Here is a 68270-nt window from a genome sequence, read left to right as displayed (position 1 = left end):
GTGCTGGTAGCTTTACTATGGTCTTGTTTATGATCATTTGGGTAAATGCCCAAAAGTGGGAATGCTTGGTAATAGGGGAGCTCTATGTGGAGTCTTTTGAGGAACTTTCATACTACTTTCCAAAGTAGTTGAACAAGTTTACATTCCCATCAACAATGCAGTGAGGTTCCCTTCTGTCCACATCCCCTCCAGCATCTGTTGTTATTTGAGTTCTTGATTTTAGCCATTCTAACTGGGGTGAGGTGGTATCTCAATGTTGTTTTGATTTGCAATTCTTTTATAGCTAGAGAGGTTGAACATTTCTTCATGTGTCTATTGGCCATCTTTCTTTCCTCTTCAGAGAAGTTTTTCAAGTCCTTAGCCCACTTATTTATTGGGCAGTTCTCTCTTTGAGGATTTGTTATTGGGGGATTTAATTTTTTGAGTTCCAGGTATATTTTAGATATGAGACCCTTGTCTTTTGTATGGCTAGTGAAGATCTTCAAATCTGTGGGCTTTCTATTGATCTTGCTAGCTATGTCCTTTGCCATGCAGAAGCTCCGCAATTTCATGCAATCCCATTTGTCCAACCTTTCTTTGATTTGTTGTGTTTCAGGGTCTCTGTTAAGAAAATTTCGGCCTGTGTCAAGGAGAGCTGGGATTTCTCCTATACCATCCTGTAATGTTTGCATAGTGTCTGCTTTTACTCCGAGGTCTTTGAAGTTGATTCTAGTGCAGGGTGATATATAAGGATTTAGCTTGAGTTTTCTACAAGTGACTAACCAGTTTTGCCAGCACCATATACTGAAGAAGCTGTCTTTTTCCATTCTATTTTTTTTACCTCCCTTATCGAAGATTAGATGGCTATATTTCTGTAGTTACATTGCTGGGTTTTCAGTTATTTTTCATTTGTCCTGAGGTCTGTTCTTGTGCCAGTACCAAGCTGTTTTGATTACTATGGCTTTGTAGTAGAGTTTGAAATTTGGTATTGATATTCCTCCAGCACTGTTCTTTCTGTTAAGGATCGTTTTTGTTATTTGGGGTCTTTTATTGTTGCATATGAATTTTTGGATTGCTTCTTCTATTTCCTTGAAGAATGAGGTTGGAATATGGATAGGTATTGCATTGAATTTGTAGATAGCCTTGGGAAATATTGCCATTTTCATTATGTTGATCCTTCCAATCCAGGAGCATGGGAGGTTTTTCCACTTTCTACATTCTGTTTTGATTTCTTTTTTAAGGTTTTTAAAGTTTTCATCATAGAGGTCCTTTAATTCCTAGGTATTTTATTTTTTGTGGGGCTCTTACAAATGGAGTTGCTTTCCTGATTTCAGCCACAATTTTCTCTTTGTTGGTATACAGAAAAACCATTGATTTTGGAGGGTTAATTTTATACCCTGCTACTTTGCCAAAGTTTTGAATCAGCTTGAGTAATTTGGGAGTGGAGTGTGTGGGATTCTTTAAATACAAGATCATGTCATCTGCACAGAGGGAGAGTTTTACTTCATCTTTCCCTATTTGGATCCCTTTTATGTTTGTATCTTGTCTTATTGCTGTAGCTAGGCATTCTGATACTAAATTGAAGAGAAGTGGAGAGAGTGGACATCCTTTTGTCATTCCTTAGTTAAGAGGCAATGGCTTTAGTTTTTCACCATTAAGTATAATGCTGGCTGTAGGTTTGTCATATACAGTCTTTATTGTATTGAGGAATGTTCCCTGGATTCCTAAGTTTTCCATAGCCTTCATAATAAAGGGGTGTTGGAACTTTTCAAATGTTTTTTCTGCATCTATTGAGATAACCATGTGCTTCTTATTCTTGCTCTTGTTGATATGCTGAATTATGTTAATTGATTTGCATATATTAAACCAATTTGCAACCCTGAAATTAATCCTGTGTGCTTGTGGTGTATGATTTTTTGGATGAATTGTTGAAGTCGATTGGCCAAAATTTTTGTTGAGAAGTTTTGCATAAATGTTCATCAAAGAAATGGGTGTATAGTTCTCTTTCTTTGATGAGTCCCTGCCTGGTTTTGGGATGATGTTATAATGGCTTCATAGAATGAGTTTGGTAGTAAACTCTTTCAATTTCATTGAAGTGTTGGAGGAGAGTTGGTGTGGGCTCTGCTTTGAAGGCTTCTAGAATTCTGGTGTAAAAACTTCTGGTCCTGGGCTTTTCTTAGATGGGATGTCTCTTACTGCAGTTTCTATTTCAATGCTTGATATGCACCTTTAAGATGGTTTTACTCATCTTGGTTTAGTTTTGACATGTTGATATTTTCTAGGAAAAGGTCCATTTCTGCCAAGTTCTCAAACTTATTAGCATAAATATTTGAGAAGTATTCCCTGATAATGTTCTGAATTTTGTTTGTTTCTGTTGTGATGTTTCCATTCTCATCTCTGAGTTTATTTATTTGTGTGTGTTCTCTTCTTTTTCTGATAACATTTTCTCACGGCCTGTCAATTTTGTTATTTTTTTTGAGGAACCAACTCTTTGTTTTCTTGATTCTTTCTATGTTTTTTTAAGATTCTAATTCATTTCATTCTGATTTAATTTTAATTATTTGTTTCTGTCTACTGGATTGGGGTTTATCTTTCTGGTCTTTTTCAAGGAGGTTCAGATGTCTCATTAAACTGTTGGTTTCAGATTTCTCTAATTTGTTGATGTAGGAAGTTAGAGCTATAAATTTGCCTCTGAGTACTGCCTTTACTGTGTCCCAGAGGAGCTGGTAATTTCTGTGTTCATTTTTTTTTTTTTGGTGGAGGGGCTTGAACTCTGGGCCTCAGCACTGTCCCTGTGCTCTTCAGCCCAAGGCTAGCACTCTACCACTTGAGCTACAGCGTCACTTCCACTTTTCTGGTGGTTTATTGTAGATGAATTTCATGTACTTTTCTACCCGGGCTTGCTTTGAACCGAGAAACTCAGATTTCAACCTCCTGAGTAGCTAGGGTTACAGGCGTGAGCCACTGGTGACCCGCTCTGTGTTCATTTTTTTTGTTGAATATCATGAACATTTGAATTTCCTTTCTAATCTCTTCCATCAACCACTGGTGGTTGAACAGTCTGTTCTTCAGCCTCCCTGTGATACAGGACTTCTTTGGTGGCTTTTGGTGTTGAATTCTAATTTTATTGTTGGGTCTTTGTCCCTCTTTGGACGGACAGGGTCTGAGGAGAGGTAAGTGCAAAGTGAAGTGCGGCCGCTGGCCCGTTCCCCAGCCTCCCTTAGCCCAGGAGACAATCAGATGCAGCGGGGAGTCAAGTCAAGCAGGAACTCGTTTATTAATAGGGAGCATCCCCTTTTTAAAGCAAAAGACTGCATGGGAGGGGAGGAAATGGAACCAACCAATCACTGAAAGGCCATACCTTATCATGCACCTAAACTTCCATGAGTTGTTTACACACTGAACCTGAACAAATCCAGCTCTGCCCACTCAACTTCCTCTCAGGGCCATCTTTGCTACTTGTGTTCCCCACAGATTTCCCCACATATTCACCCTTTTTGTTTTAATGGCAGATCCACCTCCCAGTTAGTTATCCTTTTCTGCTCCTCTGTAAAGGTTATTTTAACAGGATTACATTTGGCCACGCATGGGGTTGGAGGCAAGTCTGAAGAGCCCGTCCCAGTTACCTCTCATCCCCACCTAGCACAATAATAAACATTAGCCCCACCACAGCTAGAAATGTCCCAAGCAGTAAAATTTAAAACAAACTGTGCAGAAATAGCAAAGCAATCCCGGGCACCTGGTGTCTTTCAAGTAAGCCAGTTCCTTGTACGTGCCTTCAAGCGAGCACAGAGGTCAAGATGACCTTTAAGCTTTACTGTCAGCTCCCAACACCCAGTATTTGTTTAAAGAAGCGAACTCGCCTGTCTTAGGTTGGGAAAATCACCTTGTCTGTCTTACCCGTCATCGGGAACTTCTTCAGAGCAAAGCTGAAGGCCCTGTCTTAGGTTGGTCAGACTGGCACCCCCTCTTACCCGTCTCTGGCTGCGGTTCCTCTCAGGGGAAATTTATTCACTTGGAGCTTGATCTTATGTAGCTGGCTGTTCATAAGAGTTTTGCAGTGCATGTATAATGCAAGGAAGGCATAGAAAAAGCATCAGCAAAAGCATTCCCAGGCCAAGCAAAGTCATTAGCCCTTTAACTTTAGGAATGGGATAGCAGTCTTTGCAGTTCAGCAGTGGGGCTTGTTCTAGAGAAGGTTTTAGACATATTTACAGGACACATAACAAAAGGTAGTTGTACAAGCAATTAGTAAAAGAACAATTAGAGCAGGTAATATTAAAATAGACAGCTCCTACAAAAATATGTTTTAAACAGTCCATATGTAATGACACAGGGTGGTGATCAAAATGAAGGTCAGGCCACCAGTTCGAAGGGACAGCTTCTCTTGTGATGCTATTGATGATTTTTGCATTGCCAGTGCTGGTCACTGCCCAGGTCACTCGTTGAGGTTGATGTGGATTTCGTAGCCATTGCTGGGACTGGGAAGGTCAGGACAGCCATCAGCTAGAGTATCACCATCTGCAATTGTTAAAGAACACAAGAGCTTCTCAAGGGCTGGTTGCCCTTGGGGATGGTTAGTTTATCCTTGGGCATCCTCCTGTATAGAGGAATGTGTTAAAACTTAAGGTTTCTAGCAGGAATCCAAATGGGGGCTGTTTCCCCTATGGGAAAAATGCATCCAAATCCCCTGTCCATGGTAACTAGGGGGTCAGGTCCTCTTCATTGTTGTGTCAGGGGGTCCTTCCACCTTACTTTTACTTGGGGCTTAGGGTTTAGTTGTCCCCAGTCAGTTGTCCCTTTTGAAAAATTGAAAATGTTAACTGTATATAGGGGGCTAACTCCCCCTTTTTGTTTTAATTATGCCTTAAGACATTGTTGATTTCTTTTTATAATTGCTTGGCCTTGGGGATTATAGGGAATTTTTATAGTATGATTAATATGACATTTGTCAAAAAACTCTGACATTGTTTTACTGACAAAACAGGGTCCATTATAGGTTTTAACCTGTGCTAGTAGACCAAAGATGGCGATGCATTGAAGAAAATGTGTTTGCGAATGTTTAGTCCTTTCTCCTGTATGTGCTGTGGCCCAGGGAGAGTTTGGGCCATCCTCCGCCACTGCCTGGCAGAGCTCTTTAAGATCCTTAGCTTCCCATGGATACCATTCCAAGGGCCTGTTAGCCCCTGATGCCACATTGACAGGATACGCTTGGGGAAGCGAATCCTGTGGCCTAGAGTCTGGGCTCTTGGGTGGCCCTTCCTTTCCAGGGCTCTTGGGTGGCCCTTCCTTTCCAGAGGAGGTCTCCGAGTAGGTTACTTCCCCAGCCCTCAGCCCCTCCATGTGGTAGGGGTCTGGGACTTGGAAGTCCCTCTCACAGGTCTCGTAGGCCGCAGTACTTCCCTTCCAATCAGGGGAATAGGGAGGGGGCCTAGGACTGTCCGGGGCACCTGAGTCTCTGCCCCTGCATGCACAGGTAGTGTGTTCCCGGTCGAGTTTGACCTTTTCCTTTTCCTTTTCACTTTCCAAGTCTTCCTGTACTCTTTCTAGGCCTAATGTTGCCTCCTCCTCCTCCTTCTTCTGTGATATAACATTACCCATATTTAGGGTTTCACTTACCCCGAAAGACCACTTAGCCTCGGACAGTCTTTTCCTTTCGAGCCCCACGTTGGGCACCAGATGTTGGGTCTTCCTCCGTCTTTGGACGGACAGGGTCCGAGGAGAGGTAAGTGCAAAGTGAAGTGCGGCCGCTGGCCCGTTCCCCAGCCTCCCTTAGCCCAGGAGACAATCAGACGCAGCGGGGAGTCAAGTCAAGCAGGAACTCATTTATTAATAGGGAGCATCCCCTTTTTAAAGCAAAAGACTGCGTGGGAGGGGAGGAAATGGAACCAACCAATCACTGAAAGGCCATACCTTATCATGCACCTAAACTTCCATGAGTTGTTTACACACTGAACCTGAACAAATCCAGCTCTGCCCACTCAACTTCCTCTCAGGGCCATCTTTGCTACTTGTGTTCCCCACAGATTTCCCCACATTTTATTCCTTTGTGGACTGAGAGAATGCAGGGAATAATTTCATTGTTTCTGAAATTGGACAAATTTAATTTATGACATAAAATGTGGTCTATTTTGGAGAATGTTCCATGTGCTGCTTAGAAGAACGTGTATTCTGATGCTGCTGGATGAAATACTTGGTAGATGTCTGTGAAATCTAGAGCTATGCAGTTGTTTAGATCTGTGGTTTCTCTGCTGAATTTTTGCCGGGTTGGTCTATCCAGTGGGGATAGTGGTATGTTAAAGTCCCCAACAATTAATGTCTTTGAGTCTATGTATGATTTGTGGGAAAGTAGTATTTCTTGGATAAATTTTAGTGCTCCATTGTTTGTTGAATAGATATTTAGAATTTTAATGTCCTCCTGAAGGAGCGATCCTTTAATTAGTATGTAGGGACCTTCTTATCTCTTCTCACTAATTTTAATTTGAAGTTTATTTTTTTCTGATGTTAAGATTGCAACTCCTGCCTGTTTATTGGGGTCATTAGCTTGGTAGATTTTATTCCTGCTTTTCACTTCCAAAATATGTTAGTTTTATGGGAAAGGTGTGACTCTTGAAGGCAGCAGATAGAAGGATCTTAATTTTTAATTCAACTAGACATTCTATATTGCTTAATTGGAGAGTTAAGTCCTTTAATTATGAGAGATAGGACTGAGAGGTATTTGGGAGTTCCTGCCATGTTATCCACCTTCTTGGGGACTGAGAAAACTGGGTTCTTCCTATGGTTCTTGGATTCTCAGTTTGGGTGTGGTTTCTTGGCCTTTATAGTGGCCTTTTTGGTTTTCAATGTTTAGGACATCTTTATGTATCTTTTGTAGGGCTAGTTTGGTGGAGATATATTGTTTCAGTTTTTCTTTACTATGAAGGAGAATTTAATTGGGTACAGTATTTTTGGTTGATAGTTGTTTGTCTTTAGGGTGTGGCATACATCATTCCAGGCTCTTCTTACTTTAATTGTCTCTGCTGAGAAATCTGAGGTGATTCTAATTGGTTTCCCTTTATAGGTGATTGATCTTTTCCCCTTGACAACTTTAAGGATCTTTTCCTTGGTCTGAATTGATCCTGTGTGGATTATAACATGACCGTGCGATATCTTGTTCTGGTCTGCTATATTTGGGTTTCTAAAAGCTTCTTGTATTTGAATAGGCCTATCTTTTTACATGTTTGGGAAGTTCTCTACCTGGATTCTGCTAAATAAATTTCCTATACCATTAGTTTTTGTCTCTAGATGCTCCTCTACACCCATTATCCTCAGATTATGCCTTCTGATAGTGTCTTCTAAATGTTGAATAGATCTATCATATTTCTTGGATCTATCATATGTCTTGGATAATTGTATGTTCTTTCTCTATAATATCTAGGCTGTCTTTAATCCCCAAGACTCGATCTTCTGCATGGTCTAACCTACTGTCAAGACTTTCTACTTTGTTTTTTATTTCCTTGCCTTCTAAGCAGTCAGCTTTGATGGCTTCAGATTCTTTGTTGGAGCTTTATGTGGAATTCTTCACTTCCTTAATTTGATTTTCAAATTTATTCTCATCTCCCTTACTTGATGGTTACGGTTTCAATGGACTCCCTTTCCTTCTGACGGGCTCCATTCAGCATTCCTTTTGTGGCCTCCCTGGGTTCCTTCAGCTGTCTGTTTTTGGATTCCATTAATGCCCCATTGATCTTTGTGTATTCTCATCCTGCTCACACAATTCCTGTATTACTCTTCGATTAGCTTTCTCATGCACATGCAATTCCTGTTTTACTCTGACTATTCTCAGCCTGTTCATGCAATTCCTGTATTAATCTTTGATCAGCTTCCTCACGCTCACGAGATACCTGCATTAATTTTTGGTTAGCCTCATTATGCTCATGAAGTTCCTGTATTATTCTTTGGTTAGCCTAGTCTTGCTTCCTGTCATGCTCACACTGAGTCCTTTGCAGGCTTTCAATCTTTTCATTCACCATGTTTACCAGTAGTGTTTGTAGAGCTTTTTGGGAACTCTCCTCTGGTTTACTCTTCAACTGTTCTGTTGCCTGATTATCATAAGTGGGAGTTGAGAAACCTGTACTTGCCATTTTTCTTGTGTTTATCCAGCTTGTTATGTCCATTTGGTATGAAAATAAAACCAATTTCACGCTAGAGCACTATTTTAAGGTCAGCATCAACCAGAGTCCTGTAGTTGCACAAATAGATTGGTGCAGTCAAAATGGCTGCAGATACAATCTATTTCAGCAGATACAATCTACTTCAATATCAAACAACTATGGACTAATGGGCTAAGAATGTCAAAGAGGGATTCAGCAGAACAGAAATTAATAGTTTTAGGGAGAGTTGTGGGGAAAAATAGGATTAGAAGAATGTGGAGAGGTAAAAGGAAAGAGTGAATTTAACCAAGCTCTAATTTAGAGAGGAAACACATATAACATAATGAAAGGAGGAGAGAGATAAAGAAACAAGAAAAAAAAAGAAAAAACAAAAATTTAAATTTAAAAAATGAAACACTTAAAAATTATGTAAGTATAAAGAAACAATACTGATAGAAGAAAGGATAGAATGAGAAGAGAGAGATAAAAAGGAAAAGTGAAAAAATAAAGAATAAAAATTTAAAAATGGAATACTTAAAAATTATATAAGTGTAAAGAAGTTATACTATTAAAGGAGTTAAGCCTAAGGGGTTGTGAATTGAGTAATCAATTTCTGAATTAAGTATGCACACAATGATGGATAAGGTCTAATAATCGACAATGGGTGTATATCTGGAGATGAGCAGAACAGCAATTAAATCATGCAAAAAATAATGACCAAAAGTTTAAAAGAGATTTTTAAAAAACCAAACATACACATACACACCTAATGTAAAAATTGTGAAAGAAAAAATAGAAAACAATTTTTAAATTAAATAATTAGGTAGAAAAAAGAGTTCTTTGGTTTTTTTTGTGGGGGGGGGAGGATCTTGTACCTCTCCTGTGTCCATAATCAGTCTCTTGTTGGCATCTCTGGTTTGCTTATAGTGTTTTGTTTTCCTGTGGCTTGATTGGTTTCTTAAGTCAGTTTGTTTGAGCAGGCAGAAAGCTCTGCCTTACCCAGGACTTTGTGATCCACCTCCCAGGCTAGTTCAGTGGGACTATTTTCTCTAGTTTGGAGATGCTGTCATGATTCTAGTTCTGTGTAGGGTTGAGGTCTTTCAGCAAACAATAGCTTTTCCCTGAGGGGCTAGCTCCTGAGACAGTCACAGAGCCAAGCCTAGAGACATTCTCAGGATTTATGTTTACTGAGTTTCAATTGTTTTTCTTTTTTTTTTACATTTTTTTGGGGTGGGGGGGGACCGGTTGTGGGGCCTGAACTCTGGGTCTGGGCGCTGTCACTCAGCTCTTCAGCTCAAGGCTATCACTCTACCACTTGAGCCACAGGGCCACTTCTGGCTTTTTTTCCTTTTTGCTTATGTGGTGCTGAGAAATTGAACCCAGAGCCTCTTGCATGCAAGTCAAGTGCTCTACAACTGAGCCACCTTCCCAGCCCCATCATTGTTTTTCTTTTATCCCTCCTACTGCTGGATCAGCAGCTTATGCTGCAGTGGGGAGGGGCAGCCTCTGCCTCTTTTACCCAGTGAAGAAAGTCATTCCTCTGGGGGTGAATCTTCCTCTGCCTGAGAATGGGACCTTTCCCATGGGTGTAAGTGAGCAGGTCAGGTCAGGTTCCTATGACCTATTGAATGGCCCCTACTGTTTTCTTTCAAGGTCTCAGTTGGAGCTAGCTTCTCTGACCAGGTTTTTGTCAGTATCAAAGATGGAGTTCTTCTCTGGTGGTGGAGGAGGAGCTACCTTCCCATTGCTGCTCCCTGAGAAGAAGTGAGGATGTCTTGGGGTTACTCACATCAGTCTCTTGGTTTCCAGGCTGTCCCTGGTCTGCTATTAGCAGGATGAAGATTTCTTCTCCTTGTGGGTTCTTGCTGGCAGTGAGTAGAATCTGCTTGTACACCACATCTGGCCCCTTTGTCCCAGGCACTCTCTGATGATATGGTTGTTGTGGCAGCAGTGGCTGTCACTGCTGCCACAGACACCAGCAAGTGCTCAGATCTGTCTCCTTAACCAAGTTGCCTGAATTTTCTCTCTCTGGCCTTACTCTCTGTACTGTGGTGGCACACTTGGTGTGATTCTCCTAGAACTGTTCACTGGAACATTAAAACTGCTTTCTATGCAAGTGCTTGTTTAGTCTCCAGCTTCTCCTCCGCCATCTTCCTCCATACCTGTTTTACCTGTTTTACTACTTAGTAGGTCTTGACTGAATTGTTGGAGACCAGACAACATCTTCAGTGACATTTAGCAGGTCTTGGGGAAAGAGGGAAAATAGTTTCCTGTGAGAAAATAAAATGGAAAAAAATAACTGAAGAAAAGATATGTAGACCTTTTTTTGTCAGTTGTGGAGCCTTGAACTCAGTGCCTGGGTGCTGTCCCTGAGCTTCTTTGTACTCAAGGCTAATGCTTTACCATTTGAGCCACAGTGTCACTTCCAGTTTTTAATTGGGTAATGGAAGATAAGAGTCTAAAAGAAACTTTTTTCCTGGATGTTTTGAACTGTGGTTCTCATATCTCAGCTTCCTGAGTAGCATTTTTGAAGAGCAAGAAAAGGCAAATATGTCTGTACTTTAATTAGCAGGAGAAAATGAGCATAAGCCTTTGGTTTGGGTTGGTTAGTTAATTTAGGTTTTTAGGGTTTTTTCCCCAAGGGTATAGCATAGAATTAGAGTACTAAAATAAGGAAAGGAATTTAATTCCTCAGGAACAGGAGAGAAATGATTACTGTAGTTTTTGTGATGTGTCCAAATTGGGAGATGAAGATCTCCCTAAAAACAGATCACAAGCTGCTTTTTAACTAGTGACAGACTACTCTTATCAAATAAATGGGAGAAATCTTGTGGCAGTGTTAGAAGGCCAAAGGAACATATATAATGGCAGAGTGGAACAGAAGAGAGTTGGTCATCATCTAGAATATTCTAAATAGGACAGACACACTTGGCATCCATTCCACATGCTCAGATTATGCATGAGGGATAAAAAGACATTATAATAAAAAAGCTCAGTAAAATTACTGTCTTGAGGTTAGACTTTTTAATCTGACAGTTTGTTAGAGCCATAGGAATGCAACACAGGGATGAACCCATAAATATGAGGATAACACCTGTCTAGCAGGCACAAAACTGAGAAGGCAAGAAACAAAGCAGCCCATAATTCCTTACCAATTATCTATGGCAGCAATTGAAAGAGAAATCAGCCTTAAAGATGAAAGGGGAATACTGATGGTAAACACCATTGACAGCATGTTTTTCCCATCTGCAAGATGGGGAAAACTCTCTTGGGCAATACTACCAGAGAAAATGCTGCTTAGATTTATTTGTGCTTATTGGTTAATCAATACTTCGTGTTACTATAGTCTAAACTTTTTTAATAAGAACATGTGCCTGTCATCCTCTTTTTCTGGGTATATCTCATTATGATGAGTTTTATCTACTTGATTTCATGATAGCACCAAGAGAAGTTCTTGAAGTACCAGGTAGTAAGCTAGCAACAAAGAAAATACCAAAATGGAGGGGGGTCTAAAAGGAGAAGGCCATCCCTGTCTAGAAGACTAGCATCATAGGAGGTGAGGGAGAAAGGAGAGTCCTGTTTCAAAGTCTACATTTTGGTAACATTTGAACAATCTCAGTGTCACCAAATTGAAAAAGACAGAAACAAGAACCATGGAAATCAACATCCACTAAAGATAATGGGGTCAGATGCTGTCCTTTTCTACCAACAACTTCAGGAAATAGAATGAGGTAGAAGAAAACAGTGAAATCATTTTCTCTAAGACTTCATTGTATCTGACAAAAAATAACAATGGCTTTTTCTCAGTATATGTGAAAACAAAAAGAAAAGTGACAGCCTCACAAGAAAGCAGCCACCACAGCTTTGGAAAAATATTTGAAAATGAAATACAAATCCTTGAATATAGGATGTGAGCCTGATTCATTGTCTTTGTATGAAACACCCACTTGCAAGATTTTTTTAATTGTAAAGGTGATGTACAGAAAGGTTATAATTACATAAGTCAGGTAATTAGTACATTTCTTTTTGGGGGGAAGGTTAAGCGTATTTTTTGGTACTGGAGATTGAACCCAGGACGTTGTACTTGCAAGGTAAGTGCTTTGCCACATTTCTTTTTTTTAACATGTCACGTCCTTCTTCATTTCCTCTCAGTTCATTTGTAAGATCTGTAACTAAAAATAATATGAAGGGATCAGTTGATCTAATGTGGAGACAGACTCAATAGACATATTAATGTTGGGAAAATGTCCAAAGTCATTCTAATAGCAAAGTGGTCCTGCAGAAGCTTTCATATATAAAAGAAGAGGTGTCTCCTTCTATTGTCGGCATAACAGTGTAATGGCCATCAATAAAGAAGAAAAAGTCCAATTTCTACCTTACCCTATTAAGCAGTCTACATTTTCCACAGTAATACAATTGGTAGATGTGTCTTGGAAACCATAAAACACTGAAAAGCCAGTTCCCAATATTTATCCTAAATACTACTATTATTTTCATGTACTTATAATGTTTCCTGTTGCTTAAATTTTTCTGTATTCTATCTTGTTCTGAAATTTGTAAGTTTTATATGATTGGTTTATTCTGAATAAACCAAGACTTCACTGATACTTCAGTCACAAATGAGACCCTCATAATTATTTTGAAGACATACTCTTCTTTCTTACACATCTAATGCATGATTAACCAATAAAACTATAGTTTTTTTTTCTCTTTGAACACAAATGATCTCTCAATTTCTTAATATTATAGAAGCTTTTATGATAGTGGTTATTATCTGGTAATACTTACTAAGCACTTGTTACAGGCCAGAGTTTTACATGTATTGATTCATTTGACCCTATCATAACTGTGACTCAGAGAAGATAGCAACCTGAGCACAGTCACATAGACAAAAGTAGCCAATTAGATTCAAATTCAGGCAATCTGTCTCCATAGTCCTTGTTCTCAGCTACTGACTTTATAACTCTTCTTTTTGCTCCCTAATCAACAACTCACTACCAGCAATACTCCCTGTATGTGAAGCCAAAGGGTCCATGTGAACATGATAATAGCCAACTGTGACTTGTGGAGCCACTGAGAGGACTCGCTGTCAGCACTGTATGCTTTGAAAAACTCTGAGGAATGAATCTGCTAAAATAATGTATATACTGGATACCCTGTGTCCTGTTAACTTCCAGGAATGAAGAGAATGAAACTCAGGGGAAATAATAACAGAAGGATACTGCTAAGAAACTATATCCAGTTTAAATATTAAAATGCTACCACTTCTATTGTCAAGTGTACCCAACTCTACCCGTTTGAGAGACAGCTATAGTTTATTTTTGTCATTAAAGTAGAATGATTATTTCAGAAGATAGAGAGGACCTGTAGAAAAGGGGATATAGGACAATAGAAGTCAATAGATGGATGAATATGACCAAAGTACATCATATTCATAAATGAAAATGTTTATGATGAAACCCATGATTTTGTACATGTGATTGCATAGTAACACAACTGCATTTTTAATATGATTTTAAGAAAAACAAAACAAGTACTGTTCCCTACTCTACTTCTAAGCTTCCTTGACTCCTGGTTGCAGGAGTTTGTGGAGCATGGTGTGTTCACCACACCATGTAGGGAGCAGTGTTGCTGAGCTGGGAGGCTGTAATGTTCAGGGAGCCATACTTGGCAGCTGCATCCAGAGTTTCTGTGTGTCTTCGTTTTGAACTTTCGCTCTTTGTGTAATTCATCCTATGTCCTTATGAAAGGGGCTCATGATGTAATTGCACTGAAAAGTGCAGTTCTTTCCCTCCAGGATGGCCCGGAACTGAGGTCTCTGCTCCATCTGGGTTTTGCCACTCAGCCCTATTCAGAAAGCAGCATGAGATTCAAGAGATGAGTTGTCCAGTCACCTTAATGTGTTCTAATTTGCATCCATCTTTACAACCTACCATGAATCCCTTGTAAAATAAGAAAAGTCTTCATTTTTTTCCTTCTCCCGCCCCACTCTGAATCCTGAGACACTCTTCTCTGGACTTCCTTTTCCATCCTTGTTCCCCTCTAACTTAAAACAAAAACAAAGACACAAAATCACTAAGGGTGTACTCTGATATTTCTGCATTCTGATTCTGCAGAGCTTAGCCTGAGAAGCTCATTTGTTAAAGTGTCATCTTATTTTTCTTCTAAGATTAAGCAGAAAGATTTTAAGAGATCAAACCTAGCTACACACCTTCACACCTACATGCAAACATTGCCATTGTGAGATCAGAGATGTAATTGTTCAAAATTTCAGCATAAGCTCTATGCTGAGGTTTCTTCTTCATTATTTTCAGTGGGAGCATTCCATGCTTGAACTTAAGATATTTATTTAAACATCTCAGTTCAAATTCAGCTCTGTATGGTCTTAGGAAAGTTAAGCTTCATCTTTCATCTATTTTATCAATAACAGAGGAAGACAGTGAATTGACAGTGTAGCTATGAGGAAATGAATATATTCTAACATTGAGGTTTAAGATACCAAGAGGTTGAAAGTGAAAGGATAAAAAATATGCTATACAAATCAAAATAATGACATATAATACTCATGTGAAACAAAGTAGGTTTTCAAAAAAAAAATATTCTCTAACAATTACATCCTTGCTTGCTTGGGCCCCTATACCCAGGCATTTAAATAATAAACGACTAGTGTAAACTAGTTTAGATGACACTGCCATTTTTGGAGGAGATTGACATTTAAATGAGTAGACTTGGAGTGAAGCTGATTATTCTCCACAATGTTGGCAAAGGTCTTATCTATTCTGAGGACGGTCTTTAAGGATAATTCTGTGGGCCCCCAAGGAAGAAGAAATTCTACCTTCTGGCAGCTTTCACATTTGACCTGCAAAATCAGAACTTCCCTGTGTTTCTAGCTTAACAATTTTGTTGTAGACATGCAATTCCCAAAAATATATGAAGCAATTCCTTAAAACAAATTACAGAGGGGAGGAAAGGGGGGAAGGAGAAGGATTGGGATTGAGGGGAGGGGGGAGGCTGGGAAGGGATGTGAAGGGTAAACCAAAGGAGGAGGGTGCAATGCTTGGTAAGAAATGTACGCATTATCCTGCCCATGTAATTGTAACCCCTCTGTACAGTATGTTCACAAATAAAATTAAATTAAATTAAAAAAACAAATTACAGATTAATACATAAATGAAAGACATATCACGATCTTAAGTTGGTCTATATATATATGTCTAAGTTTGTTACTTTTTGTCACTATGCACTTGATATAAACAACTTAACAGGGGGTGGGGGGGAGGTGAGATTTTCTTTTGATTCAATTTCAGGAGGTTCAACCCACAGTCTGATGATGGCCTATGTGACACAGAACACCATGGTAACACAAATGTTTAATAAATTCAAGAAAATATTTTCAAATTTTTTAGTCATAAGATACAAATCAAAATGGTACTAGTGATCTACCTTACCTCATCAGAATAACTATCATAAAAAAACATAAATGACAACAAGAAATGTTGGTAAAGATGGGGAGGCTTATGCACTATTGGTGGGAATGTAAATTACTAAGCTACTATGAAAATCAATATAGAGGGGCTGGGAAGGTGGCTCAGTGGTAGAACACTTGCCTTGCATGCCTGAGGCCCTGGGTTCGATTCCTCAGCACCACATAAGCAAAAAGCAAAAAGCTGGAAGTGGCACTGTGGCTCAAGTGGTAGAGCGCTAGCCTTGAGCTGAAGAGCTGAGGGACAGCACCCAGGCCCAGAGTTCAGGCCCCACAACCGAACCCCCCAAAAATAATCAATATAGAGATTCCTCAAAAAATCTAGTAATAGAGCCACTCTGTGATTTTGATATACCAAGGATGGTATATCAAAATGTAATACTAGTCAGCACGCAAAATTCATGAATTTGAATATGGCACTATTCACAATAGTCAAACTATGGAATCAGCCTAGGTTCCTAACACAAAAATGAATGTATGTATGTATACATCTTAACTGTCAGAATCCCATTCCTCCAAAAATCCCTTAGATTAAAAAACCTGACTAGGTTGTAATCCCAGTTGAACCCTCATTGACCCACATTTAGGTTCAAGCCTTCAGTTTGGTTGTCAAAATCTCAGAGTACTGTTACCACAGATAAAATTTTCTTTTCCAGTAGTTATAGAAATGATATTAAATATGGGTATTAGTGCTTTGTGCATATAATTATATCTATACCAGAGACTGGTATCTGAAGGATCTTCCTGTGAGACCATCTTAGGGAGAAAAGTCCACAAGACACTATCCCAAAAATAACCGGCAAAAACAAGACTACAGCCTAGCTAGCACAAATATCTGACTTTAAGCCCTCGTACCAACATACAGAAATAAAATGGCAATAGATTCTTGCAAAATTCAGGGAAGATGACTGGATTTTGTGTGTGTATGTGCTGGTCCTGGGCTTGAACTGAGGGTCCATATGCCTTACCTGAGCTTTTGTGCTCAAGGCTAGTGCTCTTCTACATGATCCACAGCTCTACTTCTGGCTTTTTGGTGGTGAATTGGAGATCAGAGTTTTATGAACTTTCCTGCTTACACTGGCTTCAAACTGCAATCCTCAGATCTTAGCCTCCTGAATAGCTAGGATTTTAAGTATGAGTCACTGGTCCCCAGCAGCTGATTGGATTTTGGTGTAACAAAAACGAAAATTCAATGAACTCTTCTTTAAAGGGAACTAATTAAAAAAGCCTCAAGTGGACTAAATTTTTATTGGTATTGTATATAAACACACTGAAGAAATTTAGCAACATGGATTATTTGCATTCTAGAATCTTCTACTCTAACAAGATCAGAGAAGAACTCTGCTGTCACAAATCCTGAGTGGAAATCCCAAGAGCAATTGGCCAGTTCCTAACCACATAGATACAACAAGTCACAATTTACTCTTTTTGTCCACATAGTGAAGAAATGATGTCAGTACTTAGATCTTATATATATAGCAATCTAGACAGAATGCCTAACTCATATGGAGTGGGGAGAAACATTACACAGGCTCTTATCCCTTTTCTTGGAAAATTTAATGATTCATAATTAATTGTTACCTGACATTGATTTTTATTTGTTAACCAGTGTGTATTTTTCAAGTCCATTCCTGCTTAGTAATATATACAATATTTTCAAGGTTTTGCTAGGGGACATGTTTTCCCAGTAAATTGGGATCTGACATCTTTATCAAGTGTTCACATCTTCCAGATGAGAACATTTTTCTGCAAAAGGATTTCTGGGGAAAAAGAGGAAAGCAAGTGAAATGAAAGTCCTAAATGATATGACATCTGGAGGTGACAAGGATTTGAGGTGATGCAGGAACGCTACACATGAGTGAATGCTGCTGTGCACCTACCCTGATGAGGTGACACTCCCACCCACCAAAATTAGTGCATCTGAGCTACTGTTTACCGACAGGAAATCCTTCCTGCTGTCTGGCCACAGTCCTTCTTGCTGCAGGGAACTTACCCTCCTGAGCCCTTCTCCCTTGGGAGAGGAGGAGTGCATGACCCCAGGGCTTAGTAGCCTATGAGCCTGCAAGCTCTCAAGCATACCCCAAATCGAACATTATCCCCTTTGAACCACCACCACATACTGTAGGGATAGGGAAAGCATTAAAGACAGGCCTCTTATACAGAGAAACTCCAGGTTAATTATTAAAGGAACTTCACAGAAGTAGAGACTCAGAGAAAATTAGGGAGTTAGATATGTTAAGTGTGGGTATTTAAATAACACTGAAACTCAGAAAGAGGCAGGAAACCTTGAAGGTAGTTTGATTTTGGATGTGATAAGAAGTTTGGAATGTGTTTTGGTAAATGTCAGCTAAATCAATATTGGGAAGGAAACAAAGGGGGAGCCTGGAAGTGTAACTTGCCTCTATAACTTATTGCTTTGTTTACTGAAATTGTAATTGTTATTTGTGATCACTAACTGCTAGTTTTGTTTCTGTAAACCTGCTTGCTATCAGGTACACTGTCACCTGTGTGTGACCTGCTTGTCCCTTTAAAAACCTGTCACAGGAGAGCTTGGTTGCAGGTCTTCACTGTCTTGGTATAACTTAGGTCAGATGCCACCAGGGCTAATAAAGGTTCCTAGCCCAATTGACTGAGTGTTGATGACTGCTTTCGTTGGTTGTGGGTTCAAGTCCCACTGATTCCAGGAAACTAGAATATTTCACTTGAGGATGGCTCTGGGGTTGCAACCCCAGTACAGGAACCATGACCGATCAAAACAATTATCTATTTTTAAAACATGTGTTCCATAACAGTAATTCCTGTGTAATTGGTGAAGTCTGTCAGGAGACTTGTGTTCCCATTACTTTCAGTCACTGGTTCCATGAGGGATTTTTCTTATAAAAGAATTCCCGGATGGTAAATGGAACAAATCAAATGAATGACAGTCCTGAGATCAGAAGAGCTGACAGCAGTCGAGGTGAATCAGGAACCCACAGCTGGGGAATGCTGCTGTGCACCCTCCCTGAGACAGAGGCTGGGGCTGCAGCCCAGCTGCACTTTGGGCCAGGCTGCAGGGTGTCTGGGAGCACTGTGCCTCTGCTGCACACAGGTAGGTGCCCGAGTCTTCCAGCTGGGAGGCAGAGATGTGCAGGCTGCTGTAGCGTTCCTTAGAATCCAGTGTTGACTGCAGCCTTCCCTTCTGCTTTGTCCCTGGAGTCATGAAGAACAGGCTGAGGAGGCTGCCATCAGGATTCTGTCGGAACCACTGCACATTGTACACCGTGGTAGAGAAATTGCACCTCAGGGTCGAGCTGGCTCCATCCTGGAGCCTCTGGACTGAAGGGCTCTGCTCCACCTGCAGCCCTCTCAACCCTGGTGGAAAGAGAACAGCAGGCACAGATGTGTCACAGGGAAATCACCAAGGCAGCTTCCCCATTTGAGAACACCCCGGGAAATGTCCAGGATGAGGAGGACACACAGGAGCTTTGTGGTAGCTGTCCCCCATTCCTCCCTGTCAACTCTGGAGCTCCCTGACCCCTCTTGTGATGGCCCCAACTCACAGCAAACCTGCACCCACAGAAGTCCCAGAGCAGCCCCCAGCCTGTTCCCCATTGCTCCTGGACTTCGTTGGGGTGACTTCTCCCCAGCTCTGGAGGCAGCCAAGTCGTCAGCCCACACACACTTCTTCCCACAGGCAGCAGGTTCCTCCTGCTCACCAGAGCCAGTCACCTCTGAGCTCTCTAACAGCAAGCCAGCCTCACTGCTTGAAAGATGCTCTCCTGCAGAGCTGCGGTGAGGGCTGGTCAGATTTTCAAGCAATGCTTCCTACACAGGAGAATTACAAGAATTTTCTCCTCAAGTTTATGTTACAAGTTTGTGGGAAAATGTATGAGAAAGGGAAAGTTAATACTCCACAGATTTTTCCCAAAGTTAATGAAGTCACTGATCAGGGATTCTTCCTCACACGGCTGTACATACTCTGTCCCAACTTTCTGAGGCTTTATACACGATGCCAGAGTGGATACCTGAGATGACATTTGTCTTTTGTGACTTGACTGATTTATATACTTTCTGGCTTCTGGACCTTCAGGAAGGTTCTGGTCATTTCTTCAAAATCTGGAGTGCCCCCTAGTGGACAGAAACCATAACTTCTTACAACAGCCACAAAACTCAACTTCCCCTATGTATTCCCTATATTGTTTTTTGTTTGTGTAGTATTGAGGCTTGCCCTCAGGACCTGGCCACTGTGCCTGAATATTTTTGGTTAAGGTTAGGACTTTATTTATTGCATCACAGTTCCACTTTTGGCTTCTTTTTCTGGTTAACTGGAGATAAAAGTCTCAGAGACTTTCCTTCCCTGGCTTTCAACCACAATTGATAAGTGTCATTCTCAATTTTTTTGTTGTTGTTGTTGATTGTGGGGCTTGAAATCTGGGCTTGGGCACTGTCCCTGTGCTCTTCAGCTCATGGCAAACACTCTACCACTTGAGCCACAGCGCCACTTCTGATTTTCTAGTGGTTAATTGGAGATAAGAATCTCATGTAGTTTTCTGCCCTGGCTGACTTTGAACCATGATCCTCAGATCTCAGCTTCCTCGGTAGCTATGATTACAGGTGTGAGCCACGGGCGCCAGGCTTTATTCTCAATTTTTAATGAGGAAATAAAGATACAAATCAAAATCACTGTACAGATATAATTGGGATTAAAACGAACAGTTTTAATAAGGCATTCCACAGAAAGTTAATTTGAAAAACAATTTGATAATTCTCAGTTTTGGTGTTTATTGGATTTCTGTCATGTTGTTAAGATAACCTATAAATGTTTATTGAAGTTTGATAAGAGTAAGAGAAATATATAAAAAAAGAAGAAACTGGTGTACTGAATCTCCTTAACTCTAATGGAAAGGACACAATACACATATATGCGCACAATAGACAAAAGAAGGACTGTGAGAAGAAAGTAGACTGAATGCTCTAGACTTTCAGAGACCAGGGGTAGAGATAAAATGGGTAAATATTTAGGCTAGCTATTATGACTACTTTAGTTTTAATATTAGGAAACTGTAAGAGCATATGAGTTGTTAAAAGTTATGGCTCACATCCCTCACACTAGCTACTCATCAAGGCTGAAATCTGAGGATCACAGTTTGAAGCCAGCCCAAGCAGAAAAGACTGTTACTGCCAATTAACCACCAAAAAACCCAGTGGAAGAGTCCTGGCTTTGAGTGCAAAAGCTAAGGGGCAGTGTGCAGGCTCTGAGTTCAAGCCCCAATTCCGGTACAAAAAGAAAAAGAATGATATAGGCTAAAATACCCATTAGTTTTTCTACCATCCTAGCTTTCTCCTCAAACATTACCCTGACTCTCTTGCTGCATCTTCTCATTTGGAGGTGATGCTTGCAGAGCTTTGCTATGGATTTACAGTTTTATACTAAAATGATAAATGTGCTCACATGTATACACTTGTAGTTGTTGTTTGATAGAAAATGGTACTTCTTGTTTATACATTTTGGTTAACATGCTTCATAAACTCAATAATAATTTTGTGGCTCTATCAGATTAGGCCTGCTAGAGTCTGCTGCTTCTTTATTATGGGCATCTTGAACTTGTACTGCACTTTCTCCTATTGATGAATATAGAGATGTGTTTGTTAGTAACTCTGAATTCGTTCAATATATATCTACTAAATATATATTTGATGATATGGAAAACATTTCACAGGATAGTCTCTGACTCAGGGTTCATGCTGAATCTAACAAAACAAAGCCTTCATAGTTTAGTTGTGATTTTTTTTTATTGACATAGATTCTTTCTGATTTGGTCTTAAGGTTTCTCCCCTTAGAATAATCATAAATCATGGATTCTCTGATAGGTTTTCAAGGTGAGACACAATGAGAAATTGAAAACAAAGTGCATGGAACATATGAAATTTGTTACAAAACAAATGGTACTAATTAGTTACAGATCTTAAAGAGGGTAATGTACAGAGAGGGTGACAACAGGCAACAGAGGTTTATGGTCATTGTCTCTCAGGCTCTCCCTCATATATTAGGCATTAGATTGGCTAGTTAAAAGAAAACACATGCATAAATAGGAAGAAAAAACACACTCACAGAAGGGAACTAGTCCACAAGATCCTAGGGTTGACCATTAGACTTTGTTCTGGTTAGTAGTTGTGAGATATGGTTGGTTTTATGTCAAGAAAATGAGAAATAAGCAGACCATATTACAAGCTTTCAGAAAATGAACTTTTGCTATTGTCAAAGATGACATGGTATAACAGTTTCAATCCATTTAGGTTAAGATTAAGATGAGCTGCTGAGGCAGCTACTATATTAAACAGATTTCTGAAAATACTGTCTCAAATTAGCACATACTGGAACTCAGCCCACAGCTGTTCTGCCTTAATGGTAAAATAGCAGCTCCTACATGATGGGATCTGTGGTAAGATCAGAGTTATATGAAGAGTGGGGATTATTCATTTCATTGATATAATAACCAGAATTAAGCCAGGTGCCAGTGGCTCATGCCTGTAATCCTAGCTACTCAAGAGGCTGAGATCAAGGATCACTGTTCAAAGCCAGGCCAGGCAGGAAAGTCCATGAGACTCTTATCTCCAACAAACTACCAGAAAACCGGAAGTGGCACTGTGGCTCAAGTTGTAGAGTGCTAGCTTTGAGATGAAGAGCAACAGGGACAGCTCCCAGGCCCGGAGTTCAAGCCCCACAACTGAGAAAACAAAAATAGCCAGGATATTTTCAATATCTTCATTTGTGTGTGTTTTGTGTGTGTGTGTGTGTGTGTGTGCGTGTGTGTGTGTGTGTGAGTGTGTGTGTGTGTTGTATATTTACAAGTACTAGAATTTCAAATCAGAGCCTGTCACTCTTGCTCTTTTTTTTTCACTCAAAGTGAACACTCTACTACTTGACCCACACCTCCACTTCTGGCTTTTTGCTGGTTAATCTGAGATAAGAATATCTGAGATTTGTCTGCACAAGCTGGTTTCTAGCCAGTGTTCTCAGATCTGAATCTCTTGAGTAGCTAGGATTATGAGTCACTGGCACCAGGCTTTATTTCTTAATATAAGTTCTTATTGTTCAGAAAGTCACATAATCATATAAAACACAAATAATAAAATAAAGAAAAACAAAAGACCTGAATACAAATACAGTCACATATTGTGTAGACTTTTGTGTGTGGCTTCCTCTTAATTTTGTATAGTTTTGGAATCCATCCATATCATGTGTACATATGGCATTCCATTTGGTACATAATATTACCCTGTGTGTAACATTGTATTTTATTGTTCCAATCATCAATTGATAGACATTGTGTTATTTGTAAGTCTTTGCCTTTCCAAGATCGAGCATTTATGTACAGCTTATCTTTATCACTATATGTTTTCATTACTCATTATTACTGCTGTTTTCCAAAGCAGCTCTATTGTGTTTCCTTCCTATCATCAATGCAGGAGGACCTCAGTTTCTGCACAGCTCTGCCAACATGTGTTATATTCCCTGTGTCTTATGTTGCCTATCTTAATGGGGCAAAGTAACATCCTAGAATAGTTTTTTATTTGCATTTCCATAAACATTAGTGATATTGACTATCTTTGCAGTCATTAGTCACTTGTACATCATCTTTGGAGTAATGCCTATTTAACTTTCTTCTCATTTCTAAAAGGATACATTGTCTTTTTCATATTACACTCATTTTCACTTGTTTTTAATACCTATGTTACCATATATTAACTGTACAACAGGATTTCATTGTCTCATTTCCATATATACATATATACCAATCAAGCTTGCCTCATCCCTCATTCTCCTTTTTGTCTTTGTGTCTTAAATTAGTTTACACAGGGGCTGGCAAGGTGGCTCAGTGGTCGAGTGCTTGCCTCGCAAGCATGAGGCCCTGGGTTCAATTCCTTAGCACCACATAAACATAAGAAGAAGCCTTAAACATAAGAAGGCTTAAGTGGTAGATCTCTAGCCTTGAACTGAAGAGTGCCCAGGCCCAAAGATCAAGATTCACGACAGACAAAAAAATCGTTTAAACAGATTCAATTGTTTTATTTTCATGCATGAATTTAAGCTACGTTAACAACACTCATTCTTAGCCTTTCCATGCTACTCCATGCTTCACCCCTCCTTCTGGTACCTACCTCTCAACCGAGCCAGTCTTAATCTCATGTCATTCAATTTCTTAGTATATATGATTTGTATCAAAGGGTGTATTATCTTTTTCACTAAGTTGTAAAAACTATTTTTATATATTCATTGGAAGTGCTTTATCAGATCTATGATTTATAAATATTTCTCTCATTTTGAGGGTTTCTTTTTACTTTTGAAGTAGCATGAAGCTGAAATATCTATATTTGTGATGAAGACAAATTTGTCCATTTTCCTTTTGTTGCCTGGCAGTTCAGTATCATATCTAAGGATTTACCCAAATCAATATTATGAAAGCTTTTATATTTTATATTTATTTTTATAAAATTGCTAGTATATATTTAATTTACTGTCCATTTATATTTGATTTTATGTATGGCAGAAGGTAGGGTCAGTTTCTTTCTTTTACATATGGAAAGCAATTTGTCCCTATTTTCTTTCTCTCTCTTTGTGTAGTAATATGCAACTTGTGAAAATTGTCTTTTGTTGGAGTCTACTTTTAATGAGACAAACTTACGTGTAAATGTATACGTGCTCTGTTCAATCATGGAATGAAATCAGAAGAGCTGTGACTGTACACAATTAAAATTTGGTAAAACATTTAGAAGAATCATAAGGACAACTCCCTGATGGACCTTGGGAGGTGTAAGGGTTAATTTTGGAAAAGTTGTTAAATTGAGGGACTAAAATACTCATTTTAGTGACCACAAAAAAGAAAATAGCTGAAAATACTCTTTTAGAATTTGATTTTAGCAGATAAACAGTAGCTAAAAGCATTAGCTCATTTTAAAATATTTTTCTTGTTTTTTTAATTTAATTTAATTTTGTTGTTAAGGTGATATACGGAGGAGTTTAAGTTGCATAAGTAATAAGTACATTTCTTGTTAAACATTGTTACCCTTTCATCTTTTTTCTCCCACTTTTTCTCACTCCCAGCACCCCACCCCCAAGTTGTAAGGTTCATTTCCACCATAGTATCTTTTGAGTATAGCTGTTGTATTGGTTCACCCTTTATCCTTAGTCTCACCATTTTGTTATTCCCCTTCACTTCCCAAATCAGAATAACATATATATAAGACTCTGGCTACCAAAATAAAAAACAGTGATGACAGGGGATAAACCAAAGGGGGAAAAAAAGTGAAAGAAAAAAAATAACTTCACATTAAAAAAAAAACATTAAAAACAACAACAGGGCTGGGAAGGTGGCTCAGTGGTAGAGTTTTAGCCTTACATGCATGAGGCCCTGGGTTCGATTCCTCAGTACCACATAAGCAGAAAAAGCCAGAGGTGGTGCTGTGGCTCAAGTGGTAGAACTCTAGCCTTGAACTGAAGAGCTGAGGGACAGTGCCCAAGCCCAGAGTTCAGGCCCCATGACCGACCAAAACAAGAACAACAAAAACAACAACAAACCCTCTTTTTTCCATATCTTGGAGTTTGTTTCAGTTAGCATCATTTTATATGGTCATGTGTACATAGCCATTGAGCTATTGTGTGATCTTCTGCTAGAACTAACGTAGACATATATTAATTATTACAAATTAGGGAAACCATGGGACCTATGTTTCTTTGGGTCTGGCTTACTTAACTTAATGTGAGTTTTTCCAAGGCTCTCCATTTCTTTACGAATGTGGCAATGTCATTCTTTCTGATGGAAGTATAGAATTCCATTGTATATGTATATATACCCCACATTTTCTTAGTATACTCATGTACTGAGGGGGCATCTAGGTTGTTTCCATATCTTAGCTATGGTAAACAATGCTGCCATGAATATGGATGTGCTGTAAGCTTTAGTGTGGCCTTGTTTGTGATTGTTTAACTGTTAGAATTTCAAGAGAACAGTCAATAGCAAATTGTAGGGAGCCGAGGCGAGACTCCGCCCACTCCCTTGCAGTTTTGAGGATTACCACTCCAGACGGCGCGAGCCCGGTAGTGTCCCCAGCCAATCCCATGACACCTGGTGACGGTAAAAGGCAGGTGACCAACAATAGAAAAGACCCGTGTTCGAATTCCCTATATAAGCGGCTGTGTTTCGGGTGCACGCTCTCTCGCGCCCAAGCTCTCCTACAACTAAAAGGCTCTCCAATAAAGCGTGATCTGAGAAGACTCCTGGTGTGGTGGTCGTTTTTCCTCGCTGGTCGAGTAGGCGGTCACTACAACTGGTGCTGAAACCCGGGAACGAACCTGGGACGGGACCCGCGCGAGAGGCTGAATTGGAGCCAGAACTCAACACGCGGAGAGAAGACGTCGGTAAATATCCCCCGATATGCTGTTCACTGTAGATTTAGATATTTATTGGTTGCTTGCATTGCTTCTTCCTTTGTGGCTTGTCTTTTTGATGGTGCGCACTTGCCTCGAGGAGGGAGGGTTTGATTTAATCCAGGAAGGACACAAAGTACTAACGCAGCATCAGGATAGTCTATCAGAGTCAGCATACAGTAAGGGGGAGGAAAAGAGGCCTAAAAGAAAAAGGGAAAAAAGAGAAAAGGATCCTAAAGAATTAAAGCAAGAGGGGCTGCAGCCCTCACAAAAGGAGAAGGGTTTTAGGGAGGGGCTCTCGAGGAGACCCCCGCGCCCTTCTTTAAAAGCAAACCAGTTCTCAGCCCTACATGTGGAAGGGCGGGACCAAGAATATAGTAATCTTGTGAGTGATTCAGAGGAAGAAATGTTAGAGGAGGAGGGAGAGCAGCTCGATCCAGCTGATAGTGAAGAGTTAGAAGAGGCTGCGGCGGAGCACGTGGCAGACAGATATGGAGGGTGGTGCCCCCTAGGGGTGGGAGTACCGCAGCAGCCAGGGAGAGGAAGCGGAGCTGCCCCTCACTCGTCGGCCCCCCCGCCGTGCCCGCCGGCAGGGAAGAGTCACTTTATAAAAGGCAGCACCTGGTTGCCGTTAGCGGCCGCCTTTCCAGTTTTTGAAAATCCCATTACTAATGAGAGAATTCTTGAGCCAGTTTCCTACTTCCAGCTTAAGGATTTAGTTGAAGCAGTCCGGACTTATGGAGTGACGGCCAATTATACCACTGCCTTGCTTCAAAGGCTAACTATTAATGCTATGATTCTGTGGGAGCAAAAACTGTTCAATATTTTCCTGAATTAGTGGCTAAACAGGCAATTTTGATCTAAGAAAAAAAATAAATAAATAAAAATAAAAAAATAAAAATAAAAAAATTTTTAAAAAAAGCAGGCAATTTTGGGTATGAAGTATTGTTTAATGCACTTTGCAAAAATTCCAGATAAATTAATTATTCCATACACCCGTGAGCAAGTTGAAATTTTAGCAGCCACAATGGATATGTGGGCAATTCTTGTTTGCTCATTTCCAAATGTAATTGATAATCATTATCCTAAGCATCCTCTGCTTGCCATAGTTAACAAAAATTTAGTGTATTTTCCTGTTGTCACTTCAAAGGAGCCCTTGGCTGATGCTCTGACCATCTTCACGGATGGATCAAAATCTGGACAAGGTGCCTTTTTTGTTCAAGGACACAAACAGCCGGTAGTTTTTAATTTTCGGCCGAATGTCCCACACGCTGTTGAATGTTTAATTGTGCTTGAAGTTTTTAAAAGATTTGATCAACCTTTTAACTTATTTTCTGATTCATTATATGTTGTAAATGCCGTTGCTTCTCTTGAAGTTGCTGCTTCAGTTAAGCAGGCCAGTACAATTTCTAATGTTTTGTTACAGATTCAATCCCTTATCTTAAACAGAAAACATCCTTTTTATATTGGACATATTCGTGCCCACTCCATGTTGCCAGGCCCGATGGCAAAGTGTAATGATTTGGTGGACCAGGCAACTCGGGCTATGGCTCTGGTTGCTGCTGATCCTGTAGAATTGGCAAAAGACTTTCATAGATTGTATCATGTACCTGCTAATACCCTTAGGAAAAGATATAATTTGTCCAGGCATGTGGCAAGAGATATTGTTAAAGCCTGTAAATCTTGTGTTACCTTTCTTCATCCTCCCCATGTGGGGGTAAACCCCAGGGGGTTGAGACCAAACGCCCTATGGCAAATGGATGTTACTCATCTGACGGAATTTGGTAAGTTGAAATATTTACATGTGTCTGTGGACACCTTTTCTGGTGTCATTCATGCCACACCTTTGGCAGGAGAAAAGGTGTCTCACGTCAGAATACACTGCTTAGAAGCTTGGGCAGCTTGGGGAAAGCCCCTTAGACTTAAGACGGATAATGGCCCTGCTTATACTTCCCATGGTTTTCGCGCCTTTTGCGCACAAATGCAGGTTGCCCACACCACCGGATTGCCCTACAATCCTCAAGGACAAGGTATAGTGGAAAGAGCTAATAGAAGCATAAAAGAAATGCTTCAAAAACAAAAAGGGGGAGTTGCTGAGTCCGCGTCCCCCAGGGAAAGACTTTCTCTTGCGCTCTTTACCCTTAATTTTTTAATTCTAAATGACAATGATCAGTCTGCCGCAGATCGGCATATGACAAGAGACTCCATGGATACTAAAGACATGGTTATGTGGAAGGATGTTATTAATAATAAATGGTATGGACCGGATCCGGTAATAACGAGATCCAGGGGAGCTGTTTGTGTTTTTCCACAGAGTCAAGAAGTACCTCACTGGGTGCCAACGAGACTGACCAGGCCGGTGGAGACTGCAGCAGAACCCGCTCTTGAAGATGCAGCTGATCTTCCTGCTGTTAGCAACAGTGCTAATAGCAATCCCTGTGATAGCTAAACCAATGATGCTGTGGGCTATTACAATTTACTGACTGGATTGCCTCTGCGGTGTCCTTTTCCAAAGAGCGGGTGGGAGTCGGAATGTTTTTAGCCTGCTGCTTGGGAGGATGTGTGGTCTGCCTATGGTTGGTCTGTCGCCTTCGAGCCCAAACCAGAAGGGACAAGGTTGTTATCTTGCAAGCATTAGCCGCTTTGGAGAGTGGATCCTCACCCCAGATCTGGCTGTCGGCCCTAAGAGGCAGCTAAGCCTTACCATTCTGCATAGCCTTAGCACCCCGAGGGATCAGGGGATCCCATTGCACCGGGACAGGTATGCAATTTGCAATTTGGGACAGGGTGCAAGGCAAGTGCACTGCACTTGAGGAGATGGTTCTCATCTCCTCAAGAAGAGCATGCTGGGTAGCAAGTGGGTTGATGCCCAAGATCCCACCTCTGCAAAAAAGGCATCGGACGGGCCTGGTCATCACTGGGGAAGGCGCCCCTCAGGCGAAGGCCAGTGCAAGGTCCTCTCATTAATGTCTTAGACAGAGGCCCAACCTCTACTCTTACCTGTTGCCATAAAACAAAGAAGGGGGAACTGTAGGGAGCCGAGGCGAGACTCCGCCCACTCCCTTGCAGTTTTGAGGATTACCACTCCAGACGGTGCTTGGCGGGACGCCTGGGCTGTGCGCGTGCGCGAGCCCGGTAGTGTCCCCAGCCAATCCCATGACACCTGGTGACGGTAAAAGGCAGGCGACCAACAATAGAAAAGACCCGTGTTCGAATTCCCTATATAAGCGGCTGTGTTTCGGGTGCACGCTCTCTCGCGCCCAAGCTCTCCTACAACTAAAAGGCTCTCCAATAAAGCGTGATCTGAGAAGACTCCTGGTGTGGTGGTCGTTTTTCCTCGCTGGTCGAGTAGGCGGTCACTACAGCAAATGACTGAATTTCACATTTATTCATAGTTATTTTATATAATTTAAAAGTAACTTTGTATCAGATTTCACTCAACATATATTGTAAATTAAAAAAACAGATAGTTTTTGAGAAAAACTATCAGGGTTGAGTTGATTAGAAAATGTGTACCCTGCACTCAGAGTTGCAGCTGATGCTTATAATCACAGAATTTGGCAGGAAAAGATCAGGAGGGTCATGGCTTTGAGGTCACATGGGGCTATGTAGTGGGAAACGCTCTCAAAAAAGTTTGTATATATACATATAAATCATGTATGTATATAGATCAGTAATACTTATTATATTTATGTTTTAGCCACTTAAACTACCAATATGAAAAAGATTTTTGAACCATATTACAACATATATGGATTTATTTTATTTGTACTTTTTCCAAACATGCTTTTATACTTGTTGCTGTGTTTTGGTTGGTTGTAGGGCTTGAACTCGGGGCCTGGGCTCTTCTGTTTAAGGCTAGCACTCTACCACTTAGAGCTACTGCTCCACTTCTGGTTTTGGTGGTTAATTAGAGACAAGAGTCTCATGGACTTTCCTGCTTGGGCTGGCTTTGAACTGGAGTCCTCAGATTTCAGCTCTTCAGTAACTAGGATTACAAGTAGGAACTACTGGTGCCTGGCTGCTACTCGAAGTTTGTGAGTTTGCTAGACTAAGGAAGGGCTGCTTTGTTACAAGTTTTTGAAGAAAAGAATATGCACTCACTGAGTGATAGCCAAGTAAAAGATGACTGTAAAATTCTTGCAAGAATCTATTTTCAACTTATAGCTCATGGCACCTCTGATTTACAGGCTGTCCCCCAAATCAGAGACCATTCCAGAGAGTAAGCCTTTACTTTTGATCATGTTTGGTGCATAGGAATAGCTGTCATCAGAGTGGTTGAGGATGTGAGGATCAAACTTGTAATCTTTTCAGCAATGCCAAACACCCCTCCAAGATCCATCTTCTCCCAATATTTGAAAGTCTGGGAATTGCAACATCTGATTCCTCATTCTTGGTGGAAAGGTGAAGCAGAATATGTGAGGAGAGCTATACATCTGATTAAAATATAGAGAGAGCTTTAAAAAATTAAGCTGTCAAAAAATCAACAACCCAATTAATTAATAGTCAAAGGCGATGAACAAAAAAGGTAAAATTGCCAACAAATATATGAAGAACTGTTCAACATGCCTAGACATAAAATAAACACAAACCAAAACAATGTTGAGAACCTGGGTTTAACACTTGTAATTCTAGCTACTTGGAAATCTGAGATGTGTATTTACACAGCTCAAAATCAACCAAGTGCAAAATTCCTGAGACACTTTTCTTCAATTAATCACCACAAAACTAAACAGCCTGAAGCCGAACGGTGCTTCAAGTGTTAGTTGCTACCCTTGAGTTCAAGGGCCAGTACCAGCACACAGACACACACACAGACACACACACAGACACAGACACACACACACACACACACACACACACACACACACATGCACACACACAGAGAGAATATGAATGACCAATAATAAGTATACAAGCAAAAATGCTGAGGATATGAATAAAAAGGAACCCTAAACCTCTGAGGCCCCTATCAAAATCAGTATGAAATTTTAACAAAAACTATAAGCAAATAGAATTATTGTATGACACAACCATATTCCTCAAACATTTATACAGTAGAATATAAGTCAGAATGTAAGGCACCTGCATACTTATGTCCATTGTTGCACTTGCTACAATAACCAAACAATGGAAATGGTCCAACTTTGTTATAGCCAATGAAGATAGATAGAGAGATAGATAGATAGATGAATGATAGATTGATAAACAGATGATAGATGACAGAGAAACATAGATATAGATCACTAAGGCATTTCCCTACAGACTGTGAGACAGTAAATGAGTATATATTTCCCTTCTCTCTTACTTTTTGTGCCATGAATACTTTTCACAAGGAAAAATGTACTACATGGCAAAAAAAACCTGATGAATAGGTAATGCCTAAGATAGACAATCCAAGACATGTGTATATTCTTTTTTTTGCCATCCATTCTGTCTAGTAGCCATGGTCATCTGCTCCCCATTTTGGCTTGGCAGATACTAGGAAAGCCATGCTTCACTAGGATCACAACATCCAAGCTACCAGGATAGAAATACAATTTCTTTTGTTAAGAACATGTTATTTATTGAGATAAACTCAGCTTTATGATTTGTCCTTCTGGAATAACCTTCTTTAGATCATCAACTTATGAGGAAGACATTAATATTTACATTTTCAGCTGTGCCTCTGAACACAAAAGCTTGTGACCTTAGTCAAGTTCAGGGGGATAGAGTGATATCAGAGGATGAACATACACAAGCCAGGTGTGGGGGTGCATGCCATAATCCCAGAAAGTTGGAAGGTATAGAGAGTAGGATCATGGCCTTGGAAAAAGTTCAAGACTTTATCTGAAAAACAATCGAAAAGCAAGAAGACTGGAGCATGAGATTCAAATGTTAGAAGACTTGCTTAGCAAGTATAAAGCCCTGAATTCAATCCCTGTTACCACAGAGCATAAGAATTAAAAAACAAAAACAAAAACAAAACTTGAATATATAGAACATTTCACTCATCTCTAAGTTTTGTAATTCTAAAATTACAAATTTCACACTCAGTCTGGGAACTATGGTACAGACTGTTTTTCCTTCTCACTGTGAAAGCTCTGTGAGGCATGTCTATTCCATGTTCTCCTATTGTGATTCTAGTGCTGGATGTGGTGATGGCAACAGTTGTAGTCCGGTTCCTATCCCTGAAGCAGAGCTATCACAGCAGGGGCTCAGAAGCCAGGCTGTTGTCAGTGTTTGTGTTCAGCTCCCCCTGTGGTTTCTGCCACTGTGTCACTCAGAGCACAGTAGTACACAGCCGAGTCTGACACTAGGACTGTGGCTTTCTTCAAGTGGAAGGAGGTGGTTTCTTTATCATACATGGCTTCAAATCCTTTATGGCTTCCCATCTCATTGGCCTTGGCAACTTTAATAAGGAGCTGCAGACCTTCTCCAGGGTATTGGACATACCAGAATAGGGTGGGGTACTGTGTGGTTTCATAGGAACAGTTCACAGTCAGGGAAGCCCCTTCTAACAGGGCCACTTGGCCTTGTGTCTGGGTCACCGAGTCTCCATTGCTTCCTCCTGAAAACAAAATATGAGAATTCAGTGAGAATTACCTTGATATGCTCCATTATGACCCTCCTGTTTCTTAGAGAAACCATGGTTAAAGATTCCCTCAGCATCATGAACAGAAGAATCATTTTTTTGTGTGCCATATCACTCACCAAATAATAAGAGCAGTGTAATCACTGGTCCTGGGGAGCAGCTCATTTTCAGAGCTTCTGCAGTCTGTGAATCTTGACCTCTTGTTCTAAGGAAAGGTGAAGGCATAAAGATTAATGTTTGCTGAGGATGACAGCAGGAAGTTGGAGTGTGTTTGGAAGATGCGCCCCCTTGTGGACAAGATCCAAAACTCAGAGGACTGTTAACCTCTCAAAGGCCAATTCTATAACTCCATTTCTGGATCTCCCTTTCCTTCTCCCTCCTCTCCCCTCCTCCCCACCTCCCTACAGCTACTTGTAGCTTTCTGGTGATTAATTCTGTTTTCTTTTTTTTGTATTTTGAGCCATTAATTGCCTTATTTGAAAACACTACTCCAAACATTTGTAAGAAGAATTTATCTTTACTACTTTATTTTTTGATCACCCAGTGAGTCACTGAAATATTAGAAAAGCAAGTTTTAGGATAGAATTGCAAAAATATCACTGTCTAGTCATTAGGTCAGTTTGGATAGCAGAGACTTAAATTTTACTATTCCCACACTTCAAACAATATCAGAAATCTGCCAGGTAATTAATAAATACATATCAATGCAAATTAAATGAATAAATGGTAGTTTAATCATAGCACTTAGGAGGCTAAGGCATGATGTGTGACAGTTCTAGGCTAGCATGGGCTACATAGAACCTTTTAAGCAACCTGAATTACATAGACAGTGACCTTGTCCCAACAAAAATACATTAGTGAGAAGTTTCAATACCTTGCTTTCACCAATAGATAGGTAAGTCAAGCAAAAAAAAAAATCAACAAAGAAAACTCAGAACTAAACAAAAACAGATAAAATGGACTTAAGGAACATCAATAAAGTATTTCATACAGCAGCTGAGATATACACGTGCTTTTCTGCAGTCTACTGAACATTCTCTAAAATACATAACATTTTATTTCATAAAGAAATCTTAGCAAATGCAGAAAAAATTAAAAATCCCCTGCATTCTATTAGATGACAAGCAATTAAAAAACTCAGTTTGGTAAAAGATACTACAAATATTTAAACACTTGAAGATTGAGTAAACACATTGTGAATGACAAATGGATCAATAAAGAAATAAAAGAAAAAATCTAAAAGGTTCTGGAATCTAATCAAAATAAAAAACACAAGCTACCAGAATCTCGGGGAAACAGCAAAGGACATGATGTCAGTTGTAATTAAAAGTGCCCATATTCTATACCAAAAAAATAAAAGCCACATAAAACTTCCAAATACAAAGACTAACATACACACCAAACTTCTAGAAAAACAAAAGCAAACAAAATCTTGAATTATTGGACAGGAATAAATAATAAAGATTAGGGAAGAAGTTAATAAAATCATAATTTAAAATATACACAAACCAGGTGATGGTGGCTCACATCTGTAATCCTAACTACTCAGGAAGCTGATATCTGAGAACCTTGGTTCAAAGGCATCCCAGGTAGGAAAGTACTTGAAACTCTTATCTTCAATTAACCACCAGAAAACCAGAAGTGTTACTGAGGTTCAATTTGGTAAACCACTAGCTTTGAGCAAAAGAGCTCAGAGACAGTGCACAGGCCATGAGTTCAAGCCCCATGACAAGCAATAAAATAATAACAACAATAAAATAAATAAATATCACAAACACCAAAGAATAAAGAAGATCATGTTGGAAAACTTTAAAAATCTATGTTTAGATAAACTGGAAACTCCAGAAAGAATTAACAAATTTTCAAATATAATTTATCGACCCAAATTCAATCGAGGATATGTCACTTAAGCAGATCTGACATAAAGAATGAAAATAAAAATGTAATAAAGAATATTCCAACAAAGTAAAGCCCAGGACTGTATGAATTAAAAGCCAAACTCTATCAGACCTTCTAAAAAGAAATAATTCCAATAGTTATCAAGCTTTGCAATAAAATAGGAAAGAAAAAAAATACTACTGATCTCATTTTATAAAGCCAGTATTGTACTTTTCCCAATCTAGACAGAGACCCAATCAAAAAAGAGAGAATTATAAATTAATCTCCTGATGAACATTTCTGGAAAAATACTCACTAAAATACAAACAATTCAACAATACATTAAAAAGATCATACACCACGAACAATTTGGAATATAAGGAAATAGAAGGAATATAAAGAATATAAAGCAATATAAGGAAAGCTCAGCATACATAAATCAATAAATATATCACATTACATAAATACTATCACAAAAAAATCACAAGGTCATTTCAACTGACACATAAAAAGCCCTTAACCAAATTCAACTTTATTTATGATAAAAGCTCTGAAAAAAACTTAGAAAAGAATTCACTGAATTCTATATATGAGAAATGTATCCAACATCATTACCTTTGTACAACTAGCATATACTAATAAAAATAAGTAGATAAAGTTGGGCACTGGGGGCTAATGCTTATAATCCTAGCTACTCAGAAAGCTCACATGTGAGGATCGTGGTTTGAAGCCAGCTCAGGAAGGAAATTTTGTGAGGCTCTTATCTCCAATTAACCACTAAAAATCAGAGGTGGTGCTGTGCTCAAATGGTAGTGATAGACTTGCATGAAAAAACTCAAGGACAGAACTCAGGCCCCGAGTTCAAGCCCCACAACTAATGGGGAGAAAGAGCAGTAGATAAATACAGTAAATAAGAAATATCTTTATTTTAATTTACATGGTGAATAGTGTGGTTGAAGAAATGGCCTAGCCTTAAAAGTCCAATTCTTTGATGAAAATATCATAATATCTGACTTCATTCAAAAGAACCATAATAGCAAAATGATCATAGTCTTGGCACAAAAACAGACACATTGACCAATGGAACAGAATAGAGGACCCAGAACTGGGACATGAGTGTTGGTGGGGATTTGCAGCAGGGCTATGAGTGGAATGTGGAAGAACTTAGAAATCAATGAGAAAAATCACACGAGCTAATTTCCAGCTAGTAATAGACTCACATGTCCTAACTTTAAGAACTCAACTTGCTTCAGGGCCTTGGATTTAACAGTCAAGAGTCTTAAGACAAACAAGTGAATTAAGTTATTGTTACTATGTGAAATACAGGTAAAACTCAGGGAATGTAGCAGAAATATATTTTGCCATTAGAAGACATCAGTAATAATTGTAGCAGACAGTGGCTGAACTGAGAGTATAAACACTGTAATGTCTTATACAGTCTCCTTAGATATTTTGCCATTTTTTTCCCAGAATAGCTTGAACATAGAAAGAAACATACAAAACATGAAAATTTAGGCTAATTCTTAACATTTGTCTATCTTTCTTATATGAATCTTAAGGTATTTTGAGACCTCACTAGGAGTGCCATCTATATTCAATACAAAATAAGTTCATAAGTTTGATACATATCATTGAATGTGCAATAGATGACACAGGAAAATTTCTTTGTCATTGAGATGACAACTAAAAGTCTCCTAGCATAAATCTGTGGCTCACCTATTCTCAGTAAATGTACTTTTAAAAATTCATAAATCTATGCTTTCTAGTTTAATTTTCTTATCCAAGATCTCTCATTTCCAATAGTAACAGTCTCCTAACGTACAAACTTGGAAAGCGAAGTGCTTCTAGAATGTTAAAGATTTCACATAAACTACTTCAACAACTTGGCCCTGAATCCTTAGCAATCACCATGGTGATTAGCATGTGTGATACTGTACCCTTTCAGCACCCTTAACTTCCTTCTAATATTGAGATCCTGCTGTTATGACCCATTAAGTTATAGAATCACAATCTGTGTATGTGTTTCCTAGGACCAATATTACATTATCTCTTACCCCGAATTTTTCTAGATACCAACACTGGAAAAGTGACTGAATGCAAACAGTTTATTTGGGGAATGCAGGAAATACAGATAGAAAGAAAAGGGAAAAATCATCAGTTTACAAGGAGGTGAGGAAATGTAGTTTCTTTAAAGATGGCTTTTGATTTTTTTCTATAAAATATTCTCTATAAAAAGTTAAGAAATGTATGCATTATCCTGCCCATGTAATTGTACAGTATGTTCACAAATAAAATAAAATAAAATTTTTTAAAAAGTTCAGAAAAGAAATATCTGCTTTCCTACAAAACTTTTGTCCTGGAAACAATACAGTTTGCTTATATGCCATTAAAATGACATCAAGCAGCATTACTATCTTGCATAAGGAGAGAAACCAGCTGTGCTCAGTCACTGAGTGCTCTCTCTCTCCCTATTATGCTGAAGCTGTCACACAGGAGGCAGAAGTAACTGGATATTTCAGGCATGGAGAAGACTGCTCTGGGAGATCATCCAGTGAGAGTCACTGCCATAGCTGTGGTATCAACATGGGAAGGGACCATCCCTATCAGCATCTGATGTGTTGACCTTTGGAAGGGAACTATTACCTCCCTGTCTGCCTTGAAAGAATGTTTAATAAATCTGTGTCCATCAGTGATATGAGTAACCTCAGATTACGGTGTTGTCAATATAAAATCTACTTTCATTAGGGTTGGGAGTTTGGCTCAAGCAGTTAGAGGGCTTACTTAGCAGGTGAAAGTCCCTGAGTTCAAAAATCAATACTTCAAAAAATATACCTTTATAAATATTATGAAAATACAAAAAGTATAAGGATAAAAAGACTCAACATCTCAAGAATGATGAGACAGCTGGAGAAACGGCACATGCACAATGAAGTGCATTGTCCTATACCAGAAGAAATGTAAAACAGCCTATTTAAGAAGCTAATCATGTAGGTAAAGAGCAACATCTAACTTCAGGGAAATAAAGGTCTTCCATGCAAACACAAGATGATGAATATAAGAGATTAAATTGTGACTTGGAAAATCATTCTTACAATCATTAAAATTTAAGTTTATAAGATGGGACAATTGTAATATAGAACAAAATGTCAGCCATGACTTATTGGTATGAAAGCTTTGTAAGGTATTGAAATATTCTTCCTGATATTTTACAGTTTATAGTGAGAAAAATCAAGTAAATGAAACATAATAGACTTTCTATGAATAAGATTATTCTCTGGACAAATCACAATGACACTCACAAGTTGAATCTAGATTTCTAGCATGTAAGTTAGATATAATTAACTCTCAGAGAGTTTATCCAAAATGTCCTAACTACTCCAAACTGACATCCTTTCAGGATATATGACCCTACACCAGAATCAATCACAAATGAATTAAAGACCTCAATGTAAGACCAAATACTCTGAAAATATTAAAGGAAGGGATAAGAAAAACACTAAGGCTCCTTGGAACAGGTCAAAACATCTTTTTTTCACAAGTAAAGAACCAGAAACACAACAAATAAAAGAAAGGCTGGATAAATGTGATTGCATTAAACTGAAGAGTTTCTGCATGGCAAAGGAGATAGATAGCAGGATAAATAGAAAGCCCACAGGTTGGGAGAAGATATTTACTAGCCATACATCAGACAAATGCCTCATCTATAAAATTTACTTAGAGCTCAAAAAATTAACTCCCTCAAAAATATCCTTAAAGAAACAACAATCCCCATCAATAAGTGGGCTAAAGACTTAAAGAAATACTTCCTAAAGAAGAAATAAGAATGACCAATAGACACATGAAGAAATATTCAACACCTCTTACCATAAAAGAAATGCAAATCAAAACAACACTGAGATTCCATGTCATCCCAGTTAGAATGGCCATTATCAAGAAAACTAATAATAACAGTTGATAACATGGATGTGGCTTATGAGAACTCAATTAAATGAGAATTTAAACTTGTTTGATCACGCTGGAAAGCAGTATGGATGTTCCTGAAAAGGCTAAACATACAGCTTCCCTAGGACCTAGCAATCCCACTCCTTGGCATTTACACAAATGACCACAAACCAGTCTGCACTAACGCCACCAGCACAAGCATGTTCATTGCAACATTATTTACCATAATCAAGATATGGAATCAACCCAGATGCCCCTCACTGGATGTACGGATCAAGAAAATGAGATGTATATACACAATGGAATTCTATGTTTCCATCAGAAAGAATGATGTGGCCCATTTGTAAGGAAATGGATGGACTTGGAAAAAAATATATTAAGTGAAGTAAGACAGACCCAAAGAAACATAGAATGCTTGGTTTCCCCCAAGTTAATCCATGTATAGTAAAAGACAATTACACTTGGACATGATTAACTAAACATAACTTGAAGTATGGCACAGTGAGAACAAAGGAGGATATTCTTAGGAAAGGACCACAATGGCTATGTGCATATGACCATATAAAATGATGCTTATCAAAATGAACTCCAAGAAATGGAAACAGAATTTTTGTTTGGGGGGGAATGTGTTTTTAATTATATTATGTCACAGAAAACAGACATCATTCGTCATTCAGAGTTCATAGACTTTTCAGATGCTGTGACTATTTGGTGCATGTTTTTTTTTCATTTTTTATTATTTTATTTTATTTTTTTGTGAACACAATGTACAAAGAGGTTACAATAATATGGGCAGGATAATGCGTATATTTCTTATCAAGCATTGCACCCTCCACCTTTGTTTACCCTTCACATCCCTTCCCAGCCTCCCCCCCCACCGAAACAGAACTCTTTTTTTAAATTAAATTTTATTTTATTTGTGAACATACTGTACAGAGGGGTTACAATTACATGGACAGGATAATGCGTATATTTCTTACCAAGCATTGCACCCTCCTCCTTTGGTTTACCCTTCATATCGCTTCCCAGCCTCCCCCCCCCCAATCCCAATCCTTCTCCTTCCCCCCCAACCGCCCTCCCCCCCCCCGCACCGACGTTGAAAAGCTCATTTTGGACATGACAACTTCTACTTCTTGTTGTTGCAACAGGTCCACCTGTATCCTTAAACAACTGATTTTACCCATCTCCTCCACAAGTTATACTGACATCAAATATAGTGAAAGCAGGGGTTATAATGTGGGGGAGGGACATACAAAGCAACAAAGAAATAATCTTATAAATGCGTTAGAAACACATGCATAAAAGAAAAAAAACATTAAAATACATATCTAAGGGTTCATTTTCCTGACCTCACATTATCTGACCTTTTCAGCTTGACTCATACATATACTAGATATTGCAAATAAGGGAAACCATGAGACCTATGTTTCTTTGGGCCTGGCTTACTTCACTTAATATAATTTTTTCCAAGTTTTTGCATTTCCTAACAAATGGGGCAATGTCATTCTTTCTGATGGAGGCATAGAATTCCATTGTGTATATATACCACATTTTCTTGATCCATTCATCTGCTGAGGGACATCGGGGTTGGTTGCATATCTTAGCTATGGTAAATAATGCTGCAATAAACATAGTTGTGCTGGTAGCTTTAGTGTGGTCTTGTTTGTAAACATTTGGGTAAATGCCCAAAAGTGGGATTGCTGGGTAATAGGGGAGATTTATGTGAAGTCTTTTGAGGAACCTCCATACTGCTTTCCAAAGTGGTTGAACAAGTTTACATTCCCACCAACAATGAAGTAAGGTTCCTTTCTGTCCACATCCCCTCCAGCATCTGTTGTTGCTAGAGTTCTTGATTTTTGCCATTCTAACTGGAGTGAGGTGTTATCTCAATGTTGTTTTGATTTGCATTTCTTTTATGGCTAGGGATGTTGAACATTTCTTCATGTGTCTATTGGCCATCCTTCTTTCTTCTTCAGAGAAGTTTCTCTTTAAGTCTTTCGCCCACTTATTTATTGGGCAGTTGTTTCTTTGAGGATTTGTGATTGGGGGGTTTAATTTTTTGAGTTCCAAGTATATTTTAGATATGAGACCCTTGTCGGTTGTATGGCTAGTAAAGATCTTCTCCCAATCCGTGGGCTTTCTATTGATCTTGCTAGCTATGTCATTTGCCCTGCAAAAGCTCTGCAACTTTATGCAATCCCATTTGTCCAAGCTTTCTTTGATTTGCTGTGTTTCCGGGTCTCTATTCAAAAAATTTCGGCCTGAGCCAAGCAGACCTAGGGTTTCTCCTATTCAATCCAGTAATGTTTTCAGAGTGTCTGCTTTGACTTCAAGGTCTTTGATCAATTGGGAGTTGATTCTGGTGCAGGGTGATATATCAGGATCTAGCTTTAGTTTTCTACATGTAGTTAACCAATTTTACCAGCACCATTTACTGAAGAGGCTGTCTTTCTTCCATTCTATTGTTTTAGCTCCCTTATCGAAGATTAGATGGCTATAGGTCTGTAGGTTCATTTCTGTGTTTTCAATTCTATTCCATTGGTCCTGAGGTCTGTTCTTATGACAATACCAAGCTGTTTTGATTACTATGGCTTTATAGTAGAGTTTGAAATGTGGTATTGATATTCCTCCAGCAGTGTTCTTTCCGTTGAGGAGCGTTTTTGCTATTCGGGGTCTTTTATTGTTCCATATGAATTTTTGGATTGCCTCTTCTATTTCCTGGAAGAATGAGGTTGGAATTTTGAAAAGTATTGTGTTGAATTTGTAGATAGCATTGGGAAGTATTGCCATTTTCACGATATTAATCTTTCCAATCCAGGAGCATGGGAGGCTTTGCCATTTTTTTAGTTCTGTGTTGATTTCCTTTTTCAAGATTTTAAAGTTTTCATCATAGAGGTCCTTCACTTCTTTAGTTAAGTTAATTCCTAGGTATTTTAATTTTGGGGGCTATTACAAATGGAGTTGCTTTCCTAATTTCAGCCACACTTTTCTCATTGTTGGCATACAGAAAAGCCATTGATTTTGGGGGGTTAATTTTATACCCTGCTACTTTGCCAAAGTTTTGAATCAGCTTGAGTAATTTGGGAGTGGAGTCCATGGGATTCTTTAAATACAAGATCATGTCATCTGCAAAGAGGGAGAGTTTTATTTCTTCTTTCCCTATTTGGATTCCCTTTATGTCTGCATCTTGTCTTATTGCTGTAGCTAGGCATTCTAATACTAGATTGAAGAGGAGTGGAGAGAGTAGGCATCCTTGTCTTGTTCCTGAGTTAAGAGGAAATGGCTTTAGTTTTTCACCATTGAGTATAATGCTGGCTGTAGGTTTGTCATATACAGACTTTATTTTATTGAGGAATGGTCAATGGATTCCTAATTTTTCCAAAACCTTCATCATGAAGCGGTGTTGGATCTTGTTGAATGCTTTTTCTGCATCTATTGAGATAACCATGTGGTTCTTACACTTGCTCCTGTTGATGTAATGAATAATATTATTTGATTTCCGTATATTGAACCAGCTTTGCATCCCTGAAATGAATTCTGTTTGATCGTGGTGTATGATTTTTTGGATGAATTGTTGAAGTCGATTGGCCAAAATTTTGTTGAGAAGTTTTGCATCAATGTTCATCAAAGAAATTGGTCTGTAGTTCTCTTTCTTTGATGAGTCCCTGCCTGGTTTTGGGATGAGGGTTATGATGGCTTCATAGAATGTGTTTGGTAGTGAGTTTTCTCTTTCAATTTCATTGAAGAGTTGGAGGAGTATGGGTGTGAGCTCTGCTTTGAAGGCCTTGTAAAATTCCGCTGTAAAGCCATCTGGTCCTGGACTTTTCTTAGCTGGGAGGTCTCTTATTGCTGTTTCTATTTCAATGCTGGATATGGGCCTGTTAAGCTGGTTTAACTCATCTTGGTTTAGTTTTGGCATGTCAATATTTGCTAGGAAAAGGTCCATTTCTATCAAGTTCTCAAACTTATTAGCATAAAGTTTTGGGAAGTATTCCCTTATAATGTTCTGAATCTTGGTTGTTTCCGTGGTGATGTTTCCATTCTCTTCTCTGAGTTTATTAATTTGGGTGTGTTCTCTTCTTTTTCTGATAAGATTTGCTAAGGGTCTGTCAATTTTGTTAAGGTTTTCGAAGAACCAACTCTTTGTTTTGTTGATTCTTTCTATAGTTTTTTTGGATTCTCATTCATTTAATTCTGATTTAATTTTGATTATTTCTTTCCGTCTACTGGATTGGGGTTTATCTTGCTGCTCTTTTTCAAGGAGGTTTAGATGTGTCATTAAATTGTTAGTTTCAGATCTCTCCAATTTGTTGATGTAGGAGCTCAGAGCTATAAACTTGCCTCTGAGTACTGCCTTTGCTGTGTCCCAGAGGAGCTGGTAATTTGTGTGTTCATTTTTGTTGAATAGCATGAACATTTGAATTTCCTTTCTAATCTCTTCCATGACCCACTCATGATTCAGCAGTGTGTTGTTCAGCCTCCATGTGATGCTGGACTTTCTTTGGTGGCTTTTGGTGTTGAGTTCTAATTTTATTCCCTTGTGGTCAGAGAGAATGCAAGGTATAACTTCAATGTTTCTGAATTTAGACAAGTTTGCTTTGTGACCTAAAATGTGGTCTATTTTAGAAAATGTTCCATGTGCTGCTGAGAAGAACGTGTATTCTGATGCTGCTGGGTGAAATGTTCGGTAGATGTCTGTTAAGTCTAGTTGATCTATGCAGCTGTTTAGATCTGCGGTTTCTCTGTTGAGTTTTTGCCGAGTTGATCTATCTAGTGGGGAGAGTGGTGTGTTAAAATCCCCAACAATTAATGTCTTTGGGTCTATATGGGATTTGAGGGAAAGAAGTGTTTCTTTGAAAAATTTGGGTGCTCCATTGTTTGGCGAATAGATATTTAGAATTGAAATATCCTCCTGAAGGAGAGATCCTTTAATTAGTATGTAGAGACCTTCTTTATCTCTTCTCACGAATTTTAATTTGAAGTCTATTTTATCTGATATTAGGATTGCAACTCCTGCCTGTTTATGGGGGCCGTTTGCTTGGTAGATTTTGTTCCAGCCTTTAACATTGAAAATGTGTTTGTTTTTACGGGCAAGATGTGACTCCTGCAGGCAGCAGATAGAAGGGTCTTGTTTTTTAATCCAACTAGACAGTCTATGTAGCTTAATTGGAGAGTTCAGTCCGTTAACGTTAAGAGATAGGACTGCGACGTATTTGGGAGTTCCTGCCATATTATCCACCTTCTTGGGTGCTGCGAAAACTGGGTTCTTCCTATGGTTCTTGTATTCTCAGTTTGGGTGCAGTTTCTTGGTCTTTATTGCGGTCTTGTTGGTTTTCTATATGTAGGACATCTTTAAGAATCTTTTGTAGGGCTGGCTTGGTGGAGATGTATTGTTTCAATTTTTCTTTGCTATGGAAGGTTTTTATTTGGCCTTCAGTTATGAAGGAGAGTTGAGCTGGGTACAGTACTCTTGGTTGATAGTTGTTTGTTTTTAGGGCATGGCATACATCATTCCAGGCTCTTCTTGCTTTGATTGTCTCTGCTGAGAAATCTGAGGTGATTCTAATTGGCTTCCCTTTATAGGTGATTACCCTTTTCTCCTTGACAGCTTTAAGGATCTTTTCCTTGGTCTGAGTTGATCCTGTGTGGATTATAATGTGATGGTGGGATGTCCTATTCTGGTCTGGTCTATTTGGGGTTCTAAAAGCTTCTTGTATCTGAATAGGCCTATCTTTTTGTATGTTTGGATAGTTCTCTGCTAGGATCCTGTTAAACAAATTTCCTAGACCATTAACTTCTGTTTCTAGGTGCTCCTCTACACCCATTATCCTTAGATTAGGCCTTCTGATGGTGTCTTCCAGGTGTTGGATAGATCTATCATATTTCTTGGACTTGTCTTGGATGGTTGTATGTTCTTTCTCTATAATATCTAGGCTGTCTTCAATCCCTGAGATTCGATCTTCTGCATGGTCTAACCTGCTGTCAAGACTCTTTACTTTGTTTTTTATCTCTTTTCCTTCTAATTGGTCAGCTTTTTTGGCTTCAAGTTCTTTGTTGAAGCTCTGTTTTAGGTCTTGTATGAATTTCTTTACTTCCTTAATTTGGTGTTCAGTGTTTGTTCTCAAATCACTTAGTTGATTGGTTCTGGTTTCTTTGGACTCCCATTCCTTCTGTTGGGTTCCATTCAGCATTCCCTTTGTGGTCTCCCTGACTTCCTTCAGCTCTTTGTTAATGGATTCCATGAATGCCTTTAGTGATCTTTGTGTATTCTCTACCTGGTCTCTCAATTCCTGTATTACTCTTTGATTAGCTTCCTCCCGTTCATGGGATTCCTGCAGTTCTCTTTCCTCCCATTCGTGGGATTCCTGTAGTTTTCTTTGAGTGTTCTCAGCCTGCTCACGCCATTCCTCCCTTTCTCTTTGAGTATTCTCAAGTTGTTCACGCAAATCCTGTATCAGTTTTTGAGTAGCTTCCTCATGCTTATGATATTCCTGTATAAGCTTTTGGGATGCCTACTCTCTCTCCCTTTCACGCTCATACAGAGTCCTTTGTAAGTTGTCAAACTTCTCATTTATCATGTTTGCCAGCAGTGTTTGTAGAGCTATTTGGGAACTCTCCTCTGGATTATTCGTTATCTGTTCTGACCCCTGATTATCAAGATTGGGAATTGAGATATCCGCACTTGCCACTTTTCTTGTGTTTTTCCGGCTTACTCTGCCCATTTGAGATGAAAATAGCACCAGTTTTGTGCTAGCACACTATCTTAAGGCAACCATCAATCAAAGTTTGCATTTGTACAGTCAATTGTCTACAGATACAATCTAGTTCAACAGATACATCTATTCAACATCAAACAACTGGTGTTGGTGTGGGGAGGCACAGGGAGAGTTAACTATGTCCTAATCTCAATGCAGGAAATAGGTTGGGTAGGATGCAAGTAGAGAGAGAGAGAAAAAAAGAGGAAAGAGAAAGGGAAATGAAAAGAGACCAGAAAAAAATAGAAAAGTAAAAATTAATATTATTATGGAGATTAAAAGACCATCTATTTAGAGAGGAATGTGAGTAAAGAGAAGGGAAGCGACATAGAGGAGAAGTGAAAACCTTAAAAAAAATACTTAAAATATTATATAGTTATAAAGAGGTAGTACTGCTATTAAGGAATTTAAGTCTCGGAGGTTTTGAATTGAGTAATAAATTTGTGGATTAAGTGTGTACACAATGGGGGATAGGGTCTACTAGTTAACTACGGGTTTATCTGAGGATGTGCAGGACAAGAGTTAAGTCACATAAAGAAGATCAAAAGAGAGGATAAGGTGCAAAGGATAAGAAAGGCAGAAAAAAAGATCAGAAGTTCAGTAGAGCTAGACAAAAAACAAAAAACAAAAAGATAGTCAAGAAAAAAAGAAAAAGAGAAAGAAGACAAGAAAAGAAAGGAAAACACACATTCATGTATTCCTAAAATAAAAATTATAAGAGGAAAAAAAAGTTATTGGAAAACAATTATTTTTTCAAAAAAGGCAAAAATTAAAGATTAATAAAATTTTTAGAAAAGGAAAAAAAAATTTATATATATAAGGTACCAAAACAAAAGAACAAAAAAAAAGAAAAAAGAAAAGAAGAAGGAGAAAAAAAAAGTTCTTTGATTTTTTTTTTTTATTTTTTTGGGAGGGGCGGGAAGAATCCTGTATCTCCCTTTTGTCTGTAACCAGCCTCTTCTTGGACTCTCTGGTCAGCTTGAGGTCCTGTAGCTTGATTGGTTTCTTAAGTCAGTTTGTTCGAACAGGCAGAAAAATGCTCTGCTTTACCCAAGATTTTGAGATCCCCCTCCCAGATTAGTTTAATGGAGGGTGATCTGCTTTGAGAGTCACAAAAGAGGGGGATGCAGTAGTGAGGCTTTCAACAATCAGTAGCTTTTCCCTGGGGCTATTTTGTGAAAAAACTCACAGAGCCCAGCCTGGAGCCATTCTCAGGGTTTCTGTTTTTCAATTGATTGTGGAGGCTGCTAGGGGGAGGGGCAGCCTCTGGCTCTGGTTACCCAGTGAGGAAAGCCACTCCAATGGCTGGCGCCTGAGCTGGGTGACTTTTCCCTGGATGGAGCTGAGTCTGGCAGGTCACTTCACCGTTAAGCTCTTGTGACCTGCTAAATGACTCGTTTTATTCCAAGGCCTGAGTTGGAGCTGGCAGCTCCTCCGAGCTTTGTCGGTATCCAAGATGGAGATCACCAGTGCTGGGGGGGAAGGGGTGGCCTTCCCTCCTCTGCTCCCTGAGAAGGAGTGAGGAGGTCGGGCTTCTACTCACGCTGAGTCTTGGATCCTGGGTCGTCTCTGGTCTGCAAACTGCAGGATGAAGATGTCCGCTCCTTGTCGGTTCTTGCTGGTGTTGAGTAGAATCCGCTCGCCCGCTGCATCTGGCTTCTTCGTCCTGGACTCTCTGTATGAGTGCTCAGGTATGGCTCCAGCTGCGGTGGGCACCGCGACCCTGCCGCCCCCACCACAGCGGGTGCTGGCAAGCGCTCAGATGTGTCTCCTTGCCTTGGCTTCCCCTCTCTTGTCTAACTCTCTGTCTTGTGATGGCACACTTGGTGTGATTCTCTGGCTTAGGACTGTTCACTGGAACTCTAAAACTGCTTTCTATGCGAGAGCTTGTTCAGATTCCAGCTTCTACTCCGCCCAGAACTTTTTTATTTACTGTTTTCAGTCCTTCCTTCCTTCCTTTCTTCCTTCCTTCCTTCCTTTCTTTCTTTCTTCCTTCCTTTCTCTTTCTTTCTTCCTTCCTTCCTTCCTTCCTTCCTTTCTTTCTTTCTTTCTTTGTTTCTTTGTTTCTTTGTTTCTTTCTTTCTTTCTTTCTTTCTTTCTTTTTTCCTTTCTTTCTTTCTTCCTTTTTTTTTCTTTCTTTTTTTCATTGTCATTGTTTTTTATTTCAGTACCCTTTGTCTTGTATATAAGTTTATCTGATTTGGGGAAGGGAAGGGCATCACAGAAACAGTGTGACAAAGGGTGAACCAATTCAAAGCTATACTTATTAGACACTATGTTAGAAATAACCTTACAACTTATGGGAAAGGAGGTAGGGGAAGGGGGAAAGTGGGAGAAAATGAGGGCTGGGTCACAGTGTTCAAAAAGAAATGTACTCACTACCTTATTTATGTAACTGTAGCCCATCTGTACATCACATTTACAATACTATTTAAATTTAAATTAAGAACAAGATTGTATAAGGTGCTTAGAATTTACCATGTCATGTACGTGTAAATGTCCAGATTGGGATCACAACTTTTGGCATTATGAATGTATCCTTTCTCCAGCCTCATCTCATATTTCCCAATTCTTTTTTCATATGTGTACAGTGAATATTCTTTAAACTTTTTGAACTATTAACAATTTAATAAAATTAACACCAGGAAGATGGGACATGATGTAATGTTATACTTCATAACTCAGTAGTTAAACTATAGGACTTCAGTAGAGAGTGTGAATCATCTAGAAATGTAAGAAATATATCTCATATTTGGGAAATGAGCTCATCATCCTATTTGTGGAAGAGGGTTAGGGAGTTTGTGTTTGAATGAAGAGTACTGTATCATATTAGGAAGAAGTATGATTGTACTAATGGCTTTATTTGAACATGGAATTCAAATAGGTGAAGACAGAACTCAAAGTGACAAATAAGTGATGTGGTAGCTGTACACTGCCTCCACATAACTAGGACTGTATGCAGCTACCACATCACCTGTTGGTCACCTTGAGTTCTGTCTGCACCTACTTTCCTGCGTGGTTTAGCTTGTAGAAGTCATGCACAAGATTTGTAATGTAATTGTGATTCAGTAACTATGTCAAGTATTTGCAGATTTCCAGTTCCAGGCACTAAGAACCTCTCAGGCATTGCCCTTGATCTCCCTGTTGACTCACAATCCCACCACCTCCCACATTGCCTCCTTGTTCACATTGTCTTGTTTTGTGTCAAGGATGTCTGAAGAATGAGGCAAATAACATTGCTTTTGCTGAAGTCATTCCTCAAGTGGTATGGAAGATGGTGTGTATAGACAAGATTGCTTTGCCTTTTAGGTTCTGATGTAGAGAATCTTTCATCTGTGATTTGGTCATTCCTATAATTTTTTGGTGAACAGTCTGTTCAATAATATTTCTCACCTTAAATTTTTTCTCTTTTATTGAGTTGTAAAGCTCTATATATGTTCTGTAAAAACAATCATTTCACAACTTATGTGCTTCATAGCTTTTATCCTTGCTAATGGTTTATCTTTTTATTTCCTTAAAGATTTACAAATTACTGTACAGAAAAGTTGAAAGTAATGCTAAAAAATAAAGAAACTTCAACAAACAGGAAATAAAACTATTAGCTTTAATTCCCACAAATTGTACATTACGTAATGCTGCTCACATAAGGAGCAGACCTACTTTTGCTTAAGTAGATATAGTGACTCACATCATGAAAAGATGTTCATATAATGAAAAGAAATTTTGAAAGGATTAATATGGAGAACTCACCCTATCAGGATCTACTAGAAAGAAGAGTGAAACAGATGGTGTTGGTGAAATGTGACACATAGGCTAATGTAGATATTGTATCAGTATAGAAAAAGTAAGTAGTAGAGAAATAATTTTACATATATATGTTCAACAATTTTCAGTTAGGTAAGAAACATTTTAATGAAAAAAGAAAAAATGACTTAAAGAAATCAAGTGACCATCCATATCTAGCAAATAAAAATGAACAGCAGGTTCAACTTTTAAATACTTTCAACATGGGCTGGGAAGGTGGTTCAGTGGTAGAGCGCTTGGCTTGCATGCCTGAGGCCCTGGGTTCCATTCCTCAGCACCACATAAGCAAAAAGAAAAAAAACGGAAGTGGCGCTGTGGCTCAAGTGGTAGAATGCTAGCCTTGAGCTGGCGAGCTGAGGGACAGCGCCCAGGCCCAGAGTTCAGGCCCCACGACCGGACCAAAAAAAAAACTTTTTTTTTCAACTTACCTTCATTTAGACAGCAATTTCAGACTGTAAAGCAGTACTTTTGAAGAAAGCACATTTAAATTTTTTTACGTAATTCAAATTTACAAGTTATTGAATCATTTAAAATCCAAATCAAGCAAACAGAAATAAGATAAAGGATGGAAAATGTATCGTGCACATACAGCTAGAAAGATGGAATTGCCATAACATTATTTGATAAAATACATTTTAATCAAATAAGCAGTCCAAAGTTAAGGACTACTTTTAATAATAAAAAGTCAATACATTAGAAACATATAATACTTATAGCTTTCAGAATTGCAAGGGGAAATAGATTTCAACAATAATATTTGGGAGTTTAATACTTTGCTAGGACAACTTAGTAGATTAACAGCAACACTATAAAGCAAGTAACTCTGACACATCTCCACCCAACCGGAGAACACACATCCATTTCAATTGAGCAAGAAGCCGGCTATAGTGTAAGCAGACCATTCAAGACACAAAAGGATGAGTGGGAATTAGATGAATGAAACATATATGTGGACACTCTCCTCAGACATTGTTCTATTTCTGCTTCACTGATATTTTAGGCTGCAAGAAATGGAGAATGGCCTTTGCCCTTGGGGCATGTGGTGAATCAAAGGAAAAGTAACCCAAGCAGAAAGTATCCAAAAGACCACTTGGACAAAAGTCACATAGAGGAAAAGATTTATTGCCAATAGAGCAGCCAAGGCTAAGTTGTCTCTAGGGAAGGGAGAAGATGGCGTCATCTGGCTCCTTGGAGGACCCTTTATATACAGCTGGGGGCTGGAGGTGTTACCTGTGGCTGAAGGTGGGAGGTGCCTCACCTGTGGAGCTTAAGCCTGTGAAGGCCTAAGCTGACTTAGAGTGAAAATGCCTGAATGTTCTGGAAATGCTAAACTAAGCTGCACTGCTGTCAATAACGTCTTTATCTCAACTTTTTTTTTCTTTTTATTGCTCTTACATTTTGTCCTGTGGGGATCCAACACACTGCAGTTAATTTATTTTGATATCATCTTGTATCAGTCACTTGGCTCATTCCAAGTAAGTTATTTGTAGTGAAAGATGAGGTATAGACTGAGAAGGGAAGAAAAGACCAAACCCATGGAGCAACTGTGGGTGAAACTGCCAATGTAGGAAAGAGACATGAAACTGTTTAAAGGGGCTACACCAGGCTGAGGGTTTGTGTAGAGTCTGCAGGTGCCTAGGGAGTACTGTGTCTCTCACAGCACAGAAGTAAGTGGCAGAGTCTGTATTCTGGGCAGAGGAGATGTACAGCAAGCTGCGGCGTTCCCTGGTTTCTATCGTAGCTACGAGTCTCCCATTGTGCTTTGTTCCTGTAGTAAGGTAAAACAGGCTGATGAGGCCTCCTCTTGGAAGTTGCTGAAACCACTGCACAATGGTTACTGTGCTAGAAAAGTTGCACTGCAGCGTGGAGTTCTCTCCCTCCTGGAGAAGGAAGGCTGGAGGACTCTGCTCAACCTGATTTCCTCTTACACCTGAATAAAAGAGAGAAATAATCATTTATGTGATTGTCATTACCACAACTGCAGAGTTCTGAAAGTGCTGCCATAGATTATGAATGAGAAGGACACATCTTCCTGCTTCTCCTCCACATGCTACAACTGAGAAACCCTCTGTGTATCGTAGATGTGGGACAGCCCAACTCACAGCAAACCTGGATGCACAAAAGTCCCAACAGAGTGCTCAATAGCCCTTTCATGTTGCCTGTCTGGTTATGTGAGATAGGTATATATAATTCAACTGGGCCAGGTGTGTCAGGGCTTGACTGTGGCACTGTTCCTCCTACTGCAACCAATCAGCTGAGTTCCTTTACAGCCTCTGTGCAGGAAGGCCCTCCCACACACCTAGCTGAGTGTCTTCATGGAGTGGTGGGGGAGAGGGAGAGTGTGATTCTGATGTTTTCTTAGAACATTGAAAGTGCTATTAGGAAGAAATAATCTATTGAAAATGTACATATTTCTGACACCTTAGTTTATGATTCTGAATAAACAAATGTTTAGTCAGAACTCCTCCTTTAGCTGCAGAGTAGGAAGGTTAATTTTAATCTACAGAAAAGCTATTTCCTTTATAGTCAACAGTGCCCTCTTATGACAAAAAGTATACACAGTATAGGCACCATTTCAACGAACTTTATTTTTTATGTTCTTCCAGGGTTCAATATTATAATTCATAGATAAATATTTATGTTTTGTGAAGACAAAAATTATCAGGCAACTTTTAAAATTTGGAAACACTATTAAAAATTGAAAATGGACATAAAATTATGTCTGGCTTGGCTTCAAATTGTGATCTTAAGAACTTGGTTTCCTGAATAGCTTATATTAAAGGTATGAACCACCATTGCCTAGTTATATTTATGGTACTTTAAAATGTAGGCTTATGATCCAAATTAATGCATTAAGCTTAAATCATTCTTGTTGCATGGGTAATTTAGGACATATAAATTATTACCAACTCTAATGAATACATGATGTCATATATTCATGCGTCCTATTTGGGAGGTGGTGCAATGATTTGAACTCATGACCTAAAGATTTCTAAGTAAGCACTCCATCACTTGAACCACACTTCCAGCTCCTTGTAGTTTATTTTTCAGATAGAGTATGATATATTTGCTATGGACAATCTCACATTGTGATCTCACCCATGCCTATAGCATAATACATGACAGGTGTAAACCACAACACTTCCACTTTGCTTGTTTTTTGACATGAGGTCTCACTAATTCTACTTATGCTACCTCAATTCATGATACTCCCAATCTCTGCCTCCCATGTCATTGCACCAGATTCTCAAGCACATTTAAGTCCACCATATGCCCTCTTTTCTTTGGACAGAACCAAGCTTGAAAGGAAGCAATGACTATTTTTCCAGTTTGTGTTCCTACTTTAACAGTCACAGGATTTAGTAAAAATCACTATGAGAAATGTTGTTCATAAATGATTTCAAAACATGTCTCCTGATCTAAAAATCTTTCATGTGTGTGCCATGTCTAGGGACCACAGAAAAGAGAAAACATTCATGAATGTATTTGACATGACACAAGTAATTTAAAAGTTCAGAAACCTCCTCTGTTATGTACTAAGAAAAGCCTTGTGGCTCCCTTAAAACATGCACCTTAACTTTTGAGGATATTACCAAAGTGAGAAGATCAAAATAAATCATTTGTAACCAGAGCACTGGCAAAGACAATAGAAACTCTATTAAACTTTACCAGTAGAGGAAGCCAAGCAAGTTAGACAATACTTGTTATCCCCACACTAAGAAAATGACAGTAGAAAGTTCATGATTTTTAGAGCATGAAATTCTGTCTACAAAAAAAGTTATCTGTAGGAATGAAGCTCTGTTGGCATTTGACTCCCTAATTTGGCTCTGGAGAACCAGTGGACTGCTGGTGGACTCTTGTCTCAAAGACCAGCAGCCAGCTAGCAAAAAGCTTATATATGTCAAAATCACCTAAGGTGTAAGGAATTTATCCTAACAAAATTGTTAAAGCAAAAAAAACCATATGACCACTTAAATCTAATAAAGGTTTTAAATCTAAGCAAATCTAAGGAAAAATATCAGAGGAAATCAAGAGCCAATTATTTGAGGGAAGTAAGACTTTCCTGGAGCTTAACAACTCTAGACACATTTGTGATCCAAAAATGTCCTCTATTACCTCTAGAGTTTTTCAGAGCTGTGTAGAAAGCCTGCTCCACCCAGCAAGGCACCAACATGGCAGTAAGGACAAGGCATATTACTGAGACCCAGTTTCCTTACTTCACATGGACACACTGGACAGTGATTACGGTTGTCCTGGATGGGACAACAGAGGTGAGGTCACTGATTTTATCATGCTACTCAGCATGGTGTACACTTTACAGCTTACTAATTATTTATGGCTGAATTCTTCCTTTAATATTATCAGATTATGATTGGCTTCAGGGTCCTGATATAGTGAAAATGAGCATAAGGATGATAGGGAAGTATTGTGTATTTAACAAATGCCTCTAGGATGGGCAGATTATGGGTCTTGTTCACCAAAGAAATAGTCCCTGCCTTCAGTCACATGAGTCATAGTGCTATATGACAGCAAAATAAGGCAACCAGAGAGATCTGTGTGTCCAGACTATTAGAAAAATAAGAGTAGAATAAACTCTGCTTTAGGTTTCAGTCAGAGAAGGGTCTTCTGGAGGAGATGCTTGAATTGGGTCTTAAACTGTGCTTAGATTTCCCAGCGGAAAGGGTGGACAACAGATTTCTGGAAAAAGTTGAGCCAGAGATGGGTCATTTATTGGAGAAAGCATAATAAATGCATTTAGATAAGTTAATGTGGCTCTAGCCTTGAAGGATTAATATGTATCTTCATAGTAATTTCTCCTTCCAAAATAACAATGTCAACTCTGAGCTACTCATTAAGTAGACAGCTCTTAGATATACCCTTGACATCTACATTAATTGAACCATAGTGAAAGACAATAATTTACTAGATGTTAAAGGATAGCCTCCTGCTAATTATTGGATATGGATGAGAGAAATTAAGTTTGATCACTGAGGTAGCGTTGCCTTTTCATGGTCATAAAGAAAGATAACACGGGATAATTTCCTACAGCCTCAGCAAAGTTTGTCCTTTACAAGAAAGTGTTTGGTCTTCTTCTGTGGCCAATGATCTCCTCAGATTCATTGTTCTACAAGTGGGTCTATAGGAACTATTTGGTAGGCTGTTATTACTAGGGGAGAGCAAGATTACAAAAATTTAGCATATGTACCACATTTCAGTTGGGTTCCTTTGAGAGTGGATGTTGGTCCTGAGGCTAAGATACTGCATGTGCTCTTCTCCCTTCCCTATCAACATCAGATCAGCATGAAGTATTTTTATCTTTTTTGAATTATTTTTAATTTATTTATTTTTATTGTATAGGTGATGTATAGAGGGGTTACAGTTATGTAAGTCAGGTAATGAATACATTTCTTTTTTATTTAACAGTGTCACTCTTCCCTCATTTTCTCCCAGCATTTTCCCTCCTGATCCCCAACCCCACAATTTGTATAGTTCATTTTCAACACAGTATCTAGTGAGTACCACTGCTGCATTAGTTCACCCATTGTCCCAACATTTCTATGTTTCCTCTTACCCTCCTCAAAACAGATAAACTTACATACAAGGTAAAATGTATAGAAATAAAAACTAGTGACAAAGGGAGAAAAAAAGTAAAGCAATAAAAAAAACTATTGTATCTATTTCTTGGAGTGCATTTCACTAAACATCATTTTATATGACTATATGGACATAGCTATATGATCCTTTCCTTTTGGTCTCACTGTGTGAATGTTTAGAGTCCTGTATAATTTATCATATCTAAGTGTAACTTTTTTTGTCTTTTACCATCATGTTTACTTGTGGACTTATAAGAACATTCTAATTATTACACATAAGGGAAACCACGCAACTTATGTTTCTCTGAGTCTGGCTTATTTAACTTAATATAATTTTTTCCACATTTTTGTATTACTTTATGAATAGGGAAATGTCATTCTTTCTGATGGAAGCATGGAATACCATTGTGTATATGTGTGTGTATCTATGTATGTATGTATATATGTATCACCTTTTCTTGTTCAATTCATCTATTGAAGGGCATTTGGGTTGATTCCGTGTCTTGGCTATGGTAACAACGCTGCAATGAACATAGATGTACTGGTAGTTTTAGTGTTTGTGATCTATTGGATAAATTACCAGGACTGGGATTGCTGGGTCATGGAGGAGCTCTATGATTAGTATTTTGAGGAACCTCCATATTGCTTTCCAGGGTGGTTGAACAAGTTTATATTCCCACCAACAGTGTAGTCACATTCCATTTTAGCCACATCCCCACCAGCATCTGTAATTGTTAGTTTTCTCCATAATGGTTATTCCACCTGGGGTGAGGTAGAATCTCAATGTTGTTTTGATTTCCATTTCTTTTTTCTTCAGAGATGTTGGACATTTCTTCATGTGTGTATTGGCCATACTTACTTCTGAGAAGTCTGTCTTTAATCTGTAGTCCACTTATTGTGGGGTAGTTGTTTCTTGGAGGGTTTCTTTTTTTCAAAATTTTTTTATTGTGAAAATACCGTACAGAGGGGTTACAATTACATGGTCAAGGTATAATGAGTACGTTTCTTATCAAGCATTGTTGCCTCCTCCTTTCTTTCCCCTTCCCATCCCTTCCCATCTCCCCCAAGGATTTCTTTTTGAAAGATTAATATTTTGAGCTCTAAGTGCATTTTACATATGAAGCCCTTTCCTGATACATAGCTGGTAAAGATTGTTTCTCATTCTGTGGGCTTTCTATATTTATCTTGCTAGCTATGTCCTTTGCAGAATCTCTTAGATTTGATGAATCCCATTTATCCCTCTTTGATCAGTTGTAATTCTGGGTCTTTATTTAGAAAGTTTTGGTATATGCCTAGGAGCCCCAGTGCTTTCAATATCCTTTCTTGTGGTAGAGAGGCATCTGGTCTCACATTCTTGTGCAAGGTGACATGTAAGTCTAGCTCAGTTTTCTCAATGTATATAGCCAATTCTACCAGCACCATTTGTTGAAACGATGGTCTTTCTTCAATCCTGTGTTTTTGACATTCTTATCAAATGATAGGTTGCTATAGGTCTGTCTGTGGGTTCACTTCTGGGTCTTTGATTCTATTCCATTCATCTTCAGGCCTATTCTTGTGCTAGTAACAACAACTTTGTAATGAAGTTTGAACTTGATATTGATATTCTTCCAGCGCTGTTCTTCCTGCAGAGGATTGTTTTTGCTATTTGGGATCTTTTATTATGCCATATGAATTTTTGAATTGTTTTCTCTATATCATTGAAGAATGTTGTTGGGATTTTGATGGGTATAGCTTTGGGCAGTATTGCCATTTTCACGATATTAATCCTTCCAACCCTGGTGCATGGGAAGTTTTTCCATTTCCTTAAATCTGATTTTATTTCCTTTTTCAGATTTTAAAGAGGTCATAACTGAGGTCCTTCATATCATTGGTTAAGTTAATGCCTAGTTATAATTTTTTGAGATTATTGCTTTCATGCTTTGAGTCTTGCTCTTCTCATTGTTGTCATACAGTTGATTTTTGTGGGTTAATTTTATACCCTGCTACTTTGCCAAGGTTTGATATTAGCTCAAGTAACTTGGGAGAGGACTCTATAGGGTTCTTTAAATACAGGATCATGTCATCTGCAAAGAGGGAGAGTTTTACTTCTTTGCTCCTTATATGAATCCCCTTTAACCTATTTGAATCTCTTTTATGTTTGTCTCTTGCCTTATTGCTCTGGCTAGAAATTCCAGCACTCTGTTGAACAGGAGTAGAGAGAGTGGACATTTTTGTCTCATTCCTGATTTTAGAGGAAATGGTTTTAGCTTTTCATCATTAAGTATAATACTGGCTCTATGCTTGTTATATATTCCCTTTATTATATTAAGGAACGTCCCATGGAATCCTAGCTTCTCCAGAGTTTTAATCATAAAGGGTTATTGAATCTTGTCAAGTGATTCTCTGTATCTATTGAGATGATCATGTGGATATAGTCCTTATTTCTGTTGTTGAATTACAATAATTTACTTGCATATATTGAACCAGCTTTGCAACCCTGCAATGATTCCTGTTTGGTAATAGTGTATGATTTTTTTTGTTAGTTGTTGAATTTGGTTGGCCAGAATTTTATTCAGAGTTTTTGCATCTATGTTTATCCAGGAAATGGGTCTACAGTACTTTCTTTGATGAGCCCCTAATGTAGATATTGGCTTAATGTAAAAGAAGTAGATATTAGATAAAGAGGTTTGCAATTACATAGTCAATAAATTTCATTTAAGATAAAAAACACTTCAATGATGGAAAATGATTTAAAGTAAGCATCCAAATCTATTAAATGAAAATGAATTGTGGGTCTACTTTTCTTTTTTATTTTTTAATTGTGAAAATACTGTACAGAGGGGTTACAATTACAATGGGTAAGGTAATGAGTACATTTCTTACCAAGCATTGTTGCTTCCTCCTTTGTTTCCCCTAACCATTCTATCCCTCCTCCAGCCCGCCTCCCCCCTTCCCGTGCCAAAATTGTAAAGTTCGTTTTTCGACATAACGTCTTGTACAGCTCATTGTTGCAATGAGTCCACCTTCCCCTCTACAAATTATACCTACATTAAATACAGTGAAAACAGGGGTTATACCATGGGGGAGGGACATACAAAGCAACAAAGAAATATCTTATAATTAACTTAGAAACAATAGCAAGCAAGAAAGAAACATTTAAACCCTTTCTTTTATTTTGTGGTTTGGAAATGTAAGGAAAACTTTCTGAGAAAGGATATTTTTATTTTTATATAATCCAATTTACAATAATCAGAATATTCCATTTCCAAAACAAGCAGACAGAAATTTGGTAAGCAATGAAAAATGTATACTATATGTAGAGCCAGAGAAATGGAATTGTATTATTATTTGATGAAACAGACTTTAAATGAAATAGGGGGCCAAAAATAAGAGCAACTATTTTTAATAATAAAATTGTCAATTAATTAGACAAAACCCTTCCTTATAAATACATATGCTCCTAACATCAGCTCCCAAAATAGGGAGTAAAAGCTAGTAGAATTGCAGGGAGACACAGCCATTTCAACAATAATAGTTGGGACTTCAGTACTTTGTATTTAATAAAAGATAGGACAACTGGACACTTAACAGAAACACTATAAAGAGAGAAGCTCTGACTCACCTCCATTTGACAGTATGATACACATAATCTCATGCAAGCAGGGAGATCTCTCCAGAAGTGACCAGTTCATTCAAGACTCAAAACCACGAATGGGAAATAGACAAGTAGAACAAACAAATTGAACTTTTCCCCAACATTTATTCATCATACATGGGCATTCAGTGAAGTTTTTCTGTTTCTTTTTCACTGGAAATGTGATTATGGACTTTGCCCCTGTAGCACATGGTAAGAATGCCTGAATGCATGCCTCACTAAGCTGCATGAATGTCAATAACTTCTTTATCTTCCTTTTCTTTTTATTGCTTTAAATTTTTATCCTTTTGGAATACAATGCACTATAGTTAATTTATTTTTATCTATTTTCTATTCTGGTTTATTTTCTATTAGTTTCAATAATTACAAGACACATTTTTGTAAAAAAATAAAAATATTATGAATTGAAAATAGATATTTATGCTTAGCTTAGCTTCAATTGTGATCCTCAGATGTCTGCCTCGTGAGTACCTAGGTGTCAGCCACCAGCACATAGCTATCTTTATGATTCTTTTACATAGGTAAAAGTTTTATGATCCAAATAAATGCATTGGAGTTCACTTGTTCTTTTTTTCACAAGTAATTAAAGACATACACATTATTATCAACTCTAGGTCATATACTCATGAATTTCTTTGGGGGGTTGGTACAGGTGTTTGATCTCAGAACCAAGAACTTGTTAGAAAAACACTTTTCAACTTGGAACACACTTTCAGCTCTTTTCAGAAAGAGTATAATGTTCTTGTTCTATCCAACCTCAAGCATATATATGCCTCCAGCAGAATCAATGACAGATAAAATCACAATACCTCACTATTTCTTGAGCTGAGGTCTCACTAATTTTGCCCACCTTTGCTTCAATTCATGATACTTGTAACTCCACCTCTTACGTAGCAGGTGTTAGAGGTCTGAGTCACTGCACCAGACTTCCACACATGTTTAGGTCCTGCATATGTCTCCTTTTTTTCAGAGAGATCACAGGTATAAAGGAACTACACAATTTTAGCATTCTAAAATGAAGGCGCTAGCTTTTCTTTTAGCCCATGTTTCTATAGCAAAAATTAGTATGAGAAATGTTCATGATTTCCAAGCATGCCTCTGATCTAAAAATCTTTCGTGTTTGTGCCATGTCTAGTGCTCACAGAGGAGAGATCATATTCATGTACCTGCTCGACATGACATGTGTTAACTGAACTTAAAGTTCAGAAACTTCCACATAGTGGCCTGGTATGGGTTTCTCAGTTAAGATCCAATGCATGTACCAACAAAAGATGCTTGTGGCTCCTTTAGAGCATGCACACTAACTTTGGTGGAAATTAGGAAAGTGAGAAGCTCTAACCAGATCATTTGCCACCAGAACACTAGCAAAGACAGTAGAAAACCTATTAAACCAGCAGTGAAGCCAAGCATGTTAGTACAGACTTGCTCTCTCCAAACTCAGGAATTTTAGAACAGCCTGGGTTATATGGTGAGACCCTGTCCAAGAAAAAAGCTGACACAGGACTCAAGCTCTATTGGAATTTGTCTCAGGAAAATATATCTTTGTAGTGTTAAATTAATAAACTTGCATCACTCCTCCACATATATATCCCTAAGAGATCTTATATTTACACTAAGACCAGCTGCTTCAAAATTTTGAATTATTGCTCCTCATAGATTAATATTTTAAGATAACAGATATGTTCAAACAGTTACTTTTCTATAGATTTTGTGATTTAGAGCAATATTATTTCACAAGTGATAGAATGGAAAGTACACAGTTTTTCCTCAAGCTCTCTTACCCCATGTTGATGGCTTTTCCTATTATTTACTTGTTTTACCAGGGATATACTTGTGATTACTGATAAACTCTCATGGAGATGTCATTGTCATTCACACTCCAAGTGTGACATTAAGCTTCATTCTTTTTATTGTTTGCTCTTCAGATCTAGATAAATCTCTTTGAAAAGTGTTCATCATTACAGTATCTATCCTATAGAATAGTTTAACTGTCCTGATGTTCTGGAATTAAAAAATAGTGATGCCTGGCTATTTCTTCCAATATATTTAAAAGTGAATTCAATGTTTATAAATTGTTTTCATTAAAACAATTATTTAAATTCAAAGTGATAAAACATACTCTTCTGAATGATAGCTAAGGGGTTTGAATACCTCAGTGGAGGATGGAACCCACTAATCAGTGTGAGTCAAGAGTGAAGTAGTAACAGTCTGTTAGACTGGAAGAGAAAAATGGCTTCTATAGGACCCCAGACCTAGTTACTGTGAATTTACACCAAGTGTTTGTCTCAGGGCCTCTGGAGATTATAAGCCCCATAGACTTGTATTTGGAGATTGTCTTCCTTTCTCTTTAGAACTTCAGAAAGTAGAACTGCTCCCAGCCTCCAAAACCTATTTCAACATATGTAAGCCCAGATAAGGAATGAACAGCCCAGACCTTCAGAAAGTAATGGGAGGTTCTCTAGATGAGCTGAACCCTAGGGCTTCAGTGAGAGGTCTCCTTCCTCTGTGTGGGAGCCAGACTATGGAGAAACAGAGCAGGATATTATCCATCTGAGGCCAGTCAATTGCATCCCGTGAGCCCCCTCCCCTTATATCTGAGTTCTTTCCTTGCTTTAAATGCTGCAGGAGAACCACGGAAACAACCACGATATAAGAAAAATATATTGGCTTCACAGCAGAAGGGCTGTCTAGAATTCAAATCTTCTGATAGCCAAGATCTTCAGGTTCAGACCCAGTACATCATAACAATGACCTTCCAGGCCAAATGAAGGCCAGTGGGAAGGGTGTCTCAGTGTGAGCAAGGCACACCAGACATCAGCCTATACAGGCTGGTCTCCTGTGTGTCTGCAGTGCCTTGGGCATCAGGAAAAGGGATGTCTATGGTCAAGATATGGCTAAAAGCAGAAAACAAACATTTTAGCAGACTTCAAAGAGGTGTATGAGGCCTAAACATTGGCTCTTTCTCCTGTCATCTTCGACTACTAGGCAATATGGTACCTGAATTCACCACGGGCTTGCATCTACTGTTCAGTCACATCAAAAGTTGAGATAATTTGATGTACCTTACAGTTTACTGTGAGTATAACATGGTATAACACTTTTCCTGATGTATTCAGAAATAGATGGGGCTTCTGAAAGATGACCTTTCTGCTCAGAAATCCTTGTGCCTGTGTAACTCCTAGTCACTGTTCAATCACCAACAGGTATCCCACCTCTGGATGAGAAAACCCAGTTATCTCTTGCATCAGTGTCACCTCTTCTTCCTACATATGTGCTCTGTCCCGGTTCTTCCCATGCCTTATTAGAATCCTGTGTGTTTTGTTTCTCAAGCTGTGTTTGGTGCTCCTAAGTTGAGGAACTTACTCTTTCGAATATCTGGTCTATCTCACAAATATTGAAGCCACTATCTCATAAACTTTGCTCAAAAATACATGCCTAATGATGCTAAACCAGTGAGTGCTTGTGACTGGTGAGAGAAGTTACTTTGTCATGAGAGACACTGAAGTGAGAAGACATGCTCAGTCTGTAGGGTGACTGATATTTTGGAGACCTTTACTAGGAGACAGCAATGAATGGACAGTTGAATGAATGATCAAATATTTTGGTGTATCATTTCTTTCTCCCCCAATGTAACTTTATTTTTATCTTCTCAAACACATCTAATGAATGTATCATTTTCTAGTCTTGAAACCTGCAAGATTAGAAAGACAATTATGCTGCCCTCTGCATCAGTATGTCCTGGCTGTAGGAGATTGTAGTAATGGACAGGAAGTAGGTGGCTCCCAGTTCCCACCTCTTCATTTGAATAAATGAATAAGTTATTAGCATGAATTCTGCCCAATTAGTTTCCACCAATGAGCGACAAAGGAAATTAAAACATAGACAAACCCTTCTAAATGATCCTGTGCTCCCCATCTAACCATCACTTCTGGTCTTCTCTTCAAACTCCTAAGCAGGAGGCAGGGTCTCTTGCATTGACCTCTAAGAGATGAGCCTCTGAGCCTCTGGCCCAGAATGTCAGATACCACCTACTGCCCAGGGCAAAGGCATGAAGAGGCCTTCAGGGTGCTAGACACCATTCTATTGCATCTCACAACAGCTCCAGCTCCAGGTTTGTGTTTTCATTGCTAGCCTGGATCACAGTGTCCTCCACCTGGATTCCCCCAGGTCAACAGGGACTCTAAGTAGAGCCATTTGGGGAGTAGCCACTGTATAGGACAGCCCATGTGGAGAGCATTTAGGCAGATGCAAAGACTTGAACTCTTGGGGTCATCTTGTAGAACAGCATGGTTCCAGAGGGCCAGGGACCCTGCAGCAACTCAGGATCCTCAGCCTAAGCCCTTCTGGGATGGCCACAGGGGACAGACTTTGAGGCAGTCATCCCAGGTGGGCTGTGGCTGTTCACAGTTGACTGTCCCTGGGCCCAGCCAGGCTACCACCTCCTTAAAGAGCTGCCAAGACTTACACCTTTGGTTTCTTTCCTATCAAGAACAGACTTGAATGGAAACTACCTAGAATTTCCACTCAACCCTTCATCATTAAACCATGGCACACACAACAGTACCATTACCTTTGCTGCCAGAGTAGTTAATTAAAGCCTCCTTTAAAGCTGTCTTTCTATCTTTCTGGGAGAGACTGAGTGAAGAATTTGGCATTCCACATTGGCTTCTAGTGGCAATGCATGCAGGGGATTCTGGAATAAATCCCATGGGTTAAATGCAGCAGGGACTAGGGAAACCTGGGACATGGTCCATAGCTCCCTGCTCCTGTAACAGTCACTGCCCTTCTCTGAAAATCAAATCTATGTTGCATATTCTTGTATTCTACTTACAACTTTGGCCAGGGGGTAGGAAGGGTGGAGGTGAGGGTGAGGGAGGTGAGGGAGATGGGAAGGCATGGGAAGGGGAAACAAAGGAGGAGGCAACAATGGTGGATAAGAAATGTACTCATTACCTTGCCCATGTAATTGTAACCCCTCTGTTCAGTATTTTCACAATAAAAAAGAGGGAAAAAAAACAGTTTGCATAAATGTTATTATACAAGTTGGTCTGGAAATAAACAAAGATGTAGTTTTGAGTATACTTGATACAGTATTTTAATCAATTCAGCCCTCAATAGTCAAATGTGAACATTTTGCACATCTATCTATCTATCTATCTATCTATCTATCTATCTATCTATCTAAGGAAAAAAGAAGAGTATTAAGGACAATGTTTAAGTTTATATACTTGTTTATAGTGATAGTTTTACAGATAGCTTCTTTAAAATTTGCAAGATGTAGGCAACACATATATCCATATTTTTGTTCATAGCACCATAAAAATTTAAATTGCTGGGCACCAGTGGCTCATGTTTATAATCATGCTTCAGATCTGAGGATGGAGATTAGAAGCCAACCTGGGCAAGAAAGTCTGTGAAACACTTATCTCAAGCACTAAAAAGCTATATGTTGAAATATTGTGTTTTTAATTTACCTTAAGGGAAATATTTTTTTATTTTTTAATTTTTTTGTTATGAGTATTTTTAAATTTTTATTTATTTTTATTGTGAAAATACTGTACAGAGGGGTTACAATTACATGGGCAAGATAATGAGTACATTTCTTATCAAGCATTGTAGCCTCCCCCTTTGTTTCCCCTTCCCATTCCTTCCCATCCTCCCCCTGCTCCCCCATCCAATCCCCCCCCACCAAAGCCTTAAGGGAAATATTCAATTACTCAAACCCTCCCTGCTATTGCTCTTAACTCCTAAAGCATCTAGAATGTAGCAGAATTTCTCTGCTCTGGGATCTGTGCTGCAGCTCAGGCCTTACTGGGGCCCCCATAGATTTGGGTTCAGTCTGCAGGTGTCAGGGGAGCACTGTGCACTCACTGCACAGAGGTAGGTGGCTGAATCACTGGACTGGGAGTCTCTGATGTGCAGAGAAAAATAAAGGCTGCCTCTATTGAGATGTGCTGTGAATCTTCCCTCCTGTTTATTGCCATTAGAGTATGTATACACCAGCAGTTCAGGGCCCTTCCTGGAATACTGTCTGTACCACCAGAAGTACCGAGAAGCACTGTCTCTGTAAGTGCAGTTGAGAGAGGCGGTAGCTCCTTCTGGAACACTGAGGGACTCAGGATGCTGCTCCACCCCTTTCTGTTGACAGCTCACCCCTGTGCAGAAAGACAAAGGTCACACATAGTGGTTGGATAGTGGAAGCTCCATTTGCAGATTGTAATTTATCTTTCTATGGGCCTCCACTCTTATCGAGTGATGAGTGCCTTCATGTTTTTTCCTCATAGACTCGAGACACAAAACAACTCCCAAAACTGAACTTTATGTTCCCATAGAGATACTAACTCATGCCAGGTACCTGTGGCTCATGCCAGTAATCCTAGCTACTCAGGAAACTGAGATCTGAGGATCATAGTTCTAAGCCAGCCCAGGCAGGAAAGTTCTTTAGATGCTTATCTATAATTAATCACAAAAGAGCAAGAAGTGGAGTTGTGGCTCCAATGGTAGAGTGCTAGCATTGAGCAAAAGGAGCTCAGGGATAGCACTCAGGCTCAGTTCAAACCTCAGGACTGGAAAAGAAAGAACAAGGGAGGAAGAAAGAAAGAAAGAAAGAAAGAAAGGAAAGAAAGAAAGAAAGAAAGAAAGAAAGAAAGAAAGAAAGAAAGAAAGAAAGAAAGAAAGAAAGAAGGAAAAAGAAAGAAAGAAAGAAAGAAAGAAAGAAAGAAAGAAAGAAAGAAAGAAAGAAAGAAAGAAAGAAAGAAAGAAAGAAGAAAGAAAGGGAAGGAAGGAAGGAAGGGAAGGAGAGAGGAAGGGAAGGAGGGAAGGAGGAAGGGAGGGAGGGAAAGGAGAGAAAGGAAAGGAAAGGAAGGGAAAGGAAAGGAAAATAAGAAAAAAAAAGACTAACTCACAGCTCATGTGAAGCCACCAGGTCACTGAAAAGATACTAAAGGATTTCATTATTTTTTCCCCCTGATTCATGGATGACTCAGATAACAAAGCCTAAAAGAAAAATGAGACTCATTCAGGTATTTCCAGTTTTTGGGCTCTCAAGAATCCCATCTACCAATCAGAAGAGAGTATCTTTACACAACCTTCTCCTCCCCTTTACTCACACTCAGAAGCTTTTGTGAGCTATCCTCCACGTCCCTGAGAAGACACTGCCATCTTGTGGCTTCTCACTTATATTCAAAGAAATATTGAAATGACAAATTTTTCTCCGGTGGACTTTTAAATTAAAAATCAGACATATAATTAAATTAAAATTGAGACTTTTCTCCAAATCAATCTGTTTGTCATTTTTCTGTGCACGTATTTCCTATCAGATGTCAGCTCTTTTCTGAGTTGGAGGAATGACTTCTAAATACCACTTTCCTGCACTGAAAATCACTCATAACTCTTCTACTATAGAAATCTGGGTGAGGTTTATGAGATCAAGGACCACTTCACATTGCAGATCTCTTCAGCCAAGGCACCCAACACATGCTCCTGTTTTCAGCTCCTGTTTTCATTTTTTAATTCCTGGAATTTAAAAAATCATTTTAAAACAGAATGTCTTAAAATTTGGCTTAGCTAACAATTTCTTCTCACAGTTGGAGCAGCATTTATTTTAACTTTTATTTTACAAAGTTTAAACTAAATTTATAAAATAATGGTTTGTGATATTTTAATACATGCATACAATGTATTTTGGTATTATTATTGCTTTAATCCTTAACCATCCTCCTTCCCAACCCCTCTTTTTCCTAGTAGCTCCCTTCGATTTCCATGTTTTTTTTTCTCTCTAGAATGCATAGAGAAAACTGGTGACACATGTCTTTCTGAACTTGGATTATTTTATTAAACACACTGATTTCTAGTTCTACACTTTCTTCTGCAAATGGCTTCATTTCATTCTTCTTTATGCTTGAATGTTATGAAAATGCTATATTTTCCTTATATTATTTGTCCACTGCAAAACACTAAGGCTGATTACACAACTTGGTCATTATGAATTGTGTAATAATAAATATGAATGTTCAGATACATTTTTATCTGCTTACTTTCATTTGGCTGGGCATAAACCTAGAAAAACATAGTTTAACCATATGATATACCTACTTTTAATGTTCAGAGGGATGTCAACACTGACTTACAAAGAATGCTGGATTCATTTAAATTTTTACCAACAGCATATAAGGGTCCCTTTGCCTCTAAATCCTTACAAGTATCTGTCGCATATTTTCATATCCATTCTAACTAGAGTGTGATTGAATCTCAAAGTAGTTTTGACTTGAGAAACATTTTAACAAATAAGGTTAGGATTTAACTGATCAGAATTGTTCTCTCCTTTTCCATCAATTACACATTTTTTTTGGAAAGAGGACTGATTTAGGTTGATGCAGTAGGACTAGAGCTGGATTCCATACTTAGACTTTAAATACAGCTGTATCACGTGAATATGTTCAAATTATCTTATTTCTTCATTTCTTTAGAATATAATTGTGATTTCTAAGAGTTGATCTCTAAAAGCTATGGTAGATCCATGTTCTCTCTCTTTCTGATACTTTACCCTAACTACAAAAAACCACCAGAGAAAAGTGTATGCCTAAAATGTTCAACTACAGTAAAACAAACATAGGAACTATTGTCCCTAGTTTGTTCCATGACCTACTCCATGGCCTTGCAGAATGAGAGGGACACTGACTAACAAGGCAGAAGGCCCTGCCTACTCAAGAAATACAAAATCAGTACCCAGAAAAGATTGTTTAGTCAGACCCTTCCCTTTCTCACCAAGAAATGCACCGAAAACAGAGAGAAAAGCTGTTCATAGCAAAATTCATTCCTTCAAGAGTTCACAGCACTTGACCAAAAAAAGAAAAAGAAAAATTGCTTATCTTGGTAAATGTACAGTCTAAAGGAGGAGTTCCAGCAGCATGTGAACACAGCCATAACATACTAGACAAGAATGAAAATGAAACATAGAACTTTAAATATGGGATATAGCCCCAAAGCAACATTTTTACTAGGAAGCAGGAAAAATAGTATGAATACATTAATGTGAAAGTAGACCAAAGAGCCACATCAGCACTGGCAATATGATACAACTTATTTGCCATCAAAACTGTCCTGCAGAGCTCACATGCCTGATGATGTGAAAGGAGACAGAATTCTTCCCAGTGCCTTCAGTGGAGTTATAGCCAGTAATCACCAAAGAAATCTGCAGTCATCTTTCTTTGTGCCGATCAGTCTTGTCTTCAACCAAGGTACATTTTCAGACACAACTTGTGAACATCAAAATACAAAAATGCCAGTTTCCAATCCAAGACAATTACAATGATCTTAAGTTAAATACCAAAACCAATGGGAGTTATTTGGTCCATTGAATTATATATAGTGTATTTTAAAAATATGAATGAAGGAAACCTTTATATAGGTAGAAATCCATAATATAGAGCTTTTCCTATTCTCTGTGTTGTACACATTTGTCTTTTAAATTATATAGGAAAAAATGAATAAAACGAAATGAGATACCAGATTTCTAATTATCTATATGATCACGACCCATTGTTCTTTGTTTGCTATAGTTCCAAACTGGTGCCCAGTGCTGTTTCATTTCAGCCCAGATCACTTCCTACAGCATTTCCTGTAGATCAATGTTGCTAATGGCAACAAGTGATAACACAATGGGATATCACAGCCCAAAAATGAGAAAGGGAACAGAGGATAGAAAGCCCAGGTATCATAGGGTCCATCTCTCACTGGCTTTTGAACCCCAAGCACCCATAAGTGAATTTATTTATTTAGTTCAGCACAGAGAAGGTTACTATAGGTATGTGCAGAAAACAAGGTGTTAATCTATCTTGTGGTTACAATCTTTGACATAAGACCTAATTTGTGTACATAGTAATAACTCCCTATAGCTAGGGAGCAGTGAGAAGCAGTGACCATAACACATTCATCATATTCCCATTGCTTCAAGCATTATAGGGGCCAGTCAACTGTGACTTATACAATATTGGGTCCAGTTAGTTTTAACTTACACATTTTTCTTGCCTTGCCTGTTTTGACCTTTGCAAGGTCCAGTTGTCAACCTTCTGAGTACTGAGGAGGT

At 38.7% G+C, this 68270-nt stretch overlaps 2 gene segments (V, D, J or C); both read right to left on the bottom strand.

The window, feature by feature from the left end:
• Nucleotides 1–18526: 18526 nt before the first annotated feature.
• LOC138814841 (T cell receptor alpha variable 22-like) lies at nt 18527–19185 on the bottom strand. The segment is given in 2 exon segments: nt 18527–18945; nt 19134–19185. Coding segments are annotated over 2 exon segments (471 nt in total).
• Nucleotides 19186–32217: 13032 nt separating this feature from the next.
• LOC138814057 (T cell receptor alpha variable 9-1-like) lies at nt 32218–46748 on the bottom strand. The segment is given in 3 exon segments: nt 32218–32552; nt 32696–32781; nt 46695–46748. Coding segments are annotated over 2 exon segments (381 nt in total).
• Between the last annotated feature and the right edge of the window lie 21522 nt (nt 46749–68270).

The sequence above is a fragment of the Dipodomys merriami genome, unplaced genomic scaffold, assembly GCF_024711535.1.
Source record: "Dipodomys merriami isolate MVZ:Mamm:240054 unplaced genomic scaffold, mDipMer1.0.p SCAF_1, whole genome shotgun sequence".
Taxonomy (NCBI): domain Eukaryota; kingdom Metazoa; phylum Chordata; class Mammalia; order Rodentia; family Heteromyidae; genus Dipodomys; species Dipodomys merriami.
This window is presented reverse-complemented; position numbering and strand designations above follow the sequence as displayed.